We start from the raw sequence: 64,082 nt of genomic DNA on the forward strand, positions 1-64,082 counted from the left end.
ATTCTACAGAATTCACTCTGGTCAGGAATTAAAGAATCCGCATCCCGAAATTCCTATCAACCGGGATCGTGTCATCGAGATTCTGGGAGTTTAGGGGTCGAGAGTTTGAGCCATGGCCTCTGATATCGGACATGAAGGCAAGGTTTGCTAAACATAGCTGAATCTTGCCCACCCAATTTTGAAGACCCTATTAGGAGCATTATAAATGGCCACACGAATGGACCGCGCCATGGCGCTGAGCCCTCCTTACCATATAAATCAATCAAGGTAGCATGGTGGGCAGCATTGGAGTGGGCAGTTTTCTGAAACAGTTGTCAAAAAAAAAATATGGCGTGCGCTATTCAAAGAATGTGCCAGTTATCTGAAAACTTTAGAACGGCTTCTCTTCGTTGTGAATAATTTTGAAGATACACTATTTCATTCACTCCGCGAACCAAATGCGAGGAAAACAGATTCGCAATTCGAGAATTTAGTGCACATGCCTAGCTCACTTTATGTACCATACAATTTGAATACAATTTTGATTGATTCTGACCACTAATAGGATGTGCCCCTGCCCAGATGTAACTAAAAACAAAACCCACTGCCAAATGCCACCTATATGCAAAACGGCCACTTCAACTAGGCATGGCATTTATATCTGTGCCTCTTTTCAACATCACACTTTGCGCTAAGACAGAATAATGGCATAAGTGCGTGGGAAGGCTACTTTTTAAAAGTGGTCACTACATGCAAAGTTATTCATCTTTGCCTCAGCGTCCAAAAAGCAGACACGCATCAATAGTCCAGGGACAACAAAAAATGAAAATGATACAAAACAGACCAAAAAACCTTTCGCGCCAGGCGCCATTCATTCAAGCAATTTATAAATAGTCTCTACATGTCATTTTTACAAGTACATGTAGATGTACGTGAACACAGTCTTGTTTACATATCAAGAGAACAAAAAAAGCAAAAAACAAACTTCATTCTGAGCAAACATTCTCGCAACTGAGTCATGTTCCCAGCTGGTAATACTATATATGTGAAAGCCACATAAAATATTTCAGACTTAATACCAAACATACAAATAAATTTTGCTAACATGGCATGTAGAACAAATGAATAAGTAATCTAAAAGCTGGCTTGCTCAACAAATCACCACAAATAAACCTCCAGCATATATTCAGCACAGAGCAAGCATTGTAATAAATGCTCATAAACCAACATACAGCAAAACAGAAACACACTTTCCTGAAAAATGTTACTAACTAAACACTTTCTTTTCTGCTGTGAAATGAACTGCAAAGCTTTGTTAAAATATATCAAATGATGCAAACCAGCAGCGCTTCAATATCTGTCCAGACACAGCCAAAGAAAAGTTGTCTTTACAAACTCGTACTTTCAACAGTGGCTGCCACTGAACGCCTGTCCTCTAAGGATAGTTACTTCATGACGAACTACTAGCCATGTAAACTGGAGCTAACAGCTTTATAGGTAGTGCTTTGTACAAACACACTTTCCAGTAGACCGCATGGTAACGAGAACTAAAGAAAAAAAAACATCTAGTCTGAACAACTGTACACGGTCATCAAAACTGAAGGTTATTTCTGACTTTAGCTGGTACATACAGCTTCGACACTGCCTACAGTGAACATGCGGTGGGTTAATTGTATGTACGGGAAATCACACAGAGCAAAAGCTGCCCCCGACTGGTATTTACATCTGCAAGATGCACGACTGTTCTGTCAAGGACACAGCACCACAAAGGGATCTTACTGGCATCATCTTGAACCGAACGTTCGCTAAAGCAACCTAGTCTTTTGGTTAAGACCGATAAATATTATTAGCGTCCCCTTTGTATCGGGGTGGTTGACAAGTGTCACCTAGCCATTACTAATTCCAAATGTGTTCAAAAAAATCTTCGGATTAATCGACAATTTTCTTCCCATTACTAAACTGCAATCTTGACCTACCCACCAACCCTCTAGTCATCTCTTACTTGTTTCTAATAGGAATATGTTCCATCTTTTCCCTGTTTTGCATGCAGCAACAGCAAACGTCGTCCGTGGTGTCAAAGCAACTGGTTAACCAGCGCCACCTAGTGACGTGACATCTGAGAGAAATCTTTTTGAGTTCAGATAAGCACATAATTAAAATAATTCCTCCTCATCAGTTCTGATGTGCAATGGATTGGTGGTGCATTTAAGAACACGCGAACTGACACCACACAAATTGTTTACAACCTCCCGTAGGTGTGTGCTTCCTTCTAGGTTCGAAACTTAGGCACTTCAGCGCGAGAACTATTATTTAGAAATCTGTGAGAAACTAGGAGGCGAAGCCAACAGTTAGGGTACTGTACCCCTGACAGAAGAGAATTGCACTTGCAAAACAGTATACATATCAAGCAACAACGACAACAAAAGTGTCAAAAGTTCAAACAAACCTGCAAAGCCAACGCAGAGCAGTGCACAACGCAGCAATGCAGCCGCAGGCATAAAAAACGAGCCACAAATAAAAAATCAGGCAAAAGCCACAAAACAAATCTCCAAAAAGCCTTTAGACTACATGCTAGCAAAACACTACGCTCCTCTCAAAAACCCACTCTATAAAAGCACAAGGGGCGATACGCATTTCTTTTCAGAAAAATGCCGCCACTTTCATACAGGCACTCCAAAAAATTGTGTATGACAAGGTAAAAAAAAAGGTACAAGCATAAAAGCTAGACTAGTTGCACAAAATGGGCACGCGTAGTGCCTAAAACTTCTTGCCACCTATAAAACGCATTCTCCCTTTCTCTCCGTGATACTCGAGCTCTGCTTGCCCAAGGCTATGTAAAAACAGCATGGCACACAACACCGCAAGCAGAGCTGGCACCTCTCATTAAGAAGCGGTGCACTAAACACACCCGCAAAAAGAACAGTGATAGTCCTCGTTTTGGATGGAAATCCACTCGCACGCAGGATGCACAACAGGGTGATATTTTATAACGTTTCATTTTCTTCTTTTGGTTCTTCAAGTCAGTGGATCCAATCCCCATGACTGGCGAATACAGTAAGCTGTGCCCAATAACACGGCATAAAAAAAGAGGTGAAAAGGAAACAAAATGCTACAAAATATGCCCTCAGGTTGCCATTTATGTTGGCAAGATCTGTAATATACGGGGTGTCCCACACAAGTTGAACTAAATGTCAGAGGGAGTGGGAATGTCCCAAGCTGTAAAGCAGCCCGGATATGCTATGTGTGTGTTGGTGGTGGCCTTAACAAACATGCACCCATTTTTATTTTGGCTGGCTTACTCTCCAGAATAGAGATACTGCACGTGTAAGCAGCTAACAAAATGCCCCAGCATTGGTGCTCTGGTAATGTCTCTTATGGAGGCACTGCACTGATTGCACTCTTTCCTTCATCGCGGCTCAAGTTCGAGAACCATGGCCACAAGTTTCATTGGTTGAGAAGCTGATTAAGCAGCTAGTGTGACACTTCAAAACTACACAACTGAGTATCTACATACTTTGTTTGGGCATATCTTTTTTGCTTCTATGGTAAGCTCAGCTCTTTTTCCATTGCCTTTATCACTCTCCTCTTGTACAGAGTAGCTGCCTTGGAATTAAGCCTGGTTAATCTCACTACTCCTGCTTTAATCGTTCTCTCCCATTTTGCAACACTCACACTGCAGCAGTGATGATGGCAGTCCCTTGGCAGAGGTAAAGGTACATCATTGTTTAGTTATTCAATCAACAATCATAACTGAGCAGCATTACTGTACAGAGCAGATGCAGGATTTTAGAACAATTTAGTAATACCAACAAAAACCCTCTGCAGAGCTCTAGGAGAAAACAAAATTAGCGATTCTATCCCTATGCCGCACCACCAACAGCTTTGTGGACAGAAACATGAAAACCAATACTAAATTATCATACAACCTCACAATATGCATGATGGCATAAACACCAAAATATGTACGTCGAATGGTTCGTGAAAAGTATTAAAAAATTGCACTTCACTAGTAATATCATCACCAGAGCAACTGCCAAAATGTCAACAACTTTAACCCAGAATGATGCCATTTAAAAAAAGTTAGGTTTACACTGAACATTTCTCAAAGGAAGCTGCAAAGGCAAAGGAAATGATGGCTTTCACAGCAACTACAATAGTTTTAACTTGGGCATGCCTCAGCCATTGACCCTCAGGACCCATGGCATTACAAAGCAAAGTGGTTAGAAAAACATCTGAATTACAGGCTTATATGCTTAATAGTCAAATATGCTGTGCCACAGTGCTTGACTCAATGCTTGGGTCAATGCACAGCGCTTGGTTCAAGCTGTGTCAGACAACCCGTATAAGACAGAAGAGTGAAACCCTGTGCCAAGCCAAAGCAGAAAATGACTTGAGCACGGTATGATTACAGTTGCTGCTTAGCAAAGGCATTGTGATGCAGGCATCGGTACTTCGCATTAGAACTTTAGTGACTACAATAACCAATCACTACGTAGTCACCATGTTTTAAGCACGACTCCGTGGCTATTAAAGGAGCGTTCACCCGAACAACACAGATCGTCACACGCTGTGTCACAGAAGTAGATAACATCTCGTATGATTAATGTGCCTATTTTGTGACCAACTGTTTTGTGACAATACAAAGGAAATTAGCATTCACTATCATGCAGGCAGAGAGAAGGGTGCTGATAAGTTAATGAACACAGGATAGGCACACCAGTTGGAGGCATGTAATCCATAAAGGTATCTGCCACGTAACGCCCTTATGGCTCGAGTGGAAAGTACAACTGACACAGTAGTGATAACTTTATAACAAGGCCTTCATGACCGGAGACCTCAATAGAACAGACATATCGATGCTCCACACACTGACGATAACTTATTGATTAACGAGCAACGAGAACTGACAACACAAGCATGCTGACGAGCAGTGAACAGTGTCATACAGCCACAACAGAATACATGACCACAAAGTTTTACGTGTCTACATGCGTAACATCGCAGAATGTATTTCGCACAGTGAGCATTCATTGAGAATTTCCATAAACACAGCTGGCCTAACGTTAACGTGCACTGCCGCACAAGATTGTAGTGGAAGCATTGTTGCCACAAGCAAGAGTGCCAGCCACAGCCTCGGTAAGCATGGCCCACATGCCTACAGGCGCAAATCTAAAGACATAACTCCCTAGGGAGCAAATCCCTAGACTAAGGAAACAAAATTTTGAGTTGACCGAAATGGAAAGTTACTCTGCATTAAATTCTGCGCTCTTGATGCGGATTAGAAAAAAAATCTCCCAAGACAGCATACAATCACAAAGGTGGTTCTTGTGACTGACAATTATGGTGATTCGGAACCCTTTTTAAGGCACAAATCTGAAGAAAAAACTTCTTTAGCATGCAAGTCACTAATCTAGGGAAACCTAGGGAAGAATTTGAGTTGAAATTAAATGTTACTCTCCATAAAATTCTGCATTCCTGATGTGGATTAGGAAACAATCCCCATAGACACCACTGTCTCCAAGGGTTTCTAGTGATTCACAAACAGGGTGACTCCAGGTAAGACAATTAGTTTGTGCCATTGTGATGACCCACAAAGAACAGATAATGAGATAAAAAACGAAAGAGAGGGAGGAATGGGGGCAATGTAGTGAATGTCCACAGGCTTGCATAGCATTTCATCATACACCATCACATGACAGGTTCCTTGACAAGAGTACAAAGAAAGAGCTCACATCTAATGTCTCTTAATGCTGAAGCTCTTGAAGTGAGACACCAGAAGTGTCCCAAAACCAGCAAGACTGTGCACCCAACGCGAGGATAATGCCAGCAGAGAACAGAGGGTCCCACAATCCGATTAACAAAAGTTGGCACCTCTATTGCTGACTGCAAATCGTAAACAAAATGGAACAGAGCTCTCAATTTGTCTGCAAAAAAAGAGTTGCGACATCAAATAAAAGCAACTCCTGTCCCGTAGAGGCATTAACGAATATGAAATGAAATTGAAATGCCAATAATAAATAACAAAAATTTGAGAATAAAATTGTGACAATAAGATATGCATCAAATACTGTTCCTCCTTTACACATTCCGTTCACTCGATACAAACAGGATCAAAATGAAGAATTAGATTATTGCATGCTGTTTCAACAGCGGATCCAAGACTCAACAACTCAACACAACGTTTTAACATTCTTCGACCACCTCATGCCAACTCTCAATGAGCATTACTGCCTCTTGCATCCTTTCGAAGCACAAACCACTCATGTGAAGCATTTGTTAAACATCCAACACTCACAAAGACTGCCTGCCTACTCTGTGACAATGCAATGCAAAGAAAAACAAGATTACTATTATTTTATGTAAAAAAAACAAACCAAAGAGCAATGATAGATGAAATACTAGCAGTACCTATCACTGACCACAGTCCATGCAGTAGCCTGGACTTTTTGGAGCTGCATTTTCCGAAACTGTCTACAATTAAATTGAGTGCAACTCTTTGGGAAAAACATAGGGAGAAAAGATGAAAAAAAAAAAAAAATTGTTTCCCTAATAGGCATTGATTGATTACAGGAGAAAACTAGTATGTTATTAACACTTGTAGTCTTGTTATGCCTGCACAACAAGAACAGAATTTCTGCGAATCAATTGTACAAGTTGTGAAAACCTAATTAGAAATTATCTAGTCATGTCCTGTTGCATTTTATGCATCATCTGACAAAAAAAAAAAGCCGTCACCCATGAGCTGCTGTCATCTAGTGGGGCCGCTTCAAATACACACAACCGCTCTAGAGCAGTTGATTCGAATTGCCCAAGGTGGCGTGACAATCTGCAAGTACTAATTCTTTTGAAAATAGCAGAAGAATGCCACATTTCTAAACACAGAACTTACAGAGAGTTTCACAACTACAAGTGGCATGTCAAACAACTAGGTGTGCCTTGGATACAATCCACAATAATCTTTGGGCTAACAAATCATGTCAAAAAAAGTGTGACCCTTCTCAATCTGCACTGATATGGCAACAATACTCACCAGGAGCTTTCGTTCACAGAAGACATGAAGTAATGAACAATGAAAAAAGCCTCGTGCAATTAGGCTGGCAATCTTTCAGGCAATAAATATCACGCAAACTGACGTAACAGCGTGTGTTAAAAAGAAAAACAAATGGGTGAAGCCGAGTGTTTTTCTGCAGTCCACAGTCGGCAAACATGGAAGTCTATTCTCAGTGATGGGTGATGCCCACAGATTTGCTTAAAATGCAAGTGTTGGCAGCAAACAAAATTCTTAAAACCAGGGTCCCTTTCCCTGCCTCAGGAAAAGGTTGGCCAGAGAAAGCATCCTGAATTCCTTGCCTGCCTACAGCGTCGCTTTGGAGCATAAACTACATTGCTAGTAGTAATGATCGTAATAAAAACAACATACAAATGACCATGAATACTAGCATAATATGGCATTCGGATTACATTCAATGGCACACCAGCTAAAATATTAGCCTGGTTGAAAACAGAAAAAAAAAAGCCTTCAACCTTTTCCAATAAAATTCCACCAAGAGTTTAATACTTTGGCTCAGGAAAATCAAATCCACCACTCAATTAGGTTACTCACCAATCTTAAGAGAACCAATCTTATCTACAGATGCATGCTGCAATAACTGACGCTTAATTGCAACAATAAGTTGAGATCAAATTTTGCCTGCATCTGGGCATGGATGCCAAAGTGGCATTGAATCAAGGTGCATCCACGACTTACTGAAAACCCACAACGGATTGTGACCTTAAAAAAGCTAGGCCAGTCCAAGCACATGTGGTAAAAAAAAAAAAGGAAGAGATCAAAAGCATTAAAAAGCAAGCCTTCTAACGCAGCTTCAGCAAGAACTAGAAGAAACACTGACGTAAGTGCTGTGCCTAACAAAGACCATAAGATGGAGAGTTCTATGTTGACAATCTGAAAATTCATCCTCAAGAATGTCTGCACAAAGCTTAAAAGAGAAATCAATAACAGCATCTGGACTGCCAGCCTGAAGTACACAGCAATGGCAGATACCATTTAATGCCCTTCTTTTGCCTTTATGGTGTGCTCTATCCTGCATGGTTTCCAGCTTCACTGCTGTACACAGCTAAACAGAAAAAATAAATTATAAGAGTGCTGAAAATGTTTCACATAAAAGAATTTACATCAACAAAATGTCCAACTACATGGCCATTTGAAAAGGATATGAAAGTTCTTAAGTTGGGTGATTCGCAAAACCGGGTTCCGTTAAGCGTACAACAATAACGAAGAAATTACGCATCTTCGTCTTCTGGGTGTGCTTCCATCACATTCAGTTTTTAAAAGTGAGTGTTCTCAGCATTGAACAAGCCTGCCATATGCTATAAAAGATTTGAGATTCTCTCTTCTTCAAAGCATCAGCAATTCAAACCCTTCCAAGTTCTAGCTCCAACAGCAAGCAGTATGATAAGCTGCAACGGAAAACATCACTGTCTCTCAACACACTGGTAAATCAACCAAAAACAAAGATGTGCCGGAAGAAACGCTCTAAATGCAGGAACAGGCGCTCAAAACCTCAAATCAAGATACAGTGCAAGTCGGTGCTCAACAGAAAGGCTGTAGAGACGGTTCCACTGCCTAACTGTACTACGTTCACTCTATGTAGATATCTTCAACAGGGTAGGCCATCTCGACAAACTTCTGGTAGAACCTCCTAAAGGCTCGCCTGCAATGAGGAAAAAAAACGCCAAATAAAAAACTACACTGATTAATCGATAAAAAGTAATCAATCAATACTCATGCAATGGCTGCTAAAATGCCCAAACTACAGGCTTAAACTGATAGCACTTGTGACTAGTGCCAGGCTAATGTGTCTAAAAAACCTGAGGGGACACTTAAGCACGGTCTTAAGGGTATGATGAGATACCATTAATGGGTCCCTGCAGAAATATGCATATCACTTCATACACACGGTCATTCTCTACACTACACTGAGAGTTCTCATACCGCTCCTGGCGCAGTGGTGCAGCGGTTAAGTGATGGACCACTGCCCTGCGATGGCAGGCATTGCCATCGGTGGGGCTTGTGAGACCTAGGTTGCTCTTCCCGAGCAACCTCTCGCAACCTATCATTCATTTAACTCTCACCTACCATGGTCGGCAGTTAGTAATGACGTCACAAGGTCACGTGACCTAGGTGGAACGTCGGCTACCTGCTTTCCTGCTCAGGAGATATTTCACTCACACCACCGTCGCCGGGTTTTCCGCTGAATGGGAGACACTTGTCTAATAAAGGGTGTTTCACCTAAGACTTAACACAATTTTTAAAAATAGGTTTTCTGAGTTAGAAGAGCGCTTTTTTCGGCATAGCATTCTCAGCCCTGCAGTACATCAGCATACAGCTAAGGAGTGCTAACTAGCAGGCTGGTTAACTAATATTGAAAAGTTAACCTTTCCAACTATTACTGTTAGGCTCATTAAATATTGATATGCGCGTAGCTCACCGCAAGTGATATCCATACCAGTTTCGAAAACGCGGTTACCCTCGTCGCTATGGCCCAACAAATTTTGGCTATTTCGACGAGTCACGTACACTGCAGAATTTGCTTTGCTTAGAAGCTTCTCCAAAGCGCAAGTGTTTTAGCACGCTGCAGCCAATATTTGTTGGGCCACAGTGTCAAGGGTAACCATGTTTTAGAAGTTCTAAAAACTGAATTTTGGATATCATTTATGGTGAGCTACACGCATATCAATATTTAAGGAGGAGCCTAACAGTAATACAGTTAAAACTCGATTTAACGAAGTTGAGGGGAGCCGCGAATTATTTCGTTAAATCGAGAACTTCGTTAAATTGAATGAGGCATTTCTTGGGCACATAATTCAGTACATTCGATTACAGTAAAACCTCGTTAAAACGTACCCGCTTAAACAGTACTTTCGTTTTAAAAGTAGTAAAGTCAAGTCCCCGACTGAGCACCCATTGAACATAATGCATTTTGCATCAGCATAAAATGTACCAGCTTATCGCGGTCGTATCGGTTAGCACGTACCATTTTCACTTTTCGTCGCACTCGCGCGTGACGAATTCACGCCGGTAGCACCGACCCAAAGGACGGTTCGGCTAGCGGCGCAACAATCTTCCCTAAATACCGCCGACGGGATGGCAAGCCACACAGCTAATGACAAATTGGCGCCAAAGTTGGTAATCATACAACTAGCGCAATCTTTGGGGGTCCGTATGGTCATCGTCATGACCCCCCGCGCTACTTTCGAGTAGGTAGCGCCAACACCACGACCGGCACCGCTAGCGCGTATGAAAAGAAACAACAAAAATTCTTACTCAACAAGAAAGGCCCGAGGGGACTACAAATTTATTTTCCGCCAAAGAAGTCGGTGATCTTTGCCTGCGTGCGCTTTGTGAGCAATGGCCGCACCGATTTCTCGTAGGTCTGAAGTGCGTCCAGCGCGTCTTCCGTCCCCTCGTGTGCGCCGGCAAAATGTCGCAGCAGATCGAGAGCATCCATCACCTGACCTGGTGTCGGCACGGGAGCTTCGGCACCTGCAGGGTCGTCGGCAGCGTCTTCAGCCGTCACTCCCTCCACGCTTCCTACAAGCCGCAACATATCGGCATCAGTCAAAACTTCCGTTGTGACTGCGTTTGCGTCGGCGTTCACGTAGTCTGAGAAACTTAAGCCTGTGGGCTCTTCATCCACTGAGCGAAGGTGTTCCCAGGCATCTTCATCCTCGTGCACGGCGCTCGCGCAGTCCGGACCAGCTTCGGCAGTTTCAGGGCCTAGTGTACCGAAACCGGCAGTCCTGAAGCAGTTGACAATTATCGACGGCCTCAATGCTCTCCAAGCCGCCGCCACCATCTCAACCGCCATAAAAATATCTATTTTCGTCTCGCGCTTCAGCTCCAGGTTGAAGAGAACTCTGTCGACGACTCGACGCTTGTATGCGCACTTCACGCTATTAATTATCCCTTGATCCAAGGGCTGAACCACGGACGTTGCGTTTGGGGGGAAGTAGCGGAGCTCCACGCTGGTCAGCTCGACCTCTGCAACGTAGTGGGCCGTGCAGTTATCCAGCAACAGGCATACTTTCCTTTTCTGGCGACACATGTCGCTGTCAAATTTCTTCAGCCATGTAGCGAAAATGGCACGCGACATCCACGCCTTTGAATTGGCAACGTACTTCACAGGAAGCTTTTTGGTGCCTTTAAAACAGCGCGGCCTCGCACTCTTTCCGATGACAGGCGGGTCTCGTTTGTCGGTGCCGTCCATGTTGATGCACAGCAAAAGAGTCAGCCTTTGTTTGCTGTGTTTGCCGCCGTGGCACGCCTGCCCCTTCAGGGCGAGTGTTTTTTTAGGCAGCATTTGGTAGAATAGACCGCTCTCGTCGGCGTTGTAGACGTCGCTGGGGGCATATTTTCCCAGAATGTCGGGCACGTTTTCAGACTGCCAGTCGCCGACTACAGCCATGCTTACGCTGCTCGCTTCACCGCTAAGCACTTTCCCGACGATGCCGTGTCGGTCTTTGAAGCGCGACAGCCAGCCGGGACTTGCCTTGAACTCGTTGTCGCCCAGCAAGCACGCGAAAGAGCGAGCTTTTTGTTGGAGCAGGTCTCCACTCACGGGAATATGTACTATTCTTCGCCCGCAAATCCATGAACAAGGCAAAGAGGGCCTCTTCCATTTTGCTTTGAGGAGTGGTCTTCAGCATTTTTTTGCGCGAGAGATTCCCCGACGAAGTGGCGCGGAGGATGTCATCTTTCCCTTTCAATATTGTGGAGAGAGTACTCGCTGGAATGCCATGTGATGCAGCCACGTCACATTTCTTCTGTCCACTTGTCACAGCACGAATTATGTCCGCTTTCTCGTCCAGGGTAAGCCTTTTTCGTTTCTTGCAGGGCTCCATCTGCTAGTCAGGAGGGTTAGCGGCGCGCTTGCTCGCACACACCACGTCCGCGTTCACGATAGCAAGGCTAGACTGATGGAGGCCTAACAAGCTGAGCTTGACAAAGACGTGCGTTCAAAGGCACGGGGAAATCCGCACAAGAGCGAACACAGAGCACAACACACAAACACACACAAAAAAACACGCGAACTGCAACAGCGCCATCTATGAAATGTGGCACGAAACTTTTTTACTGCTGGCGCCATCTCGTGAGCTCGACTCAAAATTAAAACTCGTTTTGCGCCGCGCAGTTTGAAAAAAGCGACGGGATGAAGATGCTCCGCGCTGTTACCGCTGACTCGCAATAAATAAATTTTGGGGTGCTGTCTACAAAATAGACCAAAAATTAACACTTTTTCACCTTTATTTCTCGAAAAAAGGTTTGTTAAATCGGGACAGATCTCGGAATCGGTTTCGTTATTTCGGGTTAGTCAAAGCATTGAACCCTATGGGCGTCTGAGGGGAATTAGGATACCTTCGTTAAATCGAGATTTTCGTTAAATCGGGTTTCGTTAAATCGAGTTTTGACTGTATTTAAAAAGCTAACTATTTGACGCTAGTTTGTCGCGCCAATCAGTATGAGGTCGGCACGATGAAGGAAATGATTGATTTACTGGCTGAAGTGCTAGAATGTCTGATGGTGGGGAGCCGAACGGTGCGTGACGCCGGCACGAGGAGGGAGCTGAATTCGGATGCACTTCGGCATCATCATCTTAGGCGGCTGGTGCTGCTCCTGCTGCGTAAGACCGCTGCTGCTGCTACAAGTTAACCAGCCTGCTAGTTAGCATGCTTTGCCTGTATTCTGATGTACTACACCGCTGAGAATGCTATGCCATAAAAAAGCGCTCTGCTAATTCATGAAGCCTATTTTTTTAAATTTGTGTAAAGTCGTAAGTGAAATGCCCTGTACAGAAGCAGCACTCACAACCACTCCCTCCAATTTTTTTTTTTCCTCAGTAAGATTTGAATCTGCAGCTCTTCCCTGGTTATGTTTCATGCTTGTTCAGAAGCAAGAGTCACCTTTATTTGTGCGAAAATTGCATTTAAAAACTTCTTCTTCAGGCTTTCTTGCACCCCTTGGCATCACAAGCATACTAGACGCAGCTTGTGTACCAGTGCCTGTGCGGTGCCTGTGAAGTGTGTAGGGCACTATTAACACTGGGTCATTCACACGGCACCGCAACTGTCAGTGGTGTGGTACCATAATGAACCCAAGCACCATATGACAGCGAGTTCACCGAGAAACGAGCGCTCAGTTCTGGCAGCTGCCTCAGAAAGAGAGGGAGGGTTTATTGACGGGAAAGGCAGAGAGGCAGCTGCCTCTAATTTAATTGCCATTGCTATAATGTGCTGTAATGCACCTAAAGAGGCGCCAGCTTCCGCAACATGGTGGGGAAATCAGCGCACATTTAAAGCAGTCCTTAACCGACTCAGCGGCACAGTTGTCTGGTGCTGTGCTGTAAAAAATAAAACTGCAACTGGGACCCCAGGTTTATGCAAAGCTCTCTCTCAAAAGGCACATCATTAGGCTCAAGGCAGGCACCGAATAGTTCACCATCTTTTTCCCTAGAGGGCAGTAGCGCGGCCACTCCGGTGCACTTACCCCACAGCCTCAGCCACTTCCCGCGTAGAGCCCTCGGCACGAAACACATGGCAGGCAAAGCGCTCTCGCAAGGGGTGCTTTGTGATGAACCCAAAATACCTGCAATGCGAGAGGACGCATTTCTCCAGTGTTTTTCACTGTAACCATCCTCATAAAATTCAAAGAAGAGGAAAAAGTTTTTTTTTTCAATACTACAGAATTTGAATTAAGGAAAGTGTTTTGCTCGTAGTGTGTCATTTCTTCATGTTGTATGTGTTTCTTCGAGCTGTTTCTAAGTACAATGCATTACCAACTAGCCCGGAACCTTGCTCTTCTGTTTTGAAAGCCCAACATACTCTCAGTACAACACCACCAGTTCAAATGTAGGAGATTACCCTGTGTTCAGGTTTGCGAATATGAAACACAGAAGCACAGGGACAGAAAAGCAGAACAACCACCACTGGAAGGAATGCAATGTCTACACAAGAAGGGGTACAAAAAAAAAAAAAGAACACAAGCACGGGAAACTGAACACTGAGCATTAAAAAAAGATTATACTCATATATTGCAACAAAATAAGCTAATTCGAATCTGACTGCCTAGCAGATCAGTGAATTCAGTTCAGTGCTACTACAAAAGTAGCAGCAGTGGTCAGCACATTGGTTTCAATGATGCGGACGCTTTTTTCCATTTGGAAATTTTCACATCATTTTCTTGACTGACATCTAATTTTAGGCGTAAAAGAAAAGGAATGCATGTCTTTTGAGCCTCTGTTTAACACAGGAAATCCGAATGAAACATAAACCGCAGTCATAGTTCGATCCCCCCCTTTTTGTGGCAGGAAATTTTGAATCCTCCAAAGTCAGACTACAGAACACACGAAATTCCTTGGGAAACACCAACAGATAAAAATAAAAAGGCTGTTAATTTTGAATCATGCTTTGTGTACAAATGCACCTTCAGTACATCGAAGGTTGCAGTTGTAATCCAGCATCAGGCAGTGCCTGGAATTCTCGTGACACGAAGAATGGCACTTGCTTGATATCATGCGGTCAGGGAGACTGAATTATCTCTCTGAGAGATCCCCTCGTGAACCGTGTCACACCTGCTGTGGTGACTGCACCTGCCAGCCCTACAAATGCCTTGCACATGCCAGCCACTCGGCTCTTTTCGGTCGAATACCAACTAGAAATGAGATACTTTTCATCACTACAATATTATTATCTCTAATAATGGGCATCAAGCAATACAGTGATTGTTCCTGCAGGTTGATGCAAATATGTTGTCGCCAAAACTGCCATGCTTGAAGTGCTAATTTGCTCAAACAGATAAAGGGATCAAGCGTGTCAAGGAGTCGAGGAGAGCTGCTCTTGTAAGCAGATTCTAGCTTTCATACGAATTCAAACAAATAAATTAGTGCCATTCCTATCATTCAATTACTCAAACTAATGGCCACAAGAACAAGAAAAATGAAATCTTGGCTGCCAACACAGTGTTTCAGAAAAATGGTTATCTCTGCAAATTTTGAAGTAAACCTAGGGGCCTTAGTCAAGGTGGCTGAAGACCGTTCTCCTCCCGAACACTTGAACCGCTAAAACGCGGCAAGAAAAAGCAAAAAATCCAACAACTGCTCACAGTCTTGGCACTACAATTGGTGCACAAAGTATTTTAAAGAGGAACAAGTGCAGTTGTTCCACCGCGGGACCAGTTGAGGGCCGTCGGCAGTCCTTGTGGCACACATACCAAGCACAGAGAGAGTGCACTCAGGCCAGTGGCCCCCGCATCCCAATCCACATGCCCTGTATAACTGAAGACATTAGTGGACCCCCCCATTATGTGTCCCCTGTTCATGCGACGACCCGCATTTTACGACGAAGTGGTGCGGGCCCTGTGAATCCCCCATAGGGGTAATGCATTACAAGCCTCAATTCTACAATGGAAAATTGTGCACGCGCCACTTCACACGACGGCTGGCGAGAACCATCCAGAATGAGAAAGACTGGTGGAGCACTTCTGGCAATCAGAATTAAGACAAAGGCATGTGCGCAATGATGCAATTTAGCAAACAATGGCCTGTAATGACAGTTCTTGCTAACTGCTCCGACTCTGCACGTGTGATCCGCGGCTGTCGGTGCGAGGTAGTTCCTGACTGGCCCACTTCGCTGACAAAGGCATCATGGAAATCAACTGTACCACCATGGACGAAAGTTTGCGAGAAGCAGATTCGTGGAAAAAAAGTTATTTCTGTGCAGTCACACAAAGCAGGTAAATCAAAAGCACTGAACCACGAGGGGACATGCGTGCTCCATTGGCAGGAAAAATATCAGCTGATTAATTGCCAAGGCAACACAGAAATAAATATGTTTCTGCAATTGAAATGTACTGTGCCAAAGGACGACGAGATGGCGTCATCATGACCCCCCTCCCCCATGGCGCTGTGCTGAGTGCAGAAGCCTGATGCCATTGCATCATCTGCCATTTCAAATGCTAGTGCAAAAAGCTTGCCGAATCCCAACCCTTGAAGCTAGCCAAATTTTAAAAACTGTCCACCTGCCTTTCAACAGCAACAAACTACTACAGCGCCAGCTTCAAGTGGTACTTGACGTAACACAACTTTTGGTACCACCTTTCAAGGGCACATCAGCTTTTGCAATTTACTCCACAAATCAGCAACCTTGCTCAACAATTCGAGAAACTCACTTGTGGTCCTTTGGGTGATATCCGCAGAAAGTGACGTTCTCAAGTTGAAGAAGTAGTCATGGGTTGGCACATGGTTGGGCTGCGGGAAAATGAACATGCACATGAGTTCACAAACTAATGTCTCATACAGCAACGTTGAAAACTGGTTAAGTTGCGGGAAAATGAACATGCACATGAGTTCGCAAACTAATGTCTCTTACAGCAACGTTGAAAACGAAGACATCTACAGCACAGTCAGAAATTCTGTACTGTTTCATTATTACTGATGGGATTATCTTATCTTTCCAAGCAAAAGAGACATACAAGCCGATGTTTGGGCATCAGTACCCCATTGCAAGTTCACGCTCATGGAGTTTTGATTACCAAAGCTTACATTAGGCAAAGGATGATTAGGCGGATTAGGGCGTAACATTAGGCAACGGATGGAAGCCAGGACACGTGAAGTTCCTCAGCACTTTTTGAAAGCAACTAACGGTTCATCCAGGCTGAAAAGTTTGAGGACCGCTGCACTAAGGCACAGTTAGAAAATGAGGGGGCTGGGCACCTTTCCTGAGCACTTTGTCCCAGAAAAAATCAAATACTGGCAAGAAAGTGCTAGCACCTACAAGAGAAACTGGCGAAATACCGTTGGGCACTGGGATTCCTTTTCTTTTTAAACACAGAAAATTCTACATCAGTGACGTGGTTGGCTAACAACGCCATTTCTGTGCTCACTACAACACAAAACAGCCAGCCCAAGCTATAGTTGACTTCTCCCAGAAGTTGGGGCAAAGAATAAAGAGAGAATAAAACAGAACCAGATGAAAAAACCACGCCTGCCCTATCCAGCTCAATATTCCTGCCTGCTTCCCAGAGCCTAAACGAACTTGCCAAATAAAGAATAGGCAAAGAACTCCTGCAAGGCACAATAGAGGTACAAAAACATGAAAGAGAGACAACCAAGAGAGGAAATGCGATGCAGGTGAAACAACTGCTTACAGCTGGTCGCCCACGGTCCACCATTCGAAGGCCGAGATCTGTGACTTCGAGGACACAATGGATGTGATCCGTGCACACCAACTTCGGAAGCATTGGCCCTTGGCAACCTGTTGCGAGAGAGAGAACATAACGTTCCCCAGGACACTCAGCATCATACAAACAGTAGTGCATATCTGTATGCAATCCAGGGTTTTTGAGTGTATTAACTCACCCTTCACGGACAGAAAAAAATTGTATCTCATGGTCCCATTTACATGGATCCAAACTAAATGTAGCACTTACTCAGTTCACAGAAAAATAACTCCAGGAGTTGCCAAAAGCTGGAGCTAGATAGGTATTAGAGAACTAACCCCTTAATTCGAGCAATTCTTTTTCCACTGTGATGCATGCCTATGGGAGATCTTTTCGAACCAAAAAAAAGAGCACGGCAGTTCATTACACAAATCAAGTAGAAGCTGCTTCCTTTAAAGTCACAATATGTTCAATACCACAAGGTCAAGTTCTTTCTATTCCTGCAAGTTTTACTTAGTGTGGCAGGTCTTACAAAACAGAGCGGCATCCGAGCCAACAGCTTTGCCATCATGGCATCCGACGGAGAATACATGTCCAAGCCAGAGTCATCATTCTCACTTAGCTCCAGGCAAGGCTTCACCATGCCTGCCTAAAACTTGTGCCCCTTTTGGGCATTCATGCTGCAACCATGGTGCATCCCATCCAAAGCAGTCTGTTTTCCTAGCACCTATTGCAAATAACCACAACTAAACTTACCTATGTGCAGTTCACATAAGTTTCAGTAGATGGCAGCAGTTAGACAAATCAGAGTGCCCTGCACGCTCGAAAAGAACGTGTTGCGTCTTTATAAAAGCCCTCTACAGTGCAATCAACAGAAGAACGCATCTAAAAGCATGCCTCCCACAAGCAGTGTGATGAAATCAAGATGACTAGTGTTAATGCAAAACTGTGGGCAGTCTAAATCACAAAAAGTTCTGGGGGCATTTAAGCTCTGCCTTAAGGGTATGACGCCATAGCATTAATGGGCCCCTTCAGTGGCCTGGGATGTTCCTCTTTGCATATCCCTTCGCAGACGACAGACACCGTCAGACAAAAAACACACAAGGCTTCCTTTAAACAGTTGAAGAACGTGCCTCAATGGCCCTGGGGTAGCGGCGTGCCTGACTCGCTACCCAAGGGTAACAGGTTTGATTCCCATCTAATTGGCCCAATTTTCAACACAATTAATTTACATTCTTACAAGTCATAGTGAGGTTTGAGGCATGTAGCAACCTTGTAATCACAATTTCCCAAATGTTTTAGTCACTTTTTAATTCTGCAGCTCCACAAGTGACTTCATAACCCTCTCGACCAATACAGATTTTCTCGACACACGGGAATGTAAGGAAAGCAGTATGGCGAAGCAGTTTCATTGCAATGGCTGTAACTCCGCTATTAACGAGTCCTTTCAAAAAATGTTTGCGGCCACGCATTCTGGAGATGATGCCTCACAACCATAGGGGTAGAAAATATTTTCGGCCAGAGGGTGGTCAGTGGCCCTTTAAGGCTATAGTGTTAAAACATAAGTCTTTGCCACCGCCACAGGCGGCAGCACTGCCATTTAATTGCATCAAAGAAGGAAATAGGCCACAGAAAGAAACAGGCAAATTCAACAAGAGCCTAAGAGAAAAAAAAAGTTTCAAAAGAGGAGATTAAACCTGGGTGCATGAAAGCAACAGTCACTTTCCTGCTTTCTGCCTCTCTCACCTTACGTATGGCCTGGCAGAAGACGTCGCTACCCTTGTGGCAGGACACTTCAACCGAGCCCAGGAAGTCCAGCAGGTACCGCTCCTTCCTCATCTGCTGCCCCTCTGCGCACCACAGGTATTAAAAAATGCAGGATCACCCTGTGTGCGCTTCACAGGAAGAGGACCACCGCTAAAACGTACCATATTTACTCAATTCTAGCTGACCAATTTTCAAGGTCACAAAAACAACAACAAAAATGAACAGTGCAATGACTTCGACTGTAATGCGCACCCGATTTTCATGCTTCGATAATGAAATGACTCTGTCATTTTTAGGCGGCTTTTTCCGAAAAAAAAGTGCACGTGAGAATCGAATAAATACAGTATATACAAATGGCAACATATGCGCTGCATACAGGTACAGCCAAATCTTTGCACCAAAGTGAATGCCATAATAATAAAGCACGCGCAATGAGCACCAATAATCACAGTACATGCTCTTCCCCATCGCTGCTGTGCCATGTGCCACTACTACTGGCCTGTGGTACTGTGGTACACTAGAATAACACTAGAGTTTGTGTGTTCTGCACCACTATATATGTTAGGCACCTGAAGTAGAACCCCGCTATAGTAAAGTCGATTATAGTAAAAACTCGGATATAGTAAAGTGAAGCTGCGGTCCCATTTCGCCTCCCATAGATGACTGTACATTTTTTTTCGGTTAGAGTAAAGGTATTTTTCCAAGAACTGGCTATAGTAAAGAGCTTCTGGGCGGGGCGACGTACTTCCTGCTGAATGATGACATTGCGGAACGCGCGAAGTCTAGCATCGCGAGGTAAATAGATACCGAATATGCTCTTTAAGGCGGCTTCACCACCACGCTCAGGATTCGCGAGGAGAAGCCAACTTTTCTGAAGACCTTGGGGCTATTAGGCAAAGCTCGAGGCGCGCACGGAAAAAGTAATGCCGGCTACGAGCTTAGAAAGAAGGCGTCGCGGGTCGCTGAGAAAAGAAAACAAGTAAAAGCGCAGAGAGGAGCAAAAAAAGGAAAGAAATGTGCGTGCGTTCATAGCTACATAGCAGGGCAGTGTGAAGCACGCAGTGCGAAGCACGGGGAAGCAGCGGCAAGAAGCGGAAGCGCGGCAGAACTGCGTAGGCGGCTTTGTTGCGCTTGACTTTGTCGCGCGCGTTTCTTAACTACTGCTTCTTAAATATGCTGAGGCCACACAAGACAATGCCGTGATCACGGAAAACTTTGGTTTTCACGCAGAATCAAACTCACATTACTTTTGTAGCCATGCCGTATTCGTGTAAAGGCGGTACTTCAATAAAACGGAGAGTTGAGCGAGTTGGTACATACTGCTGGGAATACATGAACGACATGAACGATGTTGAAAACACAATAAACGATGTTGAAAACGTGGTAACATGTGATAACTCATAATAAATAGTCATCACATATAGGGCTGATAAGAGCAGGATATAAGGTATTTGTGAATATTTGTTTTAAAACCTAAGTTTCATGCTTAGTAAGCAGCCACAGAGTACAGTCAGAGCCATGCCATCACCAACATCAGGAAGAACATCCCCATACCTGAGCCAATGTCTGAGTAGTCAGCGTCAATCACGTAGGCACTTGGGAAGATCCCCGAGGCTCCCGTCCTCAGGTTGACACCTGCACAGAGTGGGGGGGAATGTGTAAGCACTGGTTACTCGCACCAGTCAGTCATGCGAACTTTGCTGTCGATGAAAGCCAAGTGAGCAATGCAAAACACTGCATTGTTGAGTGCAAGACGATGAAGCCGCTATGAAAATTACTCCAGCATAAAACGTCAACAACTTTAGAGTAAAGTGATGATGGTTTTGATTTAATAGCGCAAGGAATGCACGACCAGAGAAAGCATTGTGTTTAACACGTGTCTGGTCTGCTCACTGTGTTCTGACCCACATCCTTATGCAATACACACCTGAGAAGCTGACCATCACACCAGGGGAAAGCTTGTACCCATTAGAAAAACAGTGGGTATCCCCGGAAGCCTTTGCGATCCAACCTGCATGGCTTGCACATGATGTGACTGCTCAAACCAATAGGCCACTGCTGCGATGGAATTACGTTACCCCTACCAAAGTTGCAAAGTTAAGTATAGTGTCGACAACTTTGGGAGTGAATTAAACAAAAATTACACTATAGGCCCATTTTCATGCTCATCAAAAGAGGCTAACGACATTCTTTGCTCACAGCGAAGTTTTTCTTCAGAGGCGAACCTTGCACTGAGAACCATAGAACTCTGTGAGGTATACATGCAATTTATTCACTATTTTCCTTTTTTTTTTTTGAGAAAACAAGTTTAATGGAAGCTAGATGTAGCAGTGGGCTCATCATACAGCGTGTGGAGCAATTCAAAACGTGGGGCTAATAACAAAGCGTCATGCTATGTCAGTTCCTTTTTTTTTTTTTTGAAGTGAAAAGCTTCACTATGCTAGGTAAAGCAGTCTTTGGGTAGGCTGGAGAATGACCTTCAACAACCTTCAGCCCAACCACGTTAGCCGCATGACCATATGTGGTACTGTTCTGGTGCAGAACCGTTGCCAACTTACCTTGACACATAACGTTTAGTTAACCTTTGACCTCGAGTTGAGCTTTAACATTGGGTGACCTTTGGGTTGACCTTTCACCTTAACATACGATGGGGTGATGTGAAGCCGCATGATGACATCCAATGGGGGTGTCGCAAGACAATGGAATACCGTGTCATAGCCACGTGGCTGTGTGGGTATGTATAGAACGGCTGTCACGAGCGTGTAGCGGAGCTGCCATGAATGAGCCTCAGGCGCTCAGCAAGCGTCCTTGCTTTTCGCTGAATTCCAGGGTTAGCCAAGTTAAGCCACTGACAGTTTTTTTTCTTTTCTGGGAAGTGGTTTTGGGCTCCCCAATTTCCACCTTATTTTGAAACTAGAGTAAAACCTTGCTATTTTAAACTATGTCAATTTGAACTTTTGGCTAACTTGAAGTAACCCCCGGGTCCCAGTTCACCCCTGTGTATTTGAGTGGGAGAAAATTCCCGATAATTCAAACATGTCGGTATCCACAATGATTAGTTCAAACTAGTTAGACCCTTGCCCTCTGCTCACAGATACTAGTTGATCCATAGTGAGTACAATGCTGCTGCACGAGTAGAGATATGCACTTTGCTGGCACAGCCAGCACTCCGGTGCATGCCGTAGCCGGGTTTTCATAATATCCCAGGGCTTAGCAGGCACACCCTGTGCCCTCGGCACAAATCTTTGCAGCAAGTTTTCACTGCGCCTTTACCACGTCATCCTGGTTGTTACTACTGCTGTGTGCTATCACTAGACATCGCATGACTCACGAGGATGAGTACAATGAAGGCAACGCGAGCCAGTGCACCATCCCCCAACACCTGCCAAGTGCATGTGACATAGCGTCGATGCTCCACGCCGCAGCACGTTACTTCTCCGCCGAAGGGAATTAACACTGTGACTTGTGAGCAGACTGCGAACTATGCTTGTTGAGTCGTGGCAGAAGAAATGCAAGCAATGATGATTACTTTTAATTTTGTCATGTGTTACCTCTTCCCTGTAAATATGTTTAGGAGCATGAACAGCAACATATACAGTCGAACCTCGTTATAACGAACACTGATATAGCGAATTATCGGTTATAGCGAACTAATTACGAATTTTGGTTGGTCATGCTTCATTTCAGTGACATTTATTCTTTTATAACGAAACCGAAAACGCGAGATCCGCCGCGATATCGGCTGTAACGAAGAAATATTTGGTTTACACGAGGCTCAGAACTTGAAAGTAGCATAAAAAAAAAAAAAAACCAAAATGAAAATCGAAGGCCGATACACAGCTGAATTTTTTTTTTTATCGTTTGAAAAAGTTTTGCCGTCTGGCACAAAAATCGCGTTTGGATGGTCGCGCCACCTGTGAACAGAGCGCGAAAACTCTGAAAGCTCATGACATGACAGAGGGCCGAAAGGCGGCGCCACTTGTCCAGCGGTAAAGAAAGGCAAGCGCAGCAACATTGGCAACTTTGAGGCCGGCGTTCTGACATCAGCACAGCGGCCAGTCTTGTTGTTGCAGCGCTCGAAATGGCATCGAAGAGGAAAGCGATCTCGCTCCAGACAAAGCTGCAGATACTGAGAGCTGTGGACAGTGGCCGCAAGAAAAAGGATATTGCTTCGGAATTCGGCGTTCCTCCAAGTACGTTATCCACCATTTTGGCCACTAGAAAGAAGATTGAGGGCAACACCGAGGACGCCATAAAAGCCGACCGTAAACGAGTTAGGCCTTGCCATCACCCGGACGTGGAAGCGGCTTTGCTTTCTTGGTTTAAAGATGTGAGGGCGCGAAATTTGCCGGTGTCGGGAGCACTTCTTCAACGGAAGGCCCACAGCCTGGCCTGCGTACTGAGGCATGACGATTTCTGTGCAAGCAGCGGTTGGCTGCAACGTTTCAAAGATAGGCACGAGATCGCGTGCCACACTTTGTCTGGCGAAGGGTCCGCTGTCGACATGGAGACATGTCAAACGTGGCTGGAGAATTTTCGTCCTCTGCTCCAGGAGTACGACGAGTGCGACGTATACAACGTCGACGAAACCGGCGTGTTTTTCAAGTTGTTGCCAGAGCGGTCACTGGCGATGAAGAACGAGACCTGCCATGGGGGCAAGAAAAACAAAGACCGGGTGACTGTCGTCGTTGCCGTGAACATGGACGGCTCCGACAAAAGACGGCTCACCGTCATCGGCAAGTCGGCACATCCGAGGTGCCTGAAAGGCGTCCGGAATTTGCAGGTTCAATACACGTCGAACAAAAAAGCGTGGATGACGACCAAGCTTTTCGAGGACTGGCTGAGAGCGTTCGACCAGGACATGGAGAGGCAGCACAGGAAGGTCCTGTTGCTTTTGGACAACTGTTCGGCGCATAAAGTTTCGATCGTGCTGAAGGCAGTTCGCTTGCAGTTTTTGCCACCGAACGCAACTTCTGCTTTGCAGCCTTTAGACAAAGGCATTATTCGTTCGCTTAAGTGCAATTATAGGAAGCGTTTGGTGACGCAACTGGTGTTTGACATCGATCGACATAGATCGACAACAATAAACATCAAGACGACACTCGAAATGTTGTACGGGTCGTGGAATGAGGTGAGGCAGTCGACAATAAGGAACTGTTTCGCGGATGCCGGTTTTGTTCTGCCTGCCGACGAAGAAGAAGTGCAGCCCGAAGACCAGGCAGAGCTGGACAGAACTTGGGATCGGCTGGCAGTCCCAGGCGTCGAATTCGACGATTTCGTTTCGGCCGATGAGAACTTGGCCGTGGCGCCCGAGCTGACGGATCAAGAAATTGTGGATCGCGTTTTGTTGCCCGAGGATGACAGCAGCAGCGACAGCGGTGAGAGTGAACGGGATGAACCAACGATGAGCAGTGCGGATGCCGCGGACATGGCCAGGAGGCTGAAAGGATATTTGGAAAAACTCCCGACGACGAAAACTGCTGACGTAGAAAAGGCCCTCTTGAGCATGGACAATGTAGAAAACTTCATTCTGCGCAGCGCTGTGAAAAGCCACCAGACGAAGATAACATCTTTCTTCAAATGAACGAATGCAAACCTGTTTGGCTGATCCCGGGCTGGCGTTGCATATGTCTCCTCGCCCAACGCCGCCTCTCCTCCTTCTCTTCTCGCCCAACGCCCCCTCTCCTCCTCCTCCTCTTCTCTCAAAGCTGCTTTGGCAGCTTTTTTTTTTTCAACGGTCCCTCTCGGGGCCACCAATCGCGCTTCGGCAGAGCACGCAGGCGCGATGGTTCCCGCTGTGTCTCACTCGAGTTCCTCTCTCTACACCAAGTCGCCTATGCGCAGACACATGGTGCAGTCGTTTCGCGCCACGCACTTTCACGTGCGCGGCGACGTAAGAACAGTCGTGTCAACCTTCCCATATTCCGGCCTATTTTGATTGAATGCCACAAGGAGACAGGTAAGGATTACCACGTTTGTAGTGGGTTCAAAGCCAAGTATATAATGCATTTTAGTGTCTAGAATATTTGCGCGAGCCAAATTACGAATTTGTCACAGCCGATATTTATGTCTACTGTTACAACGAATATCGGATATAACGAACTGATTTACGGTCCCGATGCTACTTCGTTATAACGAGGTTCGACTGTATTTGAGCAATACGCTTGTTGCTCACACAAATACATTCCAGTACTTGTTCCTGGTGCATAACTGACAGATCAATTTACTCCATCTGCAGTTCAGGCTCCATGATCTTAATTCTCTGAATCACGCATCATGAACGTGTAGCGGTGCCTAGCCAGTGATAACGAGTCCAGATGTGGCTGCTTTGGGTTCTGCCCATATGATGCAATACCCACTAATTTTAGCACACAGATAGTAATTCATAATTTGAACGATTTTCTAGCCCCCTCAGGTTTCAAATTAACGAGCTGTAAAGAGTACGTACTGTAAGTGCTTGCAGCTGACTGTTTCACCACACAGTCAGTCACTGATAGCTGAATCTGCATTTTTTCAGGGGCCACAGTTTCGCGTATTCGTAAGGCAGGAAGGGACAGAATCCAAGACATGAACGGTTCCTCAGCATTTTTTGAAAGAAGTTTGGGTTCCCTAAGACTCTACAGATTGAGAGCCTCGGGTCTACACCAACACTGCAAATCTGGGGGTTGGTGCCATTAACAGCCATTGCTGTAAAATAAAATGTTTTCACTGACAGACAACAATGGGTAACATGAGGTCTGTAAACCCATGACAGTTTAATTTGGAAAATGAGAATAAAAAATCTGGTTTGGGAGAGCTGGTGAATGCACTCAAAGCATTTCAAAACAGCTTGAAAAACAAGGGACAAACGAGTAACAAAAATAGTACAGGTGCAGTGCAAACTACCAAGCATTGTATTCTTTGAGCGGAAAGGGGGGGGGGGGGGGGGGGGGTTGGAAGCATAATTTTATACAGTAAAACTTCACTGATTCGAACCCATTTAATTTGAAGATCTCCCGGGATAATTCGCACTGCTGGTGTGGCCCTGGCCAAACCCCGTGGTGTGCGCAACGCAATGCAAAGTCAATGGTGTTATATGCTCGCTAATTTGTATGCTGCAGGTCTAACGTTAGTTAATTAGGCAGAGCTTATGAAAGAAGGCCGTGTTGAGGCGTGACTGCAACACCAAGCGATCACTTCTCAAACACGAATTGCACTTTGAAGTGTCCCCCAGGTATCTCCCGAGATGGGCGCAGCGGTAGGCATGCGATGATTGAAGAGTTTTGCACCCGAAAAATAGTATGAAACCTCGTTTCATATTTGCTTTTGGGAGTTCCATGGTAGCCAGTGGCAATGGCAGCTACTACTGGCCATGCTACAGCCAGCCAAAGGAGCACAGTGGTGTGCTGCAACACTACCACTTCTGAGGGGGCTCCACCACTTCTGCATTGCACTGCAAAAAACGCTGGAGAGCCCTACCACTTCACAGCAGTTCTGCTTTGACTCTCCCAACAGTGCACATGCCTTAAAGCATAGACGGAACAGTGAAAAAATGTTGTTGCCTAGTTCTCTTGAAAACAGGTGACCACTGCCCAGTCTTTCACCCAGTGAATTCAGTGTGATCACAAACGGTTTTCAGCAGTTTTTCGAGTCATTTGATCACTCAAACTTTCAAATAATTGTAATTTTTTTTTTCCGGTCTCTCAAACAACAATTATGGAGTGCTTAGCGAAGCCAAAGCCATCCCTTTTTGTGCAAAAAAAACATCCACTTGTTCCTGGTTTCGCCAATGCTATTTCATAGAGATCTAAAAGGAAAACAAGAACTGCAAGGCCAATGGCTCAGATATGCAAGCGGTTTTAAACAAATGGGGGCTGTGCACCTTCACACCATGCGTCATCCGCCTCCTTGCTGACATAGACGGGGTCCCCAATGTCAATGGCCACCTCATCTGCATGCCGGGGCACAAACCGGTACAGGCCCCGGTGGGTGGCGTCCTGCAGCTGAAGCACGCCTCCCGATGTGGTGGTCGAGCTTGGGCTGCTGGCTGACAGTGGGCTCCCTGGCATTGCAGAGAGAGATTGAAGGGTGAACATTCACGCCTGTTCAGAAACCTAAGCCTGGTCGCTCGTCGCTTCTATTTTCAGAAGCGACTGATAGCTGTAGGGGAAGGGGGGGGCGGGGGGGCTTTTACCTTTTACATGCCAAAGCAACACTGATGGTAAGCTGTAAGTGGAGGCCTCTTCAAATTAGTTTGACCACCTGTGGTTCTTTACTACATACCAATAAATCAATTCAAAGATACTTTCTGATTTTTGCACACATGCAAGGGAGGGAGATGAGTTCAGAAAACAACCTGAGAGCGGGCAACAGAATAACTGAAGATGCAGAAGGTTGATTAATGATCATTACGACATGGTTTTGTTTCGTAATGGACATAGCTTTGCCTCTGCTGCTGCTGATGATGATAGCAAGCCACCATGGAAGGTACAATTCGTAATGAATAAGCAGCTTTTGTATCTGTAACTCACTTGTCTCATCTCCACCTCCTCAAATGTTTTAATTATCGTCATTTAATTTTTAACTATCTGAAGCTGGATAAGATATAATCTTGCAAGCTTCCCAGGCCTCAAATAATATTTGCCTACACCTGGTCTTGTAGTGTCACATATCTTAATTTCTTTACATTTCACCAGTAACCACGACCTTTCATCCCAGGTCAAACCCTTAAAATAAGAGAGCCTTTGGGGTGCTCTAAATAAATAAGTTATCACAGGCCTCAAGCGTATGAAGGCGCACAATGTATAACCAAAGACAAAATAATTAGAGGTGTGCTAATAGTGGTTTCTTGCTTCACAGCGAATTCGAAGTGGGTAGTAATTTTTTTTTAACAAATTGTGAAGCTGACATTTCGAACACTTCTGGCATACAAGGCCGGTACACGAAAACGAGAGAATGCATTAAAGCTTTGTCCTACTCACTGAAGCTGTGTCAACTCTTTTGCAAAAATGGTAACCAGAAACTGGCCGAGTCGACCTACATGCTGTGCCGAAGTATCTGTGGGGTGTGAGACCTACATGTGGGGCCTCAAACTGCTGCTCTCAATTGGGACTGTGTCATTGCGCAGCTGCTGCTTTCCAGCAGTGACTCCACGACACCTGCTAGGCTACGCACTGCGTGCCCAGCACCACCCTGCGTCAGGCATCGGAAAGGGCAGCCATCTCCATGTGTCTCACGCCCTTCATGCTTTCCCCACCATGCTTGATTACTATGATTAGCAAATTTGCGCGAACAGCAGCTGTGGTAGCTGCAGTCAGCTCAGACTTATCACGTGGAAGTGAAGGGAGCTACGCATCCTCCAAAAGATGCATGCTGCCGTGCCAGTTCGGCAAGTGCGCATCGTGAGTAACACGGGAGTAGACAGCTGGCCAGTACAGATCTGGGCGCAGCGCTTGCACCTGCTAGCGTTTGCTGCCGCAGGCATGTGCAGATTGGCTCTGGCATACACACGGGCGCATTGGCATGCAGTGTGCGCACCTGGCAGGCGTCCATAGAGTTTGGGTTGGCAGCGCGTGCGCCACGGTGCCACCACCGAGGAGGTACACTGAACCGAAACCACATGAAGCAAACATTCCAGAGACATTATTTGCTCAAGGCAAGTACTCAGTGATTTTGAGTACCAAACCTTCACACTGAATCGAACACTGAACACTTTGCTATTCGACCAAATATTTGAAATCATCGAATATTTGTACACCCCTAGTAAATTTTGAACATTTGCATAACACCAGACAAGAGCTATCTGCTAAAGGTTTAAATTCAGCCTTTTCGGAAGCCTAGACTGTAGTCCGCAACAATAGCATCTATGAGTCTATGACTAATCCTAGAATGTGCTACACACTAGCCTAACAAAGCATTTCATGACAGCTACTGTGAGCGATGAGATAGCAGATTTTATGCATCAGCGCACAGGTGCACAAAGCATGTATTCAGTCTTTAGCAGTTTTCAATCATTTTAGCCTTAGGGAATCCCAGAGGCGTGTCTTGGCTTCTCTTTCTTCCTGTGATCTTCTTGATGCGAGTGCAAAGAAAAGGTAGAAAAAGTATGGCGACAAATGACCCGTCAAAAAATGCGCAAGTTCTATTAACACTGACCAGCTGCATAATGAAACACTGTTGATGCAGATTGCTGGTCACTGGCCAAAGTCAAAAGATGAAAAGACGTTTCGGGAGCACTACGGCTAGGGAGCCGTAGTGCTCCCGAAACGGCTTTTCATCTTTTGACTTTGGCCAGTGACCAGCAATCTGCATCAACATGATTCCTGACCAGACGGTATGCCATCAAACCCTCGACTATAATGAAACACTGCTACCAGCAATCAGAGTATGCCCAGTCCCAAAATGAAGGAGGTAAAATGAAAGTTGGGCGTTAAGACATATATGGAAACAGGTGTTTGAAGAACCCCTGCCCTAACACATCAGTGGTCTCTACACCGTATGGTTACCACCAGTGCACTCCTCCTTGTGTCACAATTCTGAAACAACCACGCTGTGTCCGAACACAGTTCAGCACACCTGCCCAGCTAAAATGCGTGCAGAGACTGAAGCAACAACGGCTTACCGTTGCATGCGGGTGAGATGGACTTGGCACCGTCTGGCGAGTGAGCCGTGGAATTGCCACTGTCGACACCGGTGTCTGAGGCTCAACCTCGACCGGAGGTCGTCTGGGCTCAGGCTCCCACTGTTTGTGGCTCCACTCAGGAGTGATTTGTCGTACAACCTAAGGCAACGTGACAAAAATACCAATGCTCAATGCTACTGTAAGGGTGCTGAAGTCCAAGGGCAGGTCATAAAGAGAACTTCACTGCTGTCACACAGGCAAACATAGTGTCCTTTTTAAGCAGTCCATTGCGCTTCTCAAAAAGTCACTTCGACTCATGTGGAGCTAAAGAAAGTACCATTTGGGAACCATACTCATTGATGCATTTTTTTCACACACCAAAGGAGCCCACCAAAGGAGCCCTATGGGCTACAAGGGTCATTGCAGCAAGGCACTCCAGATTTATTTTTACCATTCAAGCACTAAGTTTTGACTCTAAATTCAATTTCATGTTGAAATTATTTTAAAAAGTAAACAATTTGACAGATTTGCCTGTCTGGTTGGGTTTGAAGACTTATAATAAACTGCATATCTCCCCGCAGTGGGACAACGTGACTTACAGCCTTACCCCCCCCCCCCCCCCACGCTTTTCGCATCACAGCTGTCGTTCCTTTGAAGAACCCCACCTCCCCTCCGTACTTAAGAGACGCCAGCTGCTGCCCTCAGTCACCCCTGATGAAGGAGCCGAGTCGGCTTCGAAACGTTGGGTTAAAATTAACATTTTTGGTTGGAGATGTGCAGTGTATTATATGAAATTATTTTACCACGGCCCAGAATTATTAGAATAAAATTTTGTCACAACTGAAAATTTGTATTTCTGAAAACACTTATGAAAAAGTGCCCTTTAAGATAAGGGAAGCTGAAGGCAGCACTCACAAATCCATTAAAAACATAAAACCTCACAATTTGGGAGAATACAGATGCACACTCAACAGCCGACAGACATAAAGCATGTAGCGAATCATGTAAAGCGAGCCCGCAGCAAACATCAATTCGCACAAGCCATTTTGAATCTCTTCAAAAAATATAGCAGCATGCTTAAACCATTAAAATCTCATTCTCAAAGCACCAGCATTGAAGCTGTGCATATCAACTAAGAAAAGAAAGCTGACAAAACACACTCGCTAGTTATAACGTGCTGCAGTGAAGGTCCCCGATTTTCGTGTGCAACTGATTCATGCTGGAGTTCACAAATACACACACTTTAATGGAAGCAGCACTGGGAAACTATGAAATTTCGTAATAATGAAAAATTCACTACATGGAGGTTTGATAGATCCAGGTCTACGTATAGAGGTGATGAAACTGGAACAGAGACAGCTCTTGATAATCTGATGCCAAAGGGGACTGAAAATACATGGGGTTTGAATTGGGAGAAGCCTGATGCTGAGCAGACCAAAGCAGCACTTCAAACAAACTGGATGTTCAAATAAAGTGACTTTAGGATAACAGACTTCGCAGCAGTTAGGTGTTCCCTGTAAGTGCGGGCCATACTGTACACACTGCTTGCTCACCTGAGGCAGGACTTTGGCTGTTCCCCGGAGGTGTCAATCTCGAGGTAGAGGCGGTCCGACACCTGGCGGATCAATTTGGTGGGGCCGGACTCGGGCAGAGAGGACTGCTGTGCCCATCGCGATCCGCGCCCCGAAGCTCGTCTGCCAACGAGCTCGGCTGCTGCGTCAGCTTTGCCAGTGCTGCAAATGAGGGAGCCATCGCTGATTTCTTATAGGAGTTAACAGCACAAACGAGAACATAAACGTGCTCCACGGACACTGCAAGAAAACGGTGCAGTGGTTCTGAAATTCGATTCCACGAGACCATTGGAGTAACTCGGAGTGGTTGGGTTCCCCAACCACCTTAATTATATCCGTGTCTGGCTCTGCCACCACCTTCCAGTTACCCACTTTAACTCGACTAATCATACTGCAAGTGCTTACAGCAGACTTTTCCACTATACAGCCAGTCATTGTAAATGGGAGTTAAGCATTGTTTGAGCAGGTGCGTGTATTCGTGCATGTTAGGCAAATAAGGACGAGAGCTGCTGAGTGGATCAAAGCAACACTTCAAACAAACTGGATGTTCAAATAAAGTGAGTTTAGGATAACAGACTTCGCAGTAGTTAGGTATTCCCTCAGAATCTTTTTGAAAGCCACTTGGATTTCCCTACACTGAAGAAATTGAAAACCTTCAAGTTTGTGCATAATAAACTAGAAATTTTAAATGGCAGGCTACATGGGATTAGCACAAACACAACAAACCATACCATGTGAAACCTTTTCGGGAGAATAAGGTGCGTGTGTGTATGTGTGTGTACGTGCGTTTATGTGTGCGTGTCAGTAATCAATCAATCAATAAATCACTCAATCAGTCAATCAAACAATTTCGTACACATCATTCAAGGTGATGCTGGGAGTGCGGTCAAATATCCAATAAGGCTGTTCTTTTACCAACGTAATTTTACACTCTCTTCACAGTGCTTATACACAGCTCGTACGAAGCTTCATACTCATAAACACTAACCACCCACGTGTCAATTATGTGGAGACGCAATGACAATAAAGCACACTTCACTCACGTGCATAAAACTCGAAATGCTAAGGCAAAAGCAGCTCAAGAAATTTCATACAGAACACATATTCCTTTCCCTCCTAGACTGCTTCTCGAAGAAAGCGGAACTGTAAACATTTAATCAAACTTTTTATTCGCATAGAATGAAATGTTTTTAAACTGCAGCACCTTAAGACTTTGTTTTTTCCACTCAGGCATTCAATTTCTCCTTGACGCAAGACAGCCGTCGCTGTTCATGTACCACAAATTGAAGGCACATAAACAACTTCAGTAACTTTGCTTCCCATTAGTTTGAACAAAGATCCTACACGAGAACCCCGTGTCCGCGTGAGTTACCTCTCCTTCTAATTTTAAAACAACAAACAAATGTGAAAATGGAATGGACTCTCAGCTTCCCATCAATGGTCTGCATTGTTTCACCAACGCTCCATTCAGCCATCACTTAGCTTGTGAGAAAATAACGAATATAAAGCAACCCTTTTTACCTTTTAAGCCCTATGGTGTGCATTTCTCATAATGACCGAAGCCTCAAATGCAATAATTCTAAGAGTGAAAATTGCGGAAGGGGGGGGGGGGGGGGGGGGTGCAAAGAGCTATCTGAAACACTTCAGCTTTTCCAGACATTACAACCGTTGAATAAGAGTGCGGAAATTCGAGTACATCAGCACAAACGGCTCTTTCAATGCAGTAGTACAAAGAGCATGGTGATCGGTTAAAGAAACTATTACAGCTTCATCAAATTCAGTTAGTTTTATTAATTTCTGACTGTCTAATGAGGATAAAACAGCTCGTAAATATGGAGGCACATACACAAAATGAAGAGAAAAATTCAAAACTGCTCCAACACCTGCCAATGAAACATTACGACCACAGAAGATTCAGGCTGTTTTGCCTATAGAGTTAGCATGTGTATAAATTCATTCGTAAGAAGGCCTAACGCATCCCTGGCAGCTGCGACTTCGATGTTACATTGAAAAGCATATTGGAAAAGACCAATTCTGCAATTATTAGCAACTCATGTAGTTTTTCAAGCTGAAATGAAAATCGCTCACAGTTTTACACTCAGTCAAAGGTGATCTTCCGACCATTACAGGGTTACACAAGACTGCCGGCAAGAAAACAAGCAGCTCTCAACATCCAACCTGGATCATCGTAGCAGCTCTGCCACTGTCCACACAACAAGAGCACGCACTGAAACGACTACCACCGTGTGTGACTCAGCCCCAGGCCAAAAAGATCCCCCCCTTCAGGTGTTCTAAATTTATCTAGAAATGCGTTCTAACACAGGGTCTCATCCCCTGGGATCGCACCACCATCTAGCCGTTTCTATATTTGGCCAACCAAGATGTCATATGCAGGGTCTCCCACATAACTTAAATACGTTCACGAAGTAAAAATTGCATGAAGAAAAACAAGGTGAGGAGTTGCACTAGTTGTCTATTTATACTGAATCCTTTCATTATTATTTCTTGTTCACATTCTATTTTTTTTCTCAGCATTCATTTTTCCAAGCTCCTATAGTAAATGGCCCCTGAATTATTTCTTCCAGAAAAGTCCATCCAATAAAGTTGAATAAAAAGTGATGAAATGCACCAGTAACTAACTGCATTATGAATTTAACGGCCAGTCAATTAAAAAAAATTCAAGGATTAATTACCAAGTATCTGAGTCAAATAGTGTGTAACATAGGTTACGTTTTCAAAGTAGATTTATTTAAAAGAAAAGCAATACTATCCAGCACAGTTTACGAACACATGTGACCACTGTTAGCAGTTTAAGAACCACAGAAGTAGTATGCGAATTTGAGTTTTTTCATGGAACGGAAGCAAGGCATAAGTAGTAGTAGGATCTTAGTTTCTTGGGAAGAACCTCATACTCAATGAATATCACATCGTACAGAGAATCTGGTTGCCGTAACCTCAGTGTAAGCAGCATAATTTTCTACCACCTACCATTTTCCTTTCCATAGCTCACTGTGCTATCACAAGAGTAATTTAAGAATAAACTGCAAACAGCTTCCTACATCCCTTTCAACTTGTTTTGATGATGCTTACATGTTCAACTCTGAGAAAAACAGAAGCAAGCTGGAAAATGAACATTCACATCTGGGGAAAAAAAAATATAAACAGGACGGACGTGTCAACTGCTGCAGTGCCTGGCAGAAAGACCAGACAAGCTGCACTGCCTCTGCTTCATTTCAAAATGTTCTACATACGTTTTCGGTTGGCTGGGATGGCTGGCAGTCTTCTCCGCCGGCGCTCCGCGTGCTGGTTGCTGGTTGACAGCTCATTCATCATCTGACAGGATGCGCCGATGAAACGAGAGAAAAAAAAAAAAAAATTAGACGGACGGGAGCATCAACACTGAACAGAGCAGTGGTCCCAAGCAAATGCATGGCTGCATGGCTTTGCTATTCTAGTAGCTGCAGCCTTGACAGGGACCGTTTTTTTCTTGTAGTGATGAAGTTTAACTAAAAGCCTGACCCACATGAGGTTGAAAAAGGAACGGCTATTTACGGCAAAAACTTGCAAAACAAATGAACTGCACCAAAACACAGAAGTGTCTAATCAATACCACTCCTCGAAGAAGTGCCTGAAAACTGGACGCACAATAATGCAAGCTCTCAGTGAGTCTTCGTCCAACGGGCTGTAGATATAAATGTCAAAGCTCGAGGTCTAAGATCCAAGCAGGTGCTATTGAACGAAGTATGCAATGCTAACGATAAAACTTTTACATTTTTCTGCAATAGATCTGAATGTTGGTGCAAAAAAAAAAAATACCTTCAACATTCAAAATAGGCCACATCCCAATGACTACATCAAAGTTTAGCAGCAGACATGTGACATCAGTTAGGTCACAATCCCAACACGTTAATGTAATCAGGATGTGTCCTTATTCAGCAACGAAACTAAATTTTGCAAATATGAAAAATCAAATGCACGTGAAATTCACATCCACCTAAATGTTAGGCCACTGAGGAAGCAAAGTGTTTGACGAATGTGGCAGCTAGGCATCTCAAATAGAATGATACAAATTAGCATACAGTTCCCAATGAATATTAGAACACAGCCTGCAGACCCACACCGCTGACTGCTAACACTTACCGCACATGCATGATTGACTGCATCAACCAAGTCTCTGTCTGTGTTATCTGCCACAGGCGACGGCAGACGCCGCTCCTGTTCAGGAGGCGAGCGCGCTGTCAGCTTGTTCATTTCATCAGCTTGTGTGAAGTCCACATCATGAGCTATCCTGAATGGCGACAACCACCGAAAAATGGTACGTCAGTTTTGATCCTTTGACATAGCAAGCACCAAGCTCTGCATTTCAAACACGTAAACATCGGTGACAAGTACGATCGAAAGCATGCAGAAGTGCCAGCAACTACTGCCGTTATTGAGAAATGCAAGATATTACAATGGTTTGTATTAATGGGGGTCACCTACGATATGACCACAACAAAAACTGACATTAGAATAAGCTGACAATAACAGCACTCGGATGCCGACAAAGTGCAATCAGAGTACTGAAGGACTTTGGTATAACAGATTGGAGCATCTTCAATATTGGTGGGCATTCAGAATCAAGTGAACAATGCAACATAAGCATGCCTCTAAAACAATGACACCAGAGTTGGTAACCTTAATGAATAGTGCTGCCATTTTTAGGATTACACTGGTGCAGGCAAGGGCAGCCAATAAAATGCCCCCAACATTGGGTACAGGCATGCGAAGCCCTTGGTTATTTCAGGCTCTTGGTTGTTAGAAAGCACAATTGAAAACACAACCCCGCCGTATAATAGAACAAGCATTTAAAATATCTTGACCGTTTGCCGTAAGTCACTGCTATGAGTGAATGATAATTGTTGGAACTCTTTAAATTAGTTTTACGCTTGAAGAAGGAAAAACGTAAAGAAAGTTTCAAAATCAAAACAACATAATCAAACGCTTACCATTAAAAGGCGGCTGACGGTATCATCACCAGTAAAACGAAACTAAAACAAAAGAAAAGTAACAAAAACAAAAGTGTTTCACAGTGACAACGAGAAATAATAAAGGGCGAAAAAGAAAAGATAACGCTTAACTGAAGTCAACCAAACGCGCGCTCAGCAAGAACGGCTACGAAATACTGCGCTAAGAAAGACCAGAGGTTGTCAGCCAGACAACAAATATCGCTTAGAGTGAAACAAAAAACGAAACAATCAGAGACTGCAAAAGAATAAAAAAACAGCGAATGCCGCCCAAAATTAACAGCGTCGGCTGTAGCTGTCACTGCTTCAGGACGTGACTAAAAGGGGCCAAAACAAACCCACCAAAGCGTGAATGCCAAACGGGTGCCACCGCCAAGAGCTGTCAAAGACACGCACTGAGTAGGCGTTTAGCAGTACGATCTTCGCTCGGGATATTTTATTATAAAAGCACCCGCTGCACGTGCAAGAACAATACCGCGTTTGAAGGCAGGCTCTCCGCATCGCCGCGTTGTAGAGGTAGGTTATCTTTACATAACGGCACCGCAAGAACGATTCGCAATGAATATTCGAGTCGTCCGAGTCTATAATGCATCTCGCACTCAGATTGCGGCTCGCTCGACGAAAACGACCAACAGAACTGCGCGAGAACGCTATCTAGCTAAAACAGCCCTCTCACTCGACGACGCGCTCAATGAACAGAACATCTGATCCCCGCCCGGTATTAGTTTTCCACGGTCGTAGGGGTAAAATCGACGCGGTTTTTGTATTGTAGAGAAGCCCATGCCCAAGGCTCCGTCCAGTCTAGCCCCTTTACCGGCGAAGAATAACGGCAAGAGCAGCTTCGCTACTGGTCCTGACGAAAGTTCGGTCCTTCACTTACCTGTAGCAATTGACGGGGGCCTTAATATGCTGAGGCATCTGGTCAAAAAATATCTTGAACGGCTCGAACTGTGGGTCAGCCATTTTGCCCCCGACCACACGGAGGGATGCTTTGAATTGATGCTAGCCACAGTGATAGCGGGATTGTTGCGACATCTAGTGCCAAAAAGATGCTTTCGGTTTCGGTCTCTTCTTGGCGCCAGTTTTCAATGTGTGTAACATGTGCGCTGTGATCGAATTCTGATTTTTGAAGGATAAACAGAACCAGCAGGATTTATACATCGCTCCTTGTACAGAGGTTGTCAGCGTATGTCCTGGGAAACAACATACTGGAGCATGGACCGAAACGAGGTATGAAGCTTGGCCACTTCGTAGTCCACTAGTCGCCCGCATTGCACTATAAATCTGCTACTGGAACGAAACACAGCGATAACACGCGACTACAGAAAAAAAGAAAGTAATAAAGAAAGAACACAGACACAGCGCTGACTTACAACTGGGTGTATTTCGTGCGATAATGCATTAAATACAAACAAGCGCGAGATAATCACAAAACACGGCTGATATCATTTGTCAGTACCTAAGAAGGCTGCAATTCTTTCTTTGATAAGTGAAGAGACGGTTCGTTCAAGCACTGACCTCCTCTGTGGTGGATGACAAAAGCTTCGTAGATTTCCCTTTGTACCTGGCTGCTATACGTGCGCACCACTTTGCAATGCCTGAATTGAGGAATGCAACCACATGTAGTCACGTGTTTGGAAAAGCGACAGGTTTGCTATTCCTCAAGTCATTTGCAGAATTCAAGGAATAGCAAAGCTGTCGCTATTCCCAAACACGACACTACATTGGTTGCATTCCCGATTGAGAGCATGCATGCTCAAGACCGATTGCAAGCTGCCCCCTGGCCATCATTCAACGACTGAGCACGCCAAGAACACAAATAGGCAAACGTTGCGATCCGTCGGCATTTAGCGATCTGGGAATTTGGAAGTGTGCGTGCTGTTTCGAATAGCCTGCAAAACTGTCGAGCGGCAAAGTGCAACAAAACTTTGGAGGGCCGCAGAATAGCGAGAGATTATACAAATGTAGACGGAGGAGGCTTACGATTACATGGCTTACACTTGCTTTTGCCATTAACGAAATTTCAAGCTATTTGGGCCTTCCTCGGAACCTATTAAAAACAATAGCATCCATGGCAATGCCTATGTAGAGCATATCTTTGTACTAGTCGTACAGGTCGAAACAGTGTGAAAGGGAAAATTTCAATTGTCTACTGTGATCAAGAGACGAGACATGCTTTTTTTGCTTCCTTTTAGCAGTTTTCTTGTAAGCGTGTTAAACGTGCCACGTTGCTTCAAGTTCAACGCAATAATTTGTTTCTTCAGTGAGGGCTAGTTGTTTCCCTTCATATCGCTTTTACCTGTACACCTATTCTAAGTGAATCAAAACGGCAGCATAGCAACTCCAGAAAAAAGAAACGTAACAGTATATTTACAAGAATACTAAAACGATTCTTTCCTTGCAGTCGGAGAGCAGTGGTTAGCGTTCGCCAGCATCTGTTCTTTGGTCACCTCAAGCATCGACACCTCCTTCTTGGGGACGTTGATGACAATGGACACCTCTGGTGTACCTTCGCCTTTTTTCGGTGGAGACGCGGTGGCCCTCTGCGCTTTTCTCAAGAGGGATCTTTTGCCGGCCCAAAGCGTGTCGTGAAGCGTCGCCTTCTCGCCTCCTTTCTCTGCAGCCTTCTATCCAGCTCTCTTCGTCCGCGGAGTGGTGTCTCGCGCTTTAGAGCCTTCGACGTTCTCTGAATCCATCGGCGTCTGAAAGCCGGGACTGACTTCAGTTACTTTCTCAGGCATGGTCGGATCTTTGCTGCTCCTCGAGGCCCGCTCGTTCTTTCGTTCCAGAGCGGTCGAGATTTGGGCTGATCTAGCGCTGCAACTGGCTCCGTCCAAGGTGTCCTGGTATGGTGGAGAGGATCCTTCAAACTGTTGCACTGTGTGGAAGACACCTTCAGATGCAACAACAGGACTCTCAGGACCAGATACGACTCGCGACGATGGCTGGACACAGGAGTCTGTAGCTGGCGACTTTTGTTGACTCGCCGTGCCAGTACCTGAAGTGATATCACTCTTCTGTCCGGTCTGTTTGCAGCGCAAGTCCGGTCGGTCAGATTCCGGGACTCCACGTTGGTCTTCGGACACTGTACTGGTCGTGTCAGTGTCCTTCCCAGATGGTGTACCAGAGTCAGATGCAAACGTTGCTGTCCTCGCTGCCTTGTTGCGGCTGTCGTTCGGATGGTACCCTTCGGCTCCAGCTGCACCCTTGACCTCTGCGCCCGCAGGGGTGCGTCTACGGACGGAGTCGGTGCCAGGCGCCGGGAAAGAAGCGTCCATCGCCGTAGCCAGTGCGGTGTCCTCGCAGCTGAACAGATCCACCTTCGAGATCCTCCTCTGCAAGCTCTCGGCCACTTGTGGCCGCCGGAAGATTTCGTCCTGGTAGCAGGCCTTTAAAGGAGACGTGGCGTAGGAGGTTCCTCGTCCCGTCAGCGCACCGACAGCGTCGGCAGAGGTCGGCGAGCTGCGCGTGCTTTCAGCCGATTGTAAGATTGTGCTGGGGATCGCCGGCCCGGACTGCTTCGCGGCATTGGCGTCAACTTCGGCGGCCGGGGTGAGCACCCGGGGTCCGATGTCTGTGGCCCGGGGACCAGGAGGCATCGTAGTCGTCGTCGTCGTCGGGAAGGTGGAGAGGGAACTCTTGGCGGCCCGCGAAGAGTCGATGGTGTCGGCGACGGTGGCGACCGACTTGACAGCCTGGATGCTCTTGTCAGAACCGAAGCGGCTCCGAACGCACCAGCAGCACCATGAGACGGCGACGGCAACTATCGCAAAGCTTGCAACAACCACAATCAGGGCTAGCACCTTGCCAGCGGACATTGCCCGCTGCCGACGCCGCCGGCCTGGTTGGACCGGCCTCTGGGTCGGAGAAATAAACAAAAACAGTAGCAGGTCTTATGTTATTCACAGAAACGTCCAAAGCCGCGTGAAAAATTTGTCACAGTATTTAGCAGCTATACATGCCGCTGACGTGACGGTGACGATGAGTGGAGCTTCAGAACACCATGTCTGAATAAAAAGTTATGAAGCCATCCGAATAAAAGTTCTTTCTCGTCGCCGTTATGAGCCAGGTATTTCTAAGCCACACCCTTAGGTGCCAAGGGGTGAAAGCTGGGGTTTTCAGATACACATACTTGGGCGGTGAAACCGTTTATACGCGAGAAACTGCTGCACCAGAATGGAGCGGAGGGGTGACGTAGGGACTAGGCTACGTGTTCTGTCCTTAAGTCCCGCTCCGCAGCAAGCGAGGGAAGGCCCAGTGCACTGCACTCACCTTGTGCAATGGTCGGCTTTCCGAGCTCTTCACAGCAGCCGTGCTTCGCGGCCCGGCTTCGCTTCTTCTGCCTCCTCTTACTAGGGTACCGCGCGGGTCCTTGCCTTCGTCTTTCTCAATAACCACTGCATCCATTTATTATGAGCCAGTGGTTTGAACTATAGTAGTAGTAGAAGTAATAAAACTGGAGGAGACACTTAAGCTCCGCCTTAAGGATATGACGCGATAACGTTAATGAGGTAATGCCCATATATGAGGAATTGGTTATTCTCTGCGTTTTTATGGAGGAAAAACGCTAAGGCGCCCGTGTGCTGTGCGATGTCAGTGCACGTTAAAGATCCCCAGGTGGTCGAAATTATTCCGGAGCCCTCCACTACGGCACCTCATTCTTCCTTTCTTCTTTCACTCCCTCCCTTATCCCTTCCCTTACGGCGCGGTTCAGGTGTCCAACGATATATATGAGACAGATACTGCGCCATTTCCTTTCCCCAAAAACCAATTATTATTATCATTAACTTTGCCTTCATATGTCTCTGGGAGGGTCTCATACCATTTCTTACTCAATGGTGCCGCGGTTAGGGGACGCGCCACTGTACTGCGATGGAAGGTGCTGCCACCGGTGGGACTTTTGCGGCCCAAGTTGCTATTCCCGAGCAACCTCTCGCGATCAATCGTTAATTTAACTCCCACCTGCCAGTATGGTTAGTTTGCTCACAATCCGATGGGCGGGGTTTGATGACGACACAAGGTCACCTGGCTTAAGTTGCCTACTTAGGTTGCTTCACAGGGTGTGGCCGCTTGGGTCACCCTACGCCACCCTATTTGTCGCTCAAACGCCGACAACGATCTAAGACGTGACGTCGGATATCCTGCACAACGGGAGCCTTAACGCTATCGCGTTAAAACATATTTGTTGAAGAGGCTGTTAGAGAGAATGAGGGGAACCCCTTGTCCATCCCGTTAGCCAAGGCAGCAAGTACGCCGCGGTGGGCCAGCCATATCTGGCGCCTCCCATTTCTCGGCGCAGGGTGGGTAAGCGGAGCCAAAGGAGTAGTGATTAAAGAGTTCCTTTTGCACGACTGAAAAAGAAGCAGCTACCAAAGCTTTCCGCAAGATGTTAGCCATGCACGTTGACATGGCCCACGGCGTCTAGCAAACAACCAGCAAAGATGGTGCGAATACAAACAACAGCTCGTTGCTTAAAGAGACCATGAAACGATAGTTGCTGAGGTTAAGGAAATCGCACAAGCAATCGCTATATTGGCACTCCTCGCCGTATCGCAAAACAGTTTTTAAGCTATAGGTTCATTCCCGCTGAAGATCTCGGCGATTGAAAAATGGTGCTCCTTCTGTTTCCCCTAAACTCTTACACGCCGGCGCGCCAGGAAAAAAAATATATAGAAAACAAGTTGGAACGGCACTCCTCTTCGTCGCCCACGCAACTTGGGTACATCTAACGAGAAGGCTCGCCCAGATTCCCTACTCTGTTAAAGAGGAAGGGGCGGCTAAGGACGCGTTAGGTGTCGCCCTAATTGGTTGCGAGCAGAAATTTAAAATTTGTTTTGTAAAAGTAAGGTTCACGCAAAATTTTAAATTTCATTCGAATGCTCGGAGGGCCATCCTTTACAGATTTATAGCATTAAAACATGACCATCAAACTTGTTTCAGGGTCCCTTTAACTTTGCCTCGCTGTCATGTTATTGCTGAGATTCATAGTATCTGTCAGTGTTTGTCGCTGACTTATCACAAAAAGCCAACCGGGTTGGCTTTGAACTGACGCTTAAAGACTCAAGTGGCACCATTATGGTTCCCGCATCTCTTGCGTCTGGCAGTTTTTGGCTGGGCGGGCGCGCACTAACCTCATGTGGCGCCATTGTCTCGTCTAGGTGTCGCGAGCTAGCATGCCTTTGCACGAATGAAGAAGAACCGGCGACCAAAGCATCTCGCAGGGTGTTAACCCAGAAGGCCTGGCCCACGGTGTCTAGCACCTTGAATCTTCACGTAATCGACGCTTGCACTTGCGATGGTGTTCGTGACGTTCTTCCAAACACGGTTCTGGCGGCTCTTCTCTGCCACTGTACCGAGCCATTGAGTGACGGCGCGCTAGCAAGCCACGTGTCGCACGACGCTGATGTCATAAAAGCACACGGCTAGCCGGACAACCAGTGGGCTCGACGTCTTACTTAGAAATGGCGTAAATATTTAAGTTAGCGCTGTGTGCGCTCTGAGTAACACGTTCGCAGCCCTGCGCCAGCAAACACAAACACGAAGTTTCTAAATTCTTATGGGAGGCTCCATAAAAAATTCCTCTGAAATTGTGAAGCCTTTATTTTTGTAGTTTTGGGCAATATTCCCAGACTCCACACAGGTTACGAGCCCAAGAGAACCATTAGGCACATAATAAATTTCATGTTGGCATCCAGACCTTTATACTCATCCTTTTACCTTCACTCTACTTTAAAAAATAGAACTCAATGTTAATTGTTTACAGGACGGCAAGCAACAGCAATTTCCTAGGTTGAAAACTACACCATAAGCGACAATACGTGAGATATCAAAGCCCTAGTTGTAGCTGAACTGGCCTCTTATTCCATACCCTCACTGGTACCCTGAACAATTCAACTGCCAAATCTGCTGACTTCTTGCTTCACTCTGCACGCCTGTCTGCCTTTCAATTATTGTTCTCAACATAGTACGCTTGTATTGCATGCTTTTGAAAGAGCGATCAAACGCTGCCAACGAATTGTTTGTATCTAAGTATGCCATTCTTTTACTTCCCATTCTCGGCAGACTCGGGTATATATTGAGAGACAGTTCTTATTGCGCCGCAGCATTAAGCGTTGAAGACATCCTGCGCGAGGGTCAACAGGCCCAAGTTCTCCGTCAGCTGTTCCGAGGCTAGCCACGCCCACCACATTATTGGAAAGGGTGCAGGTAATAGTAGTATTTAACTGCAATGGGGCAGGAGAAACCAATGCTTCATATTAGCATACGGTTTAGGGAGATAGGAGCATGCAGGGGAGGGTTGAAGACGCCAGGGGAGAGAACAGGTAGAGGAAAGTATATATATAGTGTATTTCAGTGGAAGCACGGAAGAATGCTTGGTTGGGGATGATGAGAGGGTTGTAGGGAACAGTAAGGATACTAAGTGATTATGTGTAATGTTGTCATAGTAAATATTTTGTTTGTAATGGGGAACTGTCATACGTTGGCGGATAAAGCAAACATCGTTTTTTAGCGGCAGATATTTGTATGTAACTTTCGATACTTCGCCATGTAGCAGCGTCACGCTTTATTCGCAAAATAGGTTGAGCCATGATGGTTGTTGCGCTGTCAAAGTCACAAAAAAAATTGGAAAGGACACTTAAGTTCCGCCTTAAGGGTATGACATGATAGCATTAATGGATTCATGCCCATGTTATGCGGAACTGGTCTTTCTCTACTTTAGATTCATATAACCCTGGAAATCCTCATACCACTCCTGGCGCAGTGGTGCAGCGGTTAAGCGACGGGCCACTCGATGTCAGGTGCTGCCAACGGTGGTGCTTTTGCGACCCAGGTTGCTCATCTCGAGCGACTAATAATTAACTGTCACCTGGCCCACTGGGCAGCTTGACCACTATCCGGTTAATCAGGTTGTAATGGCACAAGGTCACGTGACCTATGATTACGTGACCCCTTGTAATCACAGGTTACTTGATTACCGGCGATCCACACTAGTTGGGCACAGGCGGCACGGCTTCAGCTTTAAATTCACACACCTCTTCCCAGTGTTGACGGTGGACGGGATGCCATGAGGCCGCCTCGGCTTATGTGGCGGACCATACCATAATGCTCCAAGAGCCTTGGTAAACGTGATGGTCCAAGACGGATGTTAAAGCCGAGCTTGTAGTCAGTGAGGAACTTTTGTCCAGACACCGAAGCATACGCTGGCAAGGCTGCCATGAAGCTGACGTTTAAAATGATATTTCCGCAAGAGTGAATGTTTTCTTTTCGTTTCTAGGATGCGTTTTATGACAGTACAATCAACGTATACTAGGCGTGTCTGCAAATCGGCAAAACATTAGTCTCATAGCAGTAGTTTATACCTAAAGTTGAAAAAAAGAAATGATGCGAGCATGTCAAAAATACGGCAATATATTCTGTAGTTCTCCCGTAAACACTGATTTTGATGTCTTGCAGTAATTTTCAGTAGCACTGTAGTTTCTTCTGTAGTACTTATTTGTAGTTTTCAGTTCTGCGGTACTTTTCTTTAGTCATATACAAAATTTTGTTACTACAAAAATTTGCTATTACTACATGTTTTCGGTGGCAAATGTTACAGAATATCTTGTGACTACAGAAACTTTTGTATATTTCGACTGGGGCGCTAGTGTTCTTGTAAGCACTTTCATTTATCTGCTGCGTACTTTAGTAGAACTGTGTATCAGTTTTTCGACAGGCACATATAGCGGCTTCAAAGACGCGGGTTCGATCCCAGCCGCGGCGGTTGAATTTCGATGCTGGCGAAATTCTAGAGACCCGTGTACTGTGAGATGTCAGCGTACGTTAAAGAACCCCAAGTGGTCGAAATTTCCGGAGCCCTTCACTACGGCGCCCCTCGTAGCCTGAGTCGCTTTGGGACGTTAAACTCCAATAAACCGACCAACATATAGCGGCTCCGTTTCCTGCCGTGCTTAGCAGGTCTGATCAAACAAAACAGTTTCCCCTCTGCCCAGCTATAATAAAACAGTCTGATCCAGAAATCTGTGGGCAATGCCAGCGCTGTGGCGATTTGGTAGATATAGTATATCACATAACATACAGGCCTGACTACATAATCTCGAACTATCCCCTATTCCCCACCCCCCTCTAGGACTGCAGCTGAGGCGACCCTGCTCAATAGCTCCGTACTAGAGGAACAAAGAGCTTTGTTCCAGCGGGCTCGAGCGGCGGCTTCGACCAATGACGTCTTGGACTGAAGACGACATGCACCTAGTTTAGTGGAGCCCTCTCTTCTCACTGTTGAATAAAAGTCTTCACCATTACAACTACATCTGCCCATTAGAATTTCGCTCCTGTTACTTGCGCTTCCCCAACCATTCATTTCCATTACGCTTACAAGACCAAAACGGCTGCCGCAATGATCTGGAAGCACTTACTAGTACACGCGGAGGCACTGGGACGACCTTGAAATAGCGGTCTCATTCGTAACGTTTGCTAAATAAAATTAGCGATTTGCACAAGGGAATGGTTTAGGCTTTCGGAATTTCGTTTATCTTCCTCCTGTATGTATGGCTTATAAATGTACTTTGTTCCAGAGGATCGTGAAGTACGCGCTCCTGAAATGCGTTTGTGGAACCTGAAAATTTTATTGCCGTATGATACATAATTGTTTGCTACGTATATATGTGCGAGATTGAAAAAAATTCCCGCGTGCAGACAGCACATTCACAGACGTGGTTAAGGCATGAACAGGCCTGGCGGTCCAACCTCAGGTCCGGACAAAAGCATTATTAAGCATCATTATTATAAGCGTAAGTAGTATAAACAGGAAGAGAAAAACTGTAGTAAACAATTAACTATGCACCTGCGCTACAAAACACCATGTTGAACAAAATAGCAAGTAATTGTATTTGAGACTTTAGGGTAATCTCATAATCTTCATTTCATTTAAGCAATTCAATTTTTAAGCGTTTCAGTTTCCATTTAAGCTATTTTGCGCATACGCAACAGGGGCTAATGTGAGCCAACTAAACCTGTTGACACAAAAATTCTGCGTTACAAACAAAACCCTTGCGGATCCCATTTGCCAGAAATTCGCACTATTTGATCTGAGGGGTATTCAAACCGATAACAGAATTTTTGGAAGGAACTCATTAGACATAGATATAAATTAGGAACTGAAGGCCGGTTATGTTTCTTTCGCCACCAGCTTTTTTCTAATTTCGGGGTGATGTGTGGAATTCGCCCTTCGTTTCCGCCACATGAGAGACCTTCTCACCCCCCCCCCCCCTCCCCCCTTGAACAAACTGTTGTAGAACTGCACACTTTCTAATACCCCCGAAATGTATTAGCATTCAAAATACCACCCGGAAAAAAAATTTCGACTAGACTTGCGAAAAAATCGAACGTAAAACGAATTTCGGCCACGTCACACACAGGGTTTAGCAAGAGACCCTATCCTTCCGCTAATATCGATATGCGAGTTCACGTGAACGTTCTTGCTAAGAGGGTAAACGAGACAGACAAGGCACTTGGCGCTAGTCGATGAAACAATGTGTCCTTTCTGAGAGAAATGCACAATAAAGTAGCGTCCGGACGCATTATAGTTCAGTGGTTGTCCACAAAAATACACCAGTGGCTTCCACAAGAGAAAGAATTTCCGTTTCAGCCCCTTATAACAAAAAAACATTTAACCTATGTGAATCCGAACATGTCCTGCCCACATGACGCTTTGCAGCGCCTACAATTATCATCTTGCACCAACGTTAAGCTCACGGAAACTACGTGAAATGAGCTTGTGAAGAAAAACTTTTAGCCGTCGCTCTGGCCTGCTGGGACATTCCAGCGTACTTGAATCGCTATGCCACAAAAGCAGTGGTCGTAGTGTTTGCTTTGAGCCAGGTGAAGTTGGTCGTCAGTCGATGGTGCGGCCGGCACTGAAAGACGCTCTTGAAGTCTTCCACGGACGGCATGGCGACGTTGCAGATGGCCCTCTGGAGAGAATATCACAAAGTATCTTTAGCATAGCCATGCCTCCTAGTAGACTGACGCTATATATAGGCATTGAGGACGCTCTTAAATATATTAAAAAAACCACAATGCTGCGAAGCGGACGTTCTACAACTGAGCATGTCCTCATGTTCCACACCGCTAGCGTTCCCCGATGGGAGAAAGACGTGTAAGGGTAAGGTAAGAAGCTAAAAAACAAGCACAAGAAGCATCGGCTTCTCGCTGCTTGAGAGAATACAACGTTTTGGAAAGCGAGGGACCCAGGACACTCGGAACCAGAACTGTACTGGTGATTGGTTTAGTTTGGTTTAGTGAGGTTTAACGTCCCAAAGCGACTCAGGCTATGAGGGACGTCGTAGTGAAGGGCTCCGGAAATTTCGACCACCTCAGGTTCTTTAACGTGCGCTGACGTCGCACAGTTCACGGGCCTCTAGAATTTGCACGGGCCTGTACTAGTGAGTAGAGGTGTGAACAAACTTATAGAACACTCGAGATGTGCTCTGTGAAGCAACAAGCAACGGTTTTCGCCGGCAATACTTTCGCCAGCACTCCGGCACATATATATATCAATGAGAAAGGCAAAAGCATCAGGTCTCCAGCCGAGCATCTGCGCTACGAATTCACTTTATTTGACCCGCGGCACGCAGCTCTAGAGCTAAAGACAAGTATGCTCACGTCTCCTCTGGAGCGTCGTAACCGCCCATAGACAAACCCATCACACTCCGAATCGCACGGTTTCTGCTTTCTAGATGAAAGTAATCAGCTGCTGAAGGATCAAATTTGCTCCTTCACGTTCAACGCTCGCGATTACAGCTGTGATTTGGCTTAAGATGACGATACGTTTAGGAAACAGCCACAGACCAGGACGGAGGAATGGCTTTACTTGAGCATGGGGGTCTTGCATCAGTGATCTCTATTCGACGCAAATATAGAAGCTCCACGAAGGGCAACAAGACAACAAGAAAAAGTCTTCGAGTTGAATTTCACATTAGCATTGTCAGCGGTGTAGTACATCAGAATACAGCTAAATCATGCTAACTATTCACTAATATTAAATAGTTAATTTCTAAACTATACTGTCTAAAAGGCGTGCAGCCCACCGTAATTAATTTCATATTAATTTTTAGAATTTCGGGAACGCGGTTAGCCTCGGAGCGGCGGTTCAGCAAATTTGGTTACATGGCGCCAAAATACATGCGCTTTCGAGAAGCTTGCAGGCAAAGTAGCCTCTCCAGTGCACCTAACTCGTCGAAATAGCCAGAATTTGTTGGGCCACAGCGTCGAGGGTAACCACGTTTTCGAAATTATGAAAAAAAACTGATATGGATATATTACGGTGTGCTACACGCATTTCAAAAATTAAGAGGCCCAAGAGTAAAAGTAAAGGTTAAATATTCAATATTAGTTAACCAGCATGGCAATTAGCACGTCGTTGCTGTGTTCTTATGTACTACACCGCTGATGACAATGCTATGCCTAAAAAAGCGCTCTTTTAACTCATAAAGCATATTTTAAAATTTGTAAACTCTTAGGTGAAACACCCTGCTTATGAGCTTCATGCCACCGCTACTAACCTCGGGACAGAAGCGTGGAGGCTATACAAAAGGGGGCGAATTTAAATTAAGGACAGCGCCGCAAATTATGGAAAGGAAGATGACAAATGAAAAGAAGAGATCAGAGTGGGTGAGAGAACAAACGCGAGTTCATGACATCTTAGTCGAAGTCTAGTAGAAGGAATGGACGTGGGCAGGGCATGTAATGCGGAACCAAATTTATCGATGGTCTTTAAGTGCAGCGGATTGCATTCCAAGAGAAGGCAAGCGCATCAGTGGCGGACCGTAAGTCAGGTGAGCGGCTGAAAATACGAAGTTTGCGGGGGTGCCGCGGCACAGAGTAGAGTTATTTGGAGAGATATGGGAAGGGTTTTGCCCTGCCGTAGCCTCATGATAATGATGAAAGCGATAACGCCCACTTGAATAACGGTTTCGTATAACTGACACATGAACAAGAATCACACACGTAGTAGCCGCACAGAAACGTGTTTTGTAAGTAAGTCCCACAAATGACAACAAACGCCAGTTATTGACATCCTAGTCGAAATGCAGAGGAAGAAATGGGCTTGGACAGGGCATGTAATGAGAAGGCAAGTCAACCGCTGGTCCTTAAGGGTAACGTAGTGGATTAAAAGAGAAGGCAAGCGTAGCAGGGGGCGGCAGAAGGTTAGGTGGGCGGATGATATTGTCTGCGGGGATACGATGGACGCAGCTGGCAAAGGACAGGGCAAATTGGAGAGACATGGAAGAGGCCTTTGCACTGCGGTGATCGTAGTCAGGATGGTGATGATGACTGTTCTTGGGTCGCCCATGTTTCGGTTCGTTTGCAGCCCTCGAACATTTTAAGCCCTCTCGTCGTGCTTTTTCTTTTTTTTTTGCCATGGTCATTGCCGCTGGTAGTACCACTTTAAACAGAAAGGAGTAGAAAGGGAGTAAACTGTCCTCTAGCGCTAACTCTTCTATAGAAAGGTGTGTGTTATACAGTTAGGAGAGCAGAAAGTTGGGCTAGTTGGTTGATATGCATACGGAAGATATTGGCGCGGAAAAAAAAAACGAGGACAAGCGTAGGCAGACAAAGACGAGTATGTGTGCTACAGGACAGCTTACTACCTTTTTACTCCCATATGGGTGTATTTATGTTTAGAGTGTACAGTCATCAGCGGTTGCTGCGAATTACCACACTCGCCACGAACCTGGACTTTGAGCGTGCGGCCCGTAGCACCGCAGTGAGTGAAGCAGCTGACCAGGAAGTAAAGCTGACCATCGGGGACGCCGCGGAAAGTCCGTCTCTCGGCGCCAGCGGGCGTGGCTTGGGCTTGGGGCAAACGCGGGATGCTGCTGGCCAGGCGCGCTGCCCATCCGGAAGCCATCAGCTCCCGCAACTCGCGCGGAGTCTGGTCCGGCAGGAAGCCGCTCGCGTTGGCCATGGCCTCGTAGCGCACCAGGTCGGTGACCAGCAGCTCCATGTCACGGTAGATCGCGTTCGTGGGATCGTGCTGCGGTTTCGCGTAGCAATCGGACCCGGTGCATTTTAGGTGAGATTCTTCAGGGGAAAGAAGAAAACTGGAGGGGCATACGCGCGATATGACAACGGCTCCGCTTTTGCAGTCACTAGGTTCATGTTATATTACGGGTTCATGAGGGGACAGGTATGTGTGAGGCGTTTGTGGTCATGTGTGAGGCGTTTAATCATTCATGCATTATGGGTAACATAATCCCTATTTAGCAACTAGTCGCATGACCTGTAGGTCATAAGTCCAAGTCTCTTATACTCCTCCAAGTCTGTCCTATACCAAAGAACATGGACCCGAATCTCCACGCGGCTAGAAGACAGGCACGGGCAGATTATGTGGAACGCCATTTGGCTAAACTAGAAAACACAGTGTACACGGACGCAGCGCTTTATCCGTGGGATAAACGCACAAGAATAATCAATGCCGCCGCAGCAGTGGTGGATTATGCCGGCAAACCGATCACATACGCAACCCTACAGGGCCACACGGTACCAGAAGGGGAGGAAGTCACCGTTGCGCTAGTGGCGGCCGAAGGCTATCGTAGAAACAAATCACTGATCATATTAACAGATTCGAAATCCACATGCAGGAACTACGCGCAAGGTAGAGTCTGCAAGGCGGCCTTAAAATTATGCATTCCACAAACTCAAAACCCCGAGTGCGGAGCAATGGGAGGGTCTGCTCACCAGCAGCGAGCTCACAGCCCAAAGGGCCCTTGTGCAGCACGCATGCGAAGCAGCAAGACTCAGCGGAGCCCTGGAATAGGGGCCCGACCTTGCGAAGAGGCCAGACGTCAACGATGAAGACGACAGCCCACCGCTAATCTCATTGAGATTTCAATAAATGTTTTTCTCTCTCTCTCTTAGGTCATAAAGGTGACCTACCAGTCATGTTGTCGGTGACAATGGTTTCAGTGACCGCAAGGTCACATGGCCGTTGGCGTCACTCACTACGGCCACGCGTGATGAAGGCGCCACTGTTTTCAAACTCCGCGATATGCTTCCTTGCAAGGCTATAATAGCTAACGCCGTAAAACTACTGCCACCTGGTTTAAGTCGCGCACGCCCATACTGAAATAACAAAGGCTAACCTAGTGCTCAGCTGCCTGAGGAATGAGCACCTAATTAGCATCCCGATATCTTGAAACAGGCGATTCCTATATAACCGCTCCTATAGTTTTTCACCTGTTAATAGTAAGAACCCTCTCTCCCAGTAACATCAGGCGTCCCCTAGGGATTTGTGCTTAGCTCGATTGTTTTTGTAAGCTATAATAATGACTTGCAGTCACAGACAACCTCTAAAACTGGCTTGTTCGCAGATGTTTGAGCAATTCATTGTGCTGCTATTACCTGCGCTGACTAATAATCTCTTCAAATTGACCTTAATGCTGCCCGACACTGATGTAATCGGCTGCTCCCCACGTAAGCGTAACATTTTTTTCCTTTCTACATTGCCATAATTCTCTTGTCTATCCCCTCGTCTTTGAAGTTCTCCTAGAAGTAGTTCAGTCGTATAAGTGTTCAGGCGTAACAATTTCGAACGATCTTTCTTGTTTGGATGTTTTTAACATCATACGTCTGCGTGTTTTGAGTGTGGATAGCGCATTGGGTGTTAGGTTATCATGCACCAAACACAGGGCTGCAAAAATGACCGGTTTGCAGGCGGACTACTAGTGTGTGAAGTGTGACACTTTGTTTACAATACTTCCTTCCTTTAGGAACCTACCAACTCGCGATAAGTCTACTGTTGCATTCTGGGTGATGGTTAGTGCGTTGGGTTTTTGGCACCTATGTAGCTGATTCTATCATGTACCAAACATAGCGTTGGAAAGATATCACTGTTGTGCGGGCGGACTATAGAAGTTTTAAGTGGAACAGTTTCTTTATGACATCATTCTTTTAGAAACCTAACAAATCACGATAAGTCTACTTTTTGTACAAGCCTAATATTGCAGTGGCAGAGATCTGCCCTGTACGCGTTGGCGTTGACAACGTTGTGGCAAAACAAGCAATAGGCCGCTAGCATTCATTGGGTTCATTGGCGTTGGCATTGGCAACGTTGCAGACCGTTTCCAGGGTAGCATAGATAAAAAGCTCATTTGCATTTAACTGAATTACGCAATGGAACAAATATAAAGATACTTTGACGTAATACATAGTCATCAACCACATAGTCGAAATTGCCGGCACCCATTATGCGACGGTGCACTTTTAAATAATGGCTGTGATTTCTTGGGACATTTGGTACGGATACAAGCAAACTTCAAGTACTCCTTACTGTTCCTTAGCAACGATAATGTGCTTGTCGCATTGCGTCGATTTATGGCTGCTATGGAGCGAAGACGCGAAGAGTTGACATACGACCAGCACAAAGCACGAGGAACTAATAACAATCCTAATTTTGCTGACGTTGATGACTGATAGAAACCGAGAGCCTGTTGCGCCATCTAACGAAGCGTGCAACAATCATATCAGAATAGAGCAGCGCTTACCGAAAAGCGTTCGTTGTAGAAGAGAAGAAAACGCGCCAGAATGGCCAGCTGCTTGCAGATCATAGTGCCTAGAATAGCCGCATGGACGGCCAGCGGATGCCTCGCGTCGTACAGCGGCGGTGTCGCGTGGAAGTTCTCAACGATGACCTCTCTAGCCACAAGTATGCGGTACTCGTGAAGGCTGGAAATGCCCGGAGCGTGGAGTAGGATTGGCTGCGGCTTCCGCATGAGCTTCTTCAGTAGATCGACGCCACTGCTGAGGGCACCCAGGAACGCGTCGAAGAAGCCAGCTTTGGTGTCGACCCGCACGTAGGCATACGCCCTGTCCAGCAACTTCCAGGTGATGGTCATGTTGTGGGCGTTGGAAGAAACACGCCGCGCGACGGCGGAGAAGAGTCTGTGGAAAGCGGCGCCGTAAACGCGTTGCATGTCTTTGGAGGCGAGCACCGATAGCTGCAGCATCCTCCACGTGTTAATCCTGTCGCCTTGGGTGTCGTGCTCGATCTTCCATTTGGCCAGTGGCATCAACAACTCCAGCGCTTCCAGGCACTTGTCGTAGCGGTGGATCAGCTCCGTGTTCGCCCAGCCTATATCGTCTAGCATGCTCTCCGTGAGATAGCGGGAGACGAACGGTGAGAGAACCCAAACTACGTATGCACCCAGAAATAGCTTGAAGCCCTCAGTGAATCTGGCGTCGCTGAGGTGCGTCGCGTTCAGCTCATCGAACAGTTTGGGCTGCATGTTTACGATCTCATCCTCGGGCCAGCGTTGCGAGTCGTCCGGAAGATGAGCGTTTATGGCTTGCCGGAGTTCGGGATCATCGAGCTTGTGGAAGGCGGGAACTTCGTAGGGGTCCCACAGAAGGTGGACCTGTTGGGCTATTCTCCGGTGAGCGACCGTTACCTCCGCAATCATGGTCGAGTACGACTGCCCGGTGCCCCCGACGATCTCAGCGCACCGCCGCAGGTAGTTGTCGTGTCTGCCTCGGGCTATGAGCAGCTCGAAGTCCCGGATCCACTCGATGCAGCGTTGGTCTAAGGTCGTGTAGATGGTACTCTCGTGCGTGCGCGTTGGGTGGATACCGATGTAGAAGGCCCAGAAGACGTGTATGCCAAAGTGGAGGGAAGATTTCACCAGAATGTGGAGGAGTGCTGCTCGCGTGGCTGGGGACTTCAGAGGCCAGGGAAGACCCAGCTCGAGCAGCACCTTGCGTAGGCTCCACGTGTTCTTGCGGCCCCTCTGTGGTGAGAGAAATTCAACGCGACTGGCTTCAGGCTCATGGTGTGATAAGCAGCTTGAGAACGATAACAGCCGCGTGCAAACAGTTTGGATGAGCCAATAGTTCGCGCTTCCGCGCGCCAGCTCTGTGGGGAGGTGGCTGACACCTTCCACGTGGTTTGGGTCTGCCAATATAAACCCATCTACCCTCCAACCCCACCAGAGGGGACTGGTAGGCGGCGCTGCTCGGCTGTCAAGACCTCAAGACCCAAAAGGCCATGGTTCAACAGACGTGTGCGGCGTTGCTTGCCAATGGAGCCCCGGAACAGGGGCTCCACCCAGTATTGTGAGGGGAAGGGGCCAATACAGCCCTAACACAGTCACTTCTCTGTAACCATTCAATGGTTGATAAATGTTTTTTACCACCAGCACCACCTCCATCAGCTACCACGTTACTTTGGGTGATGAAATTCCCTGGACAACGATTGCTAAAACGGGACTTTTTTTCCTAAGCTAACTGTACATTTCAGCACTAAGCTTGGATTGAAAGCGGAGGAAAAATTATACGTACTGTGCCCAAAAAAATTGGTGAAATGTATTTTTGCAAATTTTTGGTTAACGGAAGTTCATATTTACAGCACGGCTCCTTCCTTAGTGACTGAAAATTATTTGTTCACTGACCTAAACAAAAGTTATTCGTAGGCTTTTTTGTAAAAAATACAGGAAATTTGAAGGTGAACGCAAAAAATCGCCAGTGGCACTTAAAGCTGCTTACGTGTGGTGTTGCGAAAGCATTACTGTCCCTGGGTGCATTATTTATGCGTAATGTTTTTACGTGCATTGATATAGTTCTTTTCTACGAGTTTGTGTTTGTGTGCTGGTAGTGTGCCAGACCCAAGTGTGGAGATAAAACAAAACCCAGACAACACAAAGCCATCCTGAGTATGACCTCAGGGTGGCCGCGTCAGGATGTTCAGACGTCCTCAGGTTGTCTGTAACTATGCCTCAAGCAATCCAATTGGGATCCATTTGTTTATCCGGTTCGCATACTCGCGATGTCTTGAGGAGCATTTTTGGAGACGAAGACGCGGGTTCGATCCCGGCCCCGGCGGTCAAATTTCGATGGAGGCGAAACTCTGAGGCCCGGTTACTGTGCGATGTCAGTGCACGTTGAAGAAGCCCAGGTGGTCGTGATTTCTGGAGCCCTTCACTACGGCGTCTCTCATAGCCTGAGTCGCTTTGGGACGATAAACCTCTATAAACCAAACCAAGCCAAACCATTTTTGGGGACGTTTTCAATACTGCTTCAGGCTTTGCATCAAAACCTTTTTTTTCATAGTGGTAGTTCCGTATTCAAAGCTAATGTAAGTGAAAATAACCAGAATAAGCAAAATGAACGGGCCGCAGAGAGTGGCTCTTTGGAGTTTAATGTTGCTGCCTGAATGGCAAAGTTGAGTGGCTTAAAATCTAAGTAGTCCAACCCCACCACAAGCATGCGATGCCTAAGAACAGATGTAAAAGGAAACGTTCCTTAAGATATCTCCTCAAGGCATATAATTCTTGGGTCACAACGGTTTCCTTCACTCCATCACTTTGTGCACACATATAGTGTAATAAACCTGCAGTTTTTAATTAATGACAGCCGAGTGTGAGATGAAGCTGGCTTTATCTCAGTTCGTTTCACATTACTATCCTGCGATAGGAAGATTGTAGGACATTTGAGGAATTTTCATCCTCGAGCCGTCCAACAAAGTACAAAGTGAAGACATCCTGATGAGGAAATTTAGCCATCAATGAACTCAAAAGTACTCAGTGTGTCCGGTTCCAGATGAGCACATTCTAATCATTTTAGGACGTCCTCAGGACGTTTGGTGTTGTCTGGGAAGTTATCCTATTTGTCCAAGCTTAGTGTTCCCTCTCAAACTGAAGTTGCCATTGCCCCTGCGTAACTTAGGTGATATCGTATCGAAGACATTAAACGCCAGCATGCCATCAGGATGGATTGAGATGACAGGTTACAAATACACTTTTACTAACTGAGGCTGGTATATTCCATGAACCCTGCAGCTTTAGTGAGGTGCAGCAGGGGAATGACACCAATAATGCTATAAATAAATAGCGAGGGAAATAAAAGTTTTGTAACAAACTTGCAGTGCGATCCGCTTACTATTAAGATATATGGTGGACTTTTCCTTAAATGGGCGCTTGGCGATTAGCGGGACCCGGCGGCTGCGTTCCGGCTTGATTTATGGTCTATGCGTACTTAACGTCCCACAGCGACTCAGGCTATGAGAGAGGCCGTATACTGAAGGGCTCCGGAATGATTTCGACCACCTGGGGTTCTTTAACGTGCACTGACATCGCACAGTACACGGGCCTCTAGAATTTCTTCTCCATCGAGATTCGACCGCCGCGGCTGGGATCGAACCGGCGTCTTTCGGGTCAGCAGCCGAGCCCCATAACCTCGACGGAAGAACTCAAAAGGCGCCCGTGGGCTGTGCGACGTCAGTGCACGTTAAAGATCCCCAGGTGGTCGAAATTATTCCGGAGCCCTTCACTACGCCACCTCCTTCTCTCATTCTTATAATAATAATAATAATAATAATAATAATAATAATAATAATAATAATAATAATAATAATAATAATAATAATAATAATAATAATAATAATAATAATAATAATAATAATAATAATAATAATAATTTGTTTTTTGGGGAAAGAAAATTGCGCAGTATCTGTCTCATATATCGTTGGACACGTGAACCGCGCCGTAAGGGAAGGGATAAAGGAGGGATTGAAAGAAGGAAGTAAGAGGTGCCGTAGTGGAGGGCTCCGGAATAATTTCGACCACTTTGGGATCTTTAACGTGCACTGACATCGCACAGCGCACGGGCGCCTTAGTGTTTTTCCTCCATAAAAACGCAGCCGCCGCGGTCGGGTTCGAATCCGGGAACTCCGGATCAGTAGTCGAGCGCCCTAACCACTGAGTCACCACGGCGGTTTCTCATTCTTCTTTCACTACCAACTTCCTACCTTCCCTTACGGCGCGGTTCGGGTGTCCACCGAGATATGTGAGACAGTTACTGTGTCATTTCTCTTACTCAAAAATGAATTTTCCAACGCAATAAAAAGAGGTGATAATCTCACCCGACCGAGACATTTGAGCAGCATCGCCGCGGCGTTGTCCCGGGCACTGACAGAGCGCTTGGGGATTGGGTGCAACAGCAGGTTCTTGAAGACGTGGCCCTCGAAGGCGCTCTTGTACTTGTCCAGGGGAGATCTATAGTGGCGCTTCAGTCTCGCGTCCCAGCGTCCGCAGACATACCTGCATACGAGTGACAGTACGGGGTACAAAGGTCACTCTTTGAATACGTTTTGCTGAATCGATGAAACGTAGACGTGCAGCGGTTCGCTGCCATGCAGCTTACCGGGAAGACCTGTCAAGCAGAAACTGCTTCAAACTTGTGGCACGACATACTAATCCGTACGGCGGCATCAGAGCTAATTACATAACGGGCTATTTGCGAATGCTTTGAAGCTCGTCAACTCACACTAGTCTTCCGTACACAGCACAAGTCTTTGCTTGCTTTCCGTTTTTGTCTTTTTGTTTTCGCTCACATCCCTTAAGTTGTCAGATTACGCTCCTGTCTATACTGCAGCTGTAGTCGTACCTGGGACCTTATTACTTACCTAAGAAGAACTGCCGATTGATTATAGATATATCAAATCCTCTGCAGCACATGTACAACCCAAATAACCTCGCACTGCGTTGGTGGGATACATGCAGGGTTTTTCAGCTAAGCATTTACACAATTTTTAAAAATAGGCTCTTTGAGTTAGAAGAGCCCTTTTTTCGGCATAGCATTGTCAGCTTTGTACTACATCAGAATACAGCTTAGATGTGCTAACTAGCAGACTGGTTAACTAAATTTGAATAGTTAACTTTGTTAACTTTTACTGTTTAGCTCCTTAATGTTTGAAAGGCATCCAGACAACCGGAATTATTTTCCATATCAGTTTTCAGGATTTAGAAAATTTGGTTACTTTCGGCGCTGTGGCCCAACAAATTCTGGCTATTTCGACGAGTTACGTGCACGAGAGGCTGCTTTCCCTTCAAGCCTCTCGAAAGCGCATGTATTTCGGCGTGATGTAGCAAAAATGTGTTGGCCCACAGCGCCGAGGGTGACCGCGTTTTCTAACTTCTGAAAACTTATATGGATATTAATTACGGTAGACTACACATCCCTTAATAATTAAATAACCTAACAGTACTAGTTAAGAAGTTAACTATTCAATATTAGTCAACCAACCTGCTACTTAGCACGTCTTAGCTGTCTTCTGACGTACTACACCGCTGACAACGCTATGCCGAAAAAAGCGCTCTTCTAACTAAAAGAGCCTATATCTAAAAATTGTGTAGTCTTAGGTGTAACACCCTGTATATGCCGGGCCCTCATGAAGGCTCCGACAGCTAGTATCCCTATACAGTGGTGCGAAGGAAAGAAGACACGTTCTTAGAGAACTGAGTCACAAATTTTAAATGGTTCATTTCATTACACAGTTATTGAAGCGGACGCTGCCTTATCGATGGACACAGTTTGGTGCTACTGACGGGGGCTACCCCTTCGGAAACACGATAAAAAGCACATTTTCGGAATTTAGAGATACTTCAAAGTATTCAGGTGCTTCTCGTTTAGAACTAAGACAGCACCCTTATTTTGTAACTTTTGAATTCGTTTTCATTTCAGTTGGTCCTTACGTCCATCGTGACAGAATCAACAGTATGAAGGAAAGCAAACGTTGATTCACAGGCCGGGAAAAGGCATAGACTGAATGAAGTCTGTTCCCAGCGCCGCAGAGCTATCCACCCGACAGTCGCTGCATACAGTCCGGCAAGAAACATGGACTAGGTTCCGCCAATCAGTCACACAACCACCACATAGTTTCTCTCCTGAGATTAGATTAACGCTGGTAAAGCTCGTCAGGCGTGTCAAACGTGCATGGTGGAAAAAGCGAGTAAAGATGAAGACGGAACAAAGAAACAAGGACAAGCGCTACACTATCAAGTGAACATTTATACCTGAACATAGACGTATAAATAGAAAACTGTGAAAATACTGAATCATCAAAGAAGCAATCGTCACCAGAAAAAAAAATTCACATTAGAGCAGAAGTCAAAAACAAGAAACATAGCAACACAACTCAAATACTTCACTGATAGCCCAAAGAGGATGCCAGAAAATATAATTCTCTATCAGTCAGCGTCACAGAAGGCTGAATGATGCAAATTCCTTGGCATATTCGCACCATATTCAGGGCATTCGCCCTGGGAATGATGAGCTGTGATGAGCGGAGGGAATATCTGAGCTGTGTTGCTATGTTTGTTTTCTGACTTCTGCTCTTAGGTGAATTTTTTCTGGTGACGATTGCTGCTTTGATAATTCGGTATTTTCACAGTTTTCTATTTATACCTGTGCATGCATTCAGAAATAAATGTTCAGTTGAGAGTGTAGCGCTCATCCTTATTGTTTCTTCGTTCTGTCTTCGTCTTTACACACTTTTTCTCCCATGGACCTAAACCAACTCGCCCAACCTTCTGCTTTAATGAGCGTCGAATGTGTCGCACTGCTCCTTCATTCGTTGGCGCAGGTCATGAGTACGGTATGAACATTGGGCGCGTTTGTGTACAGGCATCACAGACATGCTTTACCACGACAAGAGTGAAGTCACCTCCACAGCATGCGTCACACATCTCCATGAATACTCGCCCCCGTTCACCCCCCCCCCCTCCCCCGCGACCTATGACCTCGGGAGGCAATGCCCAAAGCTTCCCATGTAGAGTGCTGTATAGCTCTAAACCAATAAGAACAGAAAAAGAATCGGGCTCACTGGTAGAAGTCGTCGCACGGGTGCACACTCGGGTCTCGCGAGCGCTCCAGGTCTTCGTCCAGCGAGAAGTGGCGTCTCTTCAGGTCTTCCACTCGGTGCAGCAGCAGAGCCGGCGCCGCCAGGAGCGTCGCTGACGTCACGAGGACCCCGGCGAGCACGAATAAAGAGTAGCGCACGCAGGACGCAGGGTGAGACCTGTCGACGGGAGGCGCCGGAGGGTTGCTCGTCGCCACCGACTCCTGCTGGACGGCAGGGCAGCGTCGACTTGGAGGCGGCCAAGGCATATGGACGACACTCCCGTTGCGCAGCATGGCAGGTCCTGGATGGAGCCTCAAGGAGGTAATCTCGAGGTGACTGCGTGCCAAGGGACCGGCTAGCACTGCTTCGTTAGGCTTATGCTCTCAAGAGGATCGAAGTACGCGAGGGTCCGAACCGGCCGTAGTATAACGCTTCTTCTTCTCATGCTCGCGTGCACTTGCGAAGCGCTTGACACGAATAAAGGCGCCATCTGTCCCACGTAACGCGGAACAGATTTTGCGTCGATGCCTTTCGCGACCACGCAAAAGAGGAGGGCAAGCGGTGAAGAGGATAGAGTTAGAAATGATTTAGTCTCAAAATCAAACTCCCCGGAGCAGTTGATTAAATGGAGACGAAAACCGAAAAAAAATGGAGGAGACACTTAAGCTCCGTCTTAAGGGTATGACGCGATAGCTTTAGTGGGTTAACGCCCATATAAAGCATCGCTTAACCAAGTCGTACGACAGTGCCTGCGTGCCATAGTGGCAACATGCGCGACTCGGAATGGAAGAGTGATGGAAAGCACGATTCCCCTCAGCCTCCCATCTGATTTGAGAAGTCCGAGTTGGTAACTCGTGTCAAATCAGCCGTGTCACGTTACCTCGCACAACTCTACGACCAATCTGTGGCCGGCCAAATCAGCTACCAGCTACCACCTGCCAGAGCCTTGCTCGTGATTCTTAGCTTTTCGCCGGATTTTCGGAAAAACGGGGCCTTTAAGTTATCGCTTTAACGTTTTGGTAGAATGACACATAGAACCAATTTGCAACAAGAAGCTGTGCATATGGCTGCACGGAAATATTGCCATTTCGAGCCCAATAAGTGTTGGCGAAGGGAATTACCCTCAGAAGGCGTGTTTGGTGATGTGCGATGTCCACTGAGAGAAACAGCTTAGCCGGAGAATCATCCGGTGAAATCTCTAGAGCCTCAATGACCAATTCTACTCGTATGTCCTGGGAATCTGTTTGGACATGGCATTGGTTCTATGTAGAAGCTAAATGAGAGTTCTGAGGTACTTTTGATTCTGGGGTAGTGGCCGTGTCCTGATAGTTCTCTTGGGTCTGTAAGGGTGGCGGATGAGTGAATAGTTGCAGTAAATGTTTGTTTCGATTGTCATGCAACCAGAGCCAGCAGTGCTTAACACTGACACAAGACAAACCGAATTCATTACCACAGCGCGTTGGGACCTCCGTGACTTTCCTTCCGAGCACACGTCCTTTCCATGTTTTGTTTCCGAAACGGGAACCTGGACCAAAATATTATGAAGCTAATTAGTGCAGATCAATGGTCGTCAGAAAGGAGAGGATAAATGCCTTCATGATTTTTATTTTTATTAAAGCCGCTTAGTTCTTCTCGCTGCGAACGGAGCGAGCATAGGCAAAGTGGACAGGACAGTCAGCGCCTGCCAATTGGTTGGTTGGCCTCAAACAATGCTGGCACATACCCACTGCGGGGGAGTGGCCAAGACACAGGTGGTTAATTGCTGGATACAGGAGCGTTTTGACGGGAAAAGGAGTTGTAATAGTATGTAGGCTGATAGATTAGAAGACGCAAGGACAGGGGTCCTGTTAGCTTGGAGATCGAAGACGGGACAATGGCTTAATGTGCACTATAGTATGCAATGCCTGTAATGTTTCAATTTCGTACTGACTGAGAGCGGGGAAAAGAAATTAGAATGAGAGCGCCTGTCCTGCCAACTTCTTCGTTTTTGTCGCGCTGCATTCCGGAACCATGATCACAGACAAACAAGCCCAAACAGCCACTGTAGTTCATCAGAGAAAGCGGCAGAGAGAATGAGACAAAGGAGAATTTAATGAAAACGAGTGTCCGAACGAAATGTGATTGGCTGACGTCATCGTTGTACTTAATTCTCTATTCCATTTTATTCCATTTTCGTTGTTTCGCTTGTCTGTCTAACACTTATCAATAAACCAGCCCTCCTATTGCATAACTGCGCCGGTCTCAAATGGAAGGCACTAGAATTTACGAGCGAACCAACTCGAGTTGCCGGAAGGTTTTACGGCACTAAAAGGTTCCTTGGCACAAACTATCCAAAAACTGGAGGGAACACTCATGCTTCGCCTTAAGGCTATAACGTGAACGCGTCAATGGCTTGGTGCGCATATGTGCGGAATTGGTAATTATCGACTTTATATGCATAGGTCCCTGGTAGTCCTCATACTATTCCTGGCTCTGTATTACGGCGGTTAAGCAATGCGCCATTGCCCTTCGATGGCAGGTGCTGCCACCGGTGGGGATTGTGCGACCCAGGTTCCTCTTCCTGAGCAAGCTCTAGCTGCCAATCATTAGTTTAACTGCCACCTGCCACGGTGGTCAGTTTGCTCACAATTCGGTGGGCAAGTTGTGACGACTCCACGAGGTCACGTGACATAGGTGGCCCACCTAGGCTGCCGAAGCGGCCGGATACTCTTGCCGCTCCAACAGCAGGGCTTCAAGTGGTCGCCGACGCCGGGCTATTTTTTTCCGACATGGGGGTACTAACGCTTTCACCTTAAGATGGCTCACAGGATACCAATGAAACCGAGCATACACCACAGCCGAGACAAGGAAGGAGCTAGACACCGCAGCGGACACGGGACAGAGAAAGAAGACGACACAGGGAGGTCCCGTGTCCGCTGCGGTGTCTAGCTCCTTCATGTCTCACCAACTGGCCTACACATCTACCCTCCTAAGTTATGTCTCATAGGAAAGGAGCTAACGTAAGTTTAGTAGCATGCTATATGATTATTCGATTACAGGGGCTGATTTACCTTCTTAGAAATAACAGCAGTGGGAGCAACTGGGAGCAAGTCAAGGATACCAAAAGGAGCGCAGAAAGTTTTTGGGAACGTACTATGTACAGTCGTCCACAAACCTGTCTAGAGCACTCGAGCGGCGCGCTCTGTCGTACATTTATGACTATCGCCGCTGACTGGCAGGCCCGGTACAGTTTTTAACGACATAAGGAGTGAGACAAGATCCATGTGAATATGTATGATCTAGAAGGCCTTGTATGGAGCCCTAGGCTTGCTGTAACATTACTCAAATGTACTCCCCGGTGTGAAGTTCGAGCGATCTAGACAGGTGTGTGGACTACTGTGCTTAGCGTTGTCTGGTGATCTCACAAAGACCGAAGCCACGCTGTAACGCTTACCCGCCGCTGTGGCTCAGTGGTTAGGCGCTCGGCTACTAGCCAAATATCCTGGGTTCGAACCAGCCTTGGAGTCCGTCTTTCGATGGCGTCGAGACGCAAAAGGCCCCCGTCGTTGTACAGGTGGTCGACATTATTCCGGAGCCCTGCACTACCGCCCCTCTTTCTCTCTTTTCCTTCCCTCTCTCAAGACGCGGTTGAGGTGCCCACCAAGTAGTGAGACAGTTATTGGGCTTCTTGCTTTCCTGGTAACCCACATTTTAATGTAGGAGTTAGGAGCACCGCGAATGTAAAATCCTGGTGAATTTTTTCAACGGTCTCGACGGGATGCGGTCTATTTCTGGCCTGGGTGAATTGGATTATTGAAAAATTGTTTTTTTTGGGGGAAAGGAAATGACGCAGTAATTGTCTCACGTCGGGGCGGACACCCGGAAAGCGACGTGAGGGAAGGGAGGAAGGTGGGTGTGAAAGAAAGAAGGAAAGAAAGAAATAAAAAATACTATAGTGGAGGGCTACGGAATAATTTCGACCACATGGGGATTTTTAAATGCGCTTACATCGCACAGCACGCCGGCGCCTTTGCGTTTCGCCTCCATCGAAACTCGGCCGCCGCGGTCGGGTTCGCACCCGGGAACTCCGGGTCAGTAGCCGAGCGTCCTAACCACTGAGCCACGGCGGCAGGTCTGGGTACCCTACGCGACTTCGGCAGTCTGTAGCGGTGCAGTGTCGGTGGTTATTTTCCCTCCTCTTATCCGACGAGCCTACAGGAACCCAAGGAGACGCAGCGACAGCTGCTGTAGTATTTTAATTTCGCGATGTATGGACGTAAAGAATTTTAGAGCGGCC

At 46.1% G+C, this 64,082-nt stretch overlaps 3 protein-coding genes across 3 annotated transcripts; all 3 read right to left on the reverse strand.

Annotated features, from left to right (window-relative positions):
- Positions 1–834: 834 nt before the first annotated feature.
- Positions 835–37,119, reverse strand: Aplip1 (JNK-interacting protein Aplip1). Its single transcript, XM_077636817.1, is given in 18 exon segments — positions 835–8,690; positions 13,523–13,621; positions 16,202–16,241; positions 16,244–16,280; positions 17,180–17,236; positions 17,238–17,286; positions 17,944–17,947; positions 18,943–19,041; positions 20,513–20,593; positions 26,820–26,999; positions 29,559–29,634; positions 29,636–29,717; positions 31,112–31,205; positions 31,208–31,291; positions 34,381–34,462; positions 35,270–35,417; positions 36,118–36,159; positions 37,016–37,119. Coding segments are annotated over 16 exon segments (1,248 nt in total). The 5' UTR covers positions 35,381–35,417; positions 36,118–36,159; positions 37,016–37,119; the 3' UTR covers positions 835–8,617.
- A 1,358-nt stretch (positions 37,120–38,477) lies between these two features.
- LOC144105329 (uncharacterized) lies at positions 38,478–40,468 on the reverse strand. The gene is made up of 2 exons (XM_077638466.1): positions 40,408–40,468; positions 38,478–39,992 (listed from the first exon to the last, which is right to left on the reverse strand). Exon 2 carries the CDS (start codon positions 39,951–39,953, stop codon positions 38,763–38,765), a length of 1,191 nt encoding a protein of 396 aa, XP_077494592.1. The 5' UTR covers positions 39,954–39,992; positions 40,408–40,468; the 3' UTR covers positions 38,478–38,762.
- Positions 40,469–46,454: 5,986 nt separating this feature from the next.
- On the reverse strand, positions 46,455–60,293 carry LOC144105330 (uncharacterized). Its single transcript, XM_077638467.1, has 5 exons — positions 59,789–60,293; positions 57,047–57,224; positions 52,680–53,918; positions 49,868–50,170; positions 46,455–47,105 (listed from the first exon to the last, which is right to left on the reverse strand). Exons 1-5 carry the CDS (start codon positions 60,097–60,099, stop codon positions 46,971–46,973), a joined length of 2,166 nt encoding a protein of 721 aa, XP_077494593.1. The 5' UTR covers positions 60,100–60,293; the 3' UTR covers positions 46,455–46,970.
- Between the last annotated feature and the right edge of the window lie 3,789 nt (positions 60,294–64,082).

The sequence above is a fragment of the Amblyomma americanum genome, chromosome 9 (genome assembly GCF_052857255.1).
Source record: "Amblyomma americanum isolate KBUSLIRL-KWMA chromosome 9, ASM5285725v1, whole genome shotgun sequence".
NCBI classification, from domain to species: Eukaryota; Metazoa; Arthropoda; class Arachnida; order Ixodida; family Ixodidae; genus Amblyomma; species Amblyomma americanum.

Bases quoted from the DNA above. Each gene is read 5' to 3' on its own strand.
- LOC144105329 (XM_077638466.1), bottom strand. From the start codon at position 39,953: ATGTCCGCTGGCAAGGTGCTAGCCCTGATTGTGGTTGTTGCAAGCTTT.
- LOC144105330 (XM_077638467.1), bottom strand. From the start codon at position 60,099: ATGCTGCGCAACGGGAGTGTCGTCCATATGCCTTGGCCGCCTCCAAGT. The intron at 53,919-57,046 runs GTGAGATTATCA...CTCTCACCACAG, and splicing joins TGCTCAAATGTCTCGGTCGG to AGGGGCCGCAAGAACACGTG. The intron at 50,171-52,679 runs GTAAGCGCTGCT...GCGAAACCGCAG, and splicing joins TCTACAACGAACGCTTTTCG to CACGATCCCACGAACGCGAT.